Here is a 61,547-nt window from a genome sequence, read left to right as displayed (position 1 = left end):
ATATGTGTGTGTGTGTGTGTTGCGTGTTTGTATAATATTTTTTATAATTCATTTGATTTATATTTAAATAATAATCAAAATGTAATTATAAGAAATAATGAGAGATTACACTATAATTTGATAGAAAACAATTTTGGTGAATTTGTCCATAATGGAAGGGCAAAAATAGATATACATATTTTGTTGTCTTTGACGGTTTCTATCATGTCCTCAACTTTTATATTTTATTATATTACATTATATAGAAATTTCCTAAACTAATATATAAAGTTTCTACGAATTAATGAAAAGTAATCTTTTAAAAAATTATTATATTACGCCTTGATACATATTTATGCTTGAGCTAGAAGTTTACATTGGTTAGACAATTTTTATTGCTTGAATCGATTTAGTTGTATAGTATATTTTATGATTCTTATTTAATTCGGTTGAATACTTCACATATATGAGTATCTATTTTTTTTATTTGAACTGATTTAAGTTTACAAATAGTATTTTTGACATAACTATACTAAAACTATAGATTTTAAAATTCCAATTTTAGCCATTACATTGTAATGGTTCTCACATTAGTTTTACAATTCATAAAAGTCCAAAATAAATCTAGATTAAATAAAAATGTAGCGCAAAATTTCAACAAAACGTTGATCCAAACATCAAAATTCGTTCAAATTTTGTGCGAGTAATTTGATTAGATAGAAAATTCTATTGTAAATATAAAAAATTCTGAGTAACAGAAAACATAACAAATTGAATACTCATAAACAATCTATTAATATCCATTATCTAAAGAGTTAATAATTTATTAAATAATGTTTCCTCAAATTTATTTTTTTGGGAATGTTTTTCATAAATATTTTTTGGATAATATATATATTTTTAAATTTAAATAATTTAATTTAATTTAGACCACCCAGAATGGATGGCACGAGCAAGTGAAAATAGCTTTCCAAGTGTGCTGATTGTTATGCACTACATAGAATAGAATAGAACGCGACTCCATTTTGGCTTTCGAAGGTCATATATATATATATATATGTATCCGCTCTGTCTCTATTTCGTTTCTCTTCGCTTCTCCTAGGGCTCGAGGATTTCCCTGCGCTACTCCAGATCACGGAAGTTCTAGCTGAACTGTTGTTTTTATCCTCGATTGTTTGCCAGATCCGGAGCTCCGATCTCGAAGCTTTGAGTTGTCGCCAGTCATGGCGGCCGCTAATGCTCCGATCACCATGAAAGAAGCCCTCACGGTATCAATTATGCTAAAGCTCTTGCAATTTTTTCGAATCGAACTCTTGGACTGCTTAATCTAAGAGTTTATTTCATTATGGATAGTTGATTGCCTGATTTGATTCGCTGAATGTGTTATGAGTTGCAGGGGGAATTGTATGATGAAATTCTTGATTTGGCTTGTCTGTTCCAATTTTAGATATGTTTATTGTGTTCTGAAGTTTTTTGTTACTGGAATTGTATTTTGATTGCCTGATGATTTGGTGGTTGCAGTTGACTAGCATAGGGATCAGTCCTCAGTTCATTACGTTCACGAATGTGACTATGGAATCTGATAAGTACATATGTGTTCGTGAGACAGCACCTCAGAACAGCGTGGTGATTATTGACATGAGCATGCCGAATCAGCCGTTGAGGCGGCCCATCACCGCAGATTCTGCTCTAATGAACCCGCATACTAGAATTTTGGCGCTGAAAGGTAAGAAGCATTTCTAACACATTTCTCGTTGTTGACTTTTTTTCAGTGATTTTGGGCCTCAAGAGTTTAGATAAATTTGTAGTTAGGATGCTCGCTCAATGGTCCTGATAAGTTGTAGGTTATCAAAACACATATTCCTCACAAATTTCCTGGCTTGAGGGCGTGCAGATGTGGGTTACTCGTTACTGCAAGAAGATGTATTTTTGGCCATTTCAGGTTATCCAAAAAAATTAGATATCTCGTTGAAACAGGAAAAGAACTTCGCGAAGGACAGAGTAAAAATAATATGAGCAAAGAGTTCCAAATTATAAAGGATTTAAAGATGATGGGTAGACCTTAATTATATCAAAATTTGCTCCCACATGATTGTTACTTTGAGAAAAATTTCTCCCAGAAGTCTAGGAAGGTTTTTTGTATGGGAAATGTCACAGTTAAGTTCCCATGCGCATGCTCAAACCCTTTTTAGGGAAAGACGTATGTTCTTGGCTGACAAATGTGCCTTTCTCCCGGGTGCAAGCACACTGAAAGTTGCTCCTTAATCAACGAGACCTTCTCCACACCCCCCTCCCTCTACATCTATCTCTTATTTTTCAGTGACATTCTTCTGTTTTTTATCTTATTCTCCCTTTTTCAATAGACACGAGGACATTTCTTCACAAATCTTGTATTTTTTCTTCAGCTTGCATATGTTGAAATTAGTCACATATACCTCAAATTTCTGAAATACACCATAAAGTTGCTGAAAATACTGTTAGAAAGTCTTGCTGTTAATGGATTTTATGTATTAGGAATATGCTAAAATTAACTATGATTTACCGAAACATTTTGGACGGTTTTGAGAAATTGAAAATATTGAATTATTATTATTATTATCGTTCTCTATCATTGCTATCTGCTGTGTGGGTAAGTGCAAAAATCTAAATGCTTGTATGAATAAGGTTTGCATATTTTCTTCAATGTTTTTTTCTCTCTGAGCCTCTGCTCACCAAAGATTACGTTGCTATCTGGTGCCTTCCTTATTTAATTTTTTTTATTTATGTCTTGCATTTGTTAAAATTTTCAGACATTATTATGATCTGTTTGAAAACCATCCTTTAAGTGCCTAAGCTTGATGAGTCAATCACATGTTGTTTACACCTAGCGCTCAAGACACTTTTTGGTATTGGGGAAACTTATGGGAATAATCAGGCTGTGAATGCAAGGATACAATGATTGGCCATTATAGCTGTTACACAGAATTCCAATCTTAGTAATGATATAAGCTTATGAAGATCATGGGACCATCCTAGTTTCTTTTTAAGCGATCTCAAAGGCGTGCTTTTATCGAAAACAATGAAATAATATAGAGGAGGATGATGGGTCAGTAATTTCAGATGATGTGCAGATTGAGTCTACAATAATACAATTCTTCAGTAACTTATATAGAAAATCTGATGTATGGGGTTGGGGCATAGAAGGAATGGATTGAAGTCCTATCGCATGCATCATATCAGTTTGTATACTCGTACATTCTCGTATTGGGCGATTGTCGCTTACGTTCTTGTTTTCATCTTGGGCACCCCATTCCACGGGGCATGTCTTAGGTTTGACGGTTCGGACGATCAGGGCAGTGGCTAGAGCAGTTGGGTTTTCGGTGGTGATCGTGTGGAGGTTTTATGTGGTTTATCGTTTTCTCGTTTAGAATTATGTTTTCGATATGACTGTATTAATGTTTAAGACGGCTGTTATTTGTTCTGTTTTCGTTTGGGTTGTATGATGATTAAGTTATTTGGTTTTCGCTGTTTAATTGTTGTTATTAAGTTTTGATGTTGCATGCTTATTAGTCTGTTTAGTAGTGGCTCGGGTAAGAAAAATATAAAAACTTCGTTATGGGAACCTGTTTTGTCTAAGATGTCGAAAAAATTAACGAGTTGAAAGAAAATATTTTTGTCCAGGTGAGGGGGGGGGGGAAGATTAATCTGATTTAAGCAATGATGATTGTTTTTCCGATGTACATCATGTTTCTTTTTAGGGTACCGAGAGTTGTAGCAGTGGTTATGGAGAAGATTAGGAGGGATTTTTATGGGAAAAAGATGATGTAGATTTGCATTGTCATCTGGTTGTGTGGGAACTGTAAATTGAAGAAAGACGGGGATTGGATATTGGGAATATTTGTCTGAGGAATAAGTTCCTCTTGGGGAAATGGTGGTGGAGATGTTCTGTCGAGGAGGATCCGTTATGGAAAAAAGGTTATTGTTAGCAAATATGAGATGCAAGATAATGGTTGAGATGCGGGTTTACCGTTTACCAAGGAATGTTACATTTGAAGCCCATGGAAGTTTATTTCTAAAACTTAACCGGTTTTTCCTCAGTTAGTGTGGGCGGTGGCTAAAAAGGGTAACAAAATCAGATTTTGGGAGGTTAGGTAGTGGGATATTCGTTTTAAAATATCTTTATCCTTATTTATTTCAGATTTATTCGATTCACAACAAGCCTATTTTTCACTTTATTTAGTTGGATGAATCTTCTATTCCATTTTCTTTATCTTGGTTTTTGCACTTTCGGAGGGACCTCAGGGATTATGAAGTGAATGATTTGAGTTTTTTGATAGGGTATTTAGAGAGGGTCAGTTGGATGAGGAATGTGTATATTTTAGGTTTTGGGAAGGCAACAGGGATTTTTTGTTTAAATCTTTCTACGAGTCACTCTTTTGGATCTATGATTTTCCTCTCTTTCTTCTTTTTCATGTTATTTGGAAATCACCGATCCCACCAAAGGTTCAAGTATTCTCCTGGACTGCGGTTTTGGGTAAGTTGCCAACTTGTGATATGTTGCAAAAGAGATGACCTACATGTGGTCTTTGTCCGAATTGGTCTGTACTCTGTCGGAAAGAGGTGGAGACTTAGGATCACATACTTATGCGTTGTCTTTTCACAAGTTGTCTTTGGTACAAAGCTTTGGAGGAGTTGGGTCTGCTTTGGGTAGTTCCAAGATCTTCACACGACCTGTTTGCTTCCGATCTTGGACGCTATCTTGGCAGGAGGGGTATGATATTCGGACAGTGACAATTCATTGTATTTGCCGATCAATCTGGATGGAGCAAAATAGAAGGATTTTCGACAATATAGAAGAGCCAGCTGGAGATTGTTGCGAAAAATTTAAGTTTCGGGTATCTGGTTGGATTGAAAAGCATTCAAAGTTTAAGAATTCCTTGATTTCAGATTCAGTGTAAGACTGAAGTTATATTTTTGTTGTTATGATTAGTTATTTTACTTTTCTCCCCTCACGTATCTTGTCTGCTTTTTGTAACTATTAAATTTAATCTTCTAATATATTATCGTTTCTTATAAAAAAAAAGATAGAGGAGGATGATTATGCGAAGACCTCCATGTTAGCTTGAACAACGAAAAGAAGATTACAAGTAGAATAAATTTTAGAGAACAAGCTCCTTAGATTCTTGACTTGACTTCAAGCTGCCTTGTATATGCCACCTCGAATTATTAACAAGATTTCCTAGAATAGCTTCTTGACCTCAATTTACCCTGCAGTTACTGCCTTGACTTTTAGAAACATAAGAACCATATTCAGTGAGGTTATCCAATGATTCACTCCTGCTCAATCTTGGTGGACAGAAAAATTCAGGTTTTCTAGGTTCACATTTGGACTAAATTGAGGACCATCTGCATGTCTTGTTCCATTTCCTTAATTTCTTCAGCCAACAACTTTTTCCTTTTTCCTTGACTGACTTGGCAATGCTCCCCGCATCACTAGATTATTTCTTTGTGGACAGAGAAAAACTAGGAAGCGAGGGGACTTGAAAAAGGAATTGCTATTGATTTACTAGATTGATTATCGACCACTAGTTTATCTGAAAATAAAACATGAGCACCATTCAATAGCACTCGAAAGTCCATGGAACATATTGGAGAAGCCCCATCATCCCCTTTAGTTTAAAACTGGTTAGAAGAATTAGCCATAGAAGATTGCTCTTGGGCTGAGAAAGAATCAATGGGGCCCAGATCAGAATTTGTAATCTGGGCTGATGCACTAGGGAAAAGTACATGGGCTGTGGGTTGAACCGATTCTGAGAGTTTAACTGTATCACATGGATGTTGGACTGGCTGTTCCATGTTTCTAGGTGCTGACACAAAGCAAGCCTGGAATCATCCTTTCCAACAGCCGTGGCAATCATTTCTTTCAAAGTTTTGGGATGAGTCGTACGCCAAATGCCGTTCCTAGTTGTGTTAAGGGTCTTACAGGTTTTCATCCCATGGAAAATCTCACCTTTTTGTCCATTGATAATACGACCACGAGAAGTGTTAGCCTTAGCAATTTGGTTCAGAACGTATTCAGTAATTATTATTAATGTGTACTGCTGAAGTTAGTGAACTTGCTGGTATGTGATCCTACGTTCTTTTAGTCTTCACCAAAATATTGATGTTTATTTGATGAAGCTCAACTTTCTGGAACCACTCAAGATCACTTGCAAATTTTCAACATTGAGGCCAAAGCAAAGATGAAATCTCATCAGATGCCAGAGCAGGCAAGTATATCAATACCTGTTAACTGTTGTACACTTTGATACTTCAGGTTGTGGACATATAAGTTAATATTATATACAACATTCAAGTCTTCTGAAGTTGGTTGTTCTGCATGTTATTCTTCTATGGCAGGTTGTATTTTGGAAGTGGATTTCTCCCAAGATGTTAGGTTTAGTGACCCAATCCTCGGTTTATCACTGGTCGATTGAAGGCAAGATCAAAACCATTTGGATTTTCTCTTAAGTTTAGTAAATTTTCTGCATTTCATTTTCTTAAAGGAGTTGCACTATCTTTCCTTAATAATTTTCCTCTCTCCCTGAGTAGGTGACTCTGAACCTGTAAAGATGTTTGAAAGAACTGCTAATTTAGCAAACAACCAAATCATCAATTATAAATGTGACCCTTCTGAAAAGTGGTTGGTTTTGATCGGAATTGCTCCTGGTTCACCCGAGGTGAGTGGATGGCAATTTTTCCTTTTCAAATTTGAAATAAAGATTTTGGCCAGAATCACAGTAGTTCACATTGTTAATGATAGAAAATAATTGTTTTCCACAAGTTTTTTCTTTCGGGATCACCTTCCTTAACAAATCTATTTTTATAGCCTGCAAAGTTTCCGTGCCTTTTCTTGTCAATATTCTTCAACAATGTCACAGTTATATTTTTTAGTCAAAATTTTATGATGGTGATAATGATGATAGATCATGTGCAGCAGATATTTTGTGTTTACTAGTTTTTGGAGACATTATTTCTACTTTCATAGTTCTGCATTTTGTGTTTCATTGCCAACAATAGTACTGAGATTTTCCTTCTTTAGCGGCCACAACTCGTCAAAGGAAATATGCAACTGTTTTCTGTGGACCAACAACGCAGTCAATCTCTTGAAGCACATGCTGCATCTTTTGCCTCTTTCCGGGTACTTCGCTGCTAGCTTTCGATTTCTATGCTCGATATACTGTTTCTGTGGGCAAAGCTGTTGCTAACTCTCTTTATATATTCTTATGCAGGTTGCAGGAAATGATAAAGACTCCATTCTTATTTCTTTTGCGACAAAGTCCTCTAATTCTGGTCAGATTTCATCGAAGTTGCATGTTATTGAGCTTGGTGCTCAGCCAGGTGCATATATCTTTCGTGGTTTTTTGATTTTGATCTTCTTAGTCATATTAAACAAAATTACTGGTTTTGATGTCATGTTCAGGATATATACATGATATCAATATATTTTCTATTTATGTTTATTTATTGGCCTAACGCTTGCACGTCTTTACAGGGAAACCAACTTTCACCAAAAAGCAGGCGGATTTGTTCTTCCCTCCAGATTTTGCTGATGACTTCCCAGTGGCTATGCAGGTATTTCTTCTTGAAATATCTTTCCCCCTCTTGCAAATGGGTTAGTCTTTGCTAAATTTAGAATGCGAATGTCGAATTTAACCAGCTTACTAGTCTGTTGAACTCAAGGTCAAGTTCAAATTTATTTATTCAAATATGAGCATTTTATCTATTTATATTTTTAATAAAAGATAGGAATATATTAATCAATATAGTTTTTAAATATTTATTGGTAAAATATCATCATTATTCTAAAATGTTATTATTAATTCTACATACAAAGCTCGTGAATATGATAATTAATGGAGTTAGTGAGCCAAATTCGTTATTTGAGTGCATGCGATGGTCAGGGATCCAAACTTGTGAGCTAAGCCCGTGAACCAAATTTACTAGAATAAACTTGAGCTCCTACTCGGACGAGTTTGAGAGTTAGCTATCGAATTTTACGAGTTTGATATGTTTAGCTCTCTATGTTTGAATTTTTGTGTCTATTTAACAGGCTAATTGTATGGTTTTGCGCAGATATCCCATAAGTTTAGTCTTATTTATGTTATCACGAAGCTTGGGCTGCTCTTTGTGTATGATCTGGAATCTGCTGCTGCCGTATACAGAAATAGAATCAGTCCAGATCCCATTTTTCTGACATCAGAGGCTTCATCAGTTGGAGGCTTCTATGCTATTAACAGGCGAGGTCAAGTTTTACTTGCAACTGTTAATGAAGCAACTATAGTGCCTTTTGTCAGCGGCCAGGTATGCTAAGCTTCTGCAGTTTCTGTAATATTCATGCTTTTTTTAACAGATATTTAGAGTCTTAAATGATTATTGCTAGTTGAACAATCTGGAGCTTGCTGTCAACCTTGCAAAAAGAGGAAACCTTCCTGGTGCTGAGAATTTGGTATGTTAAAATTGGCTTTTGATGGTCTAAATGTTTTAATATAGCTGTGTGGAGAAAGAAATTTACATTTATTCCTATGCTTGGTGTGCATGAATGCTTTTTACAAAATTATTTTGATGCTGAATGGTTTCCCTGGGGTAGAATAGAATTAGGCTTGGGCTGTTTCCTGATTAAAAGCTGGACTAGATTTTTGTCGTGCCAAAATTTTGATCGGGTCTTTTTGTTTATGAAAATAAAAGCATGCGTTTGATTGCACGTTACTATATCATTTCTGAGTAAAGTCTGGAATATTTTACCGAGCTGTCTAACCGAATTTTCTTATCAAATTTTTGCAGTTGTTTTTCTGGGTGATCAAAGCATATGCTTGCTTATGTTTTTGTTTAGTAATTGCGTTCTTATTGGATGCAGACGATGTAACTTTTTGCCATCTGAAAATGTGTTAGGTTGTTCAACGTTTTCAAGAATTGTTTGCTCAGACAAAGTATAAAGAGGCTGCCGAGCTTGCTGCAGAATCTCCTCAAGGCTTACTAAGGACTCCTGATACTGTTGCTAAATTTCAGGTGCCTGTTGTTCATTAGCTTTCATGTTTAGAAATCTGATTTGGAATCCTGTGTATTTTCTTTTGTTGGGATGAGAGTTTGATTGGATAACATGTATTTTCAGAGTGTACCTGTTCAAGCTGGGCAGACACCGCCGTTGTTGCAGTACTTTGGGACATTGTTAACTAAAGGAAAGCTTAATGCGTTTGAGTCTCTGGAGTTGTCACGGCTAGTTGTTAACCAGAACAAAAAGAATTTATTGGAGAACTGGTTGGCTGAAGATAAACTTGAATGCAGTGAGGAACTTGGAGACCTGGTGAAGGTAATTCCCTCAGTTTGGAACTTCCACCACTTTCAGATTGTTTATTGTTTCAAATCTGATTTTTAATGTGTTCCATTTTATCGTGCAATTTTTATTTCAGTTTCCTCTTTTATTTATAGACTGTTGACAATGACCTTGCACTGAAAATATATATCAAAGCCAGAGCTACACCGAAAGTCGTGGCAGCTTTTGCTGAGCGTCGGGAGTTTGACAAAATCTTGATATATTCAAAGCAGGTTAATAACGCTAGTTTATAACGGAGTTGTTGCTCTTTCACTTGTTATCGTTTTTAACATTCTGTAATACAATTGATTCCAATGAAAAATCATGTTTAACTTGAAACAGGTGGGATATACACCAGATTATCTGTTTCTTTTGCAAACCATTCTCCGGTCGGATCCTCAGGTATACAGGGATTGACATAAAACTAATTTTTGAAGTCTTCGACAATGTTATCTATTATGCTTGACTTGCTTGTTATGTTGAATTATGATGGAACATGATATTTGGAGGCATATTTTAATGATTTCTTCTGGTTCTATAGGGAGCAGTTAATTTTGCTCTTATGATGTCTCAAATGGAAGGAGGTTGTCCTGTTGACTACAATACTATTACTGATCTCTTCCTTCAGGTATGCATGTTTTCTTTTATATTTGAATATTCTGATTTTATGGTCATTGTTCTTATGTGTTTTTCCCATTTCATCTTTGAAAGCCTTAGCAACTTATGTTTTTTAGATGATTAATTGTAAGGTCTTTCTATTTTGATAATTTTCATCAGAGGAACATGATCCGTGAAGCAACAGCGTTTCTGTTGGATGTCCTGAAACCAAATCTACCAGAGCATGGGTTCCTGCAAACTAAGGTCAATATTTATTCATGCTAATCCTCTTGTAACTCAACATCAATCTTTTATTTTGTTCACAGAGGCATCATGTATTTGTTCTTTTTTCAGGTCCTGGAGATCAATCTCGTGACCTTTCCCAATGTTGCAGATGCTATTTTGGCTAATGGAATGTTTAGTCACTATGACAGGCCTAGGATTGCCCAACTCTGCGAGAAAGCTGGCCTTTATGTTCGAGCACTACAGGTTACATCTCACCCATTTATGCACCCAAGACTTACATGTTACTTTTAATTTTTAATCACGCATTTTACTTGTGTCTGCAGCATTACTCTGAGCTGCCTGATATCAAGCGTGTTATTGTCAACACTCATGCAATTGAGCCACAGGTTACTAAAATTAGTATTGTTTCGCCATTCAACTGGTCAATATTAGTGCTTAATGATGCCATAATTTCAGGCACTTGTCGAGTTCTTTGGTACACTTTCCCCAGAATGGGCTTTGGAGTGTATGAAGGATCTTTTGCTAGTCAATTTAAGAGGAAACCTTCAGATAATTGTCCAGGTAGGGTGAAGGCATAAAGATTTAGATGATGAATTTATTGAAAGATGCCTTTCTGAAGCCAAGGCCCCACAATTGTGAAGTTTATTGTTTTCATTTAATTGATGTGACTTTATAATTCATATATTGGTTACAACTGCTGTTCTAAAATACGTAGGTTGCTAAAGAATATTGCGAACAATTGGGTGTTGCGACTTGTATTAAGCTCTTTGAGCAGTTCAAGTCATATGAAGGATTATATTTCTTCCTGGGATCATATTTGAGCTCCAGGTAATTTTCTAGGAAAGGAAGGGATTTCTAATTGCTGTCCAATGACCTGGTGCTTTTGTATTTTATCTATCTGTATGATTATTGGTTTCTGGCAGTGAGGATCCTGATATTCACTTCAAGTACATCGAGGCTGCTGCCAAGACTGGACAAATTAAAGAGGTTGAGCGTGTAACCAGAGAATCAAATTTCTATGACCCTGAAAAGACAAAGAATTTTTTAATGGAAGCAAAACTTCCAGATGCCCGACCATTAATCAATGTTTGTGACCGCTTTGGTTTTGTTCCAGACCTCACCCATTACTTGTACTCGAACAACATGCTTCGCTATATTGAAGGTTATGTGCAGAAGGTATGATTATCTTTTGAAAAGTTTCTTGCCTATAGGGTAAAGCTTGTCTTTCATGCAAGTGATTGTTATTTGCTTTATAGGTCAATCCTGGAAATGCTCCATTAGTTGTTGGTCAACTCCTAGATGACGAGTGTCCTGAAGATTTTATTAAAGGCCTGATTCTCTCTGTTCGTTCTCTGCTTCCAGTCGAGCCACTGGTGGATGAGTGCGAGAAAAGGTACCTTTTATACACCATGCCCTCTAGCTTAGCTTTGCGTCGAGCAAGCTTCTTCCTTGATATCTTTACTTGTGATATGTGGTTTGCAGGAATCGTCTTCGCCTGCTCACTCAGTTTCTGGAACATCTTGTGAGTGAAGGAAGCCAAGATGTGCATGTCCACAATGCTTTGGGTAAAATAATTATAGATAGCAACAACAATCCGGAACATTTTCTCACCACCAACCCATATTATGATTCTCGTGTTGTTGGTAAATATTGTGAAAAGCGTGATCCTACCCTTGCCGTTGTGGCTTACCGGAGAGGACAGTGTGATGATGAACTTATTAATGTGACAAATAAGAATTCTTTGTTCAAGCTGCAAGCAAGGTTTGTGATGTGTAGTTCTATTGAATGTTACACATTAGTTAATTAGTTTCATATGTATCAGAAGTTGATCCACTTTTTGTTTATAATTTCAGATATGTAGTTGAAAGAATGGATGCTGATCTCTGGGGAAAAGTTCTTGATCCTGAAAATGAATTCAGAAGGCTGCTTATTGATCAAGTCGTATCTACTGCATTGCCTGAAAGCAAGAGCCCAGAGCAAGTTTCTGCTGCTGTTAAAGCTTTTATGACTGCTGATCTCCCTCACGAACTAATTGAATTGCTTGAAAAGATTGTTCTTCAGAACTCTGCCTTTAGTGGAAACTTTAACCTGCAAAACTTACTTATCTTGACTGCAATCAAGGCAGACCCTTCTAGAGTAATGGACTATATTAATAGACTTGATAACTTTGATGGCCCTGCAGTTGGAGAAGTGGCTGTGGAAGCTCAATTGTATGAAGAAGCTTTTGCTATTTTCAAGAAATTTAATTTGAATGTCCAAGCTGTTGATGTTTTGCTGGATAATATTCGAGACATTAATCGAGCTGTGGAATTTGCTTTCCGTGTTGAAGAAGATTCTGTTTGGAGCCATGTTGCTAAATCTCAACTCAGGGAAGGACTGGTGAGCGATGCAATTGAGTCATTTATTCGTGCAGATGATGCTACTCAATTCCTGGAGGTCATCCGAGCTGCTGAGGATGCAAATGTTTATCATGACCTGGTGAAGTACCTTCTCATGGTCAGGCTGAAAACGAAGGAACCAAAAGTCGACAGCGAGCTCATTTATGCATATGCTAAGATTGATAGATTGGGTGACATTGAAGAATTTATTCTTATGCCAAATGTTGCTAATCTGCCGAATGTTGGTGATCGCTTGTATGATGAAGCTTTGTACGAGGCTGCAAAGATTATTTTTGCTTTTATCTCTAACTGGGGCAAATTGGCAATCACACTAGTGAAGTTGAAGCAATTTCAAGGTGCTGTTGATGCAGCAAGAAAAGCCAACAGCGCAAAGACATGGAAAGAAGTCTGCTTTGCTTGTGTTGATGCTGAGGAGTTCCGCTTGGCTCAGATATGTGGTCTGAACATAATTGTACAGGTATTTCACAGATTTTCATATTTCAAGTGTAGCATTTTACTCTACTACAATCAAGTGATTTGATTTCATAATCCAAGATTTCTGAACTAAAATTATATTGTGGCACATTATTTTGTGATTCTTGTAGGTGGATGACCTGGAAGAGGTTAGCGAGTATTATCAAAACAGAGGATGCTTTAATGAGCTTATATCTCTCATGGAAAGTGGTTTGGGATTGGAACGTGCACATATGGGGATTTTTACCGAGTTGGGTGTCCTGTATGCTAGATACCGTCATGAAAAGCTTATGGAGCACATCAAATTGTTTTCTACACGTCTAAATATTCCCAAGCTGATCAGAGCATGTGACGAACAACAGCATTGGCAAGAATTAACTTATCTATACGTTCAGTATGATGAATTTGATAATGCTGCTACAACTGTGATGAATCATTCCCCAGAAGCTTGGGAGCACATGCAATTCAAAGATATTATTGTCAAAGTTGCCAACGTGGAGCTATATTACAAAGCTGTGCATTTCTATTTGCAAGAACATCCTGAACTCATCAATGATGTCCTGAATGTTCTTGCCCTTCGCGTTGATCACACTCGTGTTGTGGACATAATGAGAAAGGTTGACACTTCTGCTTGATATTTTTTTTCTTATCAGCGTTAACAATTGTTTGTAAGTTTATAAATGTTTTACGTTAATATGTGTAGGCAGGTCATCTACTTCTTGTTAAGCCTTATATGGTTGCAGTTCAGAGCAATAATGTGTCTGCAGTGAATGAAGCTCTCAATGACATCTATGTAGTGGAGGAGGACTATGACAGACTTCGTGAATCAATTGACTTGCATGATAACTTTGATCAAATTGGTCTCGCTCAAAGGGTACGCTGAAGTTACTGCAGTCTCTGTTATTTTTCTTCTTTTCTTTCTTTCTTTTTCTTTTTCTTCTTTTCTTTTTTCTTTTTCTTTTTCTTTTTTTTTAGAAAGTTTAGAATTACTGATTAACGTGCTTGAGTAGATTGAGAAACATGAGCTTCTGGAGATGAGGCGTGTTTCAGCCTACATTTACAAGAAAGCAGGCAGATGGAAGCAATCAATTGCATTATCAAAGAAAGACAACCTCTACAAAGATGCGATGGAGACAGCTTCACAATCTGGTGATCGTGAACTTGCTGAAGAGTTGCTTGTTTACTTCGTTGAACAGGTTCGCTTTATCAACAAACAATATCTAATCTAATATTTTTTCCCTGAAGAAAATATATGGTCTTTCTTTTCAAATCCGATCGAAGTCCTTTTCATATTGCAAACGATGTTAACTATTTTTTAGTAAGGTGGTGTTTATTTTGCATTTATAATAACATTAATATCACTATGCTTTCAGAAGAGTATGAGTATTAAGATTCCATCAATATTTAATGGTTGACTAGGGTATCTAATTAGTTTTTTCTTCTTTTTAGGGCAAGAAGGAATGCTTTGCTTCATGCCTCTTTGTTTGTTACGACTTGATTCGCCCAGACGTTGCGCTTGAACTTGCCTGGATGAATAACATGATTGACTTTGCCTTCCCGTATCTATTACAGGTGATTTCTCTATATCTTTCCTTTCCTTCCTCTCCTGTCATCGTGTACTTGTATTTGGGTCCTTATTTTGTATTTTCAGGTCAAATAAAAAGTAAATTCTAGAATAGTTCTTGGGACCTTTTACTTTCATTTGCTCTGTTTCATAACAAGCACATGCGTCTTTGTTTCTCGTTCAGTTTATCCGTGAATATACTGGCAAAGTGGATGAACTAATAAAGGACAAGATTGAGGCTATGAAGGAAGTGAAGGCTAAAGCCGAGGAGGAGAAAGATGTCATCATGCAGCAGGTACATATGATTCCTGAAACAAATTTTTGTCTCTCGAGTAATTAGACATTTTTGTTCATTTAATTTAGCTAAGCATGTTTCAGTTTACAAATTGATATACATCTTGGTACGTCCTTTCTTGACCAAAATTTGATGAATTCACATTGCAGAAAAAGTACTTTCAACAGCTGACTATTACTTGTCATTATTTTCCAAACCATATCTTAAATTACTTCGATCTCTAACTGCTAATTACGACTAATTCTGCAGAATTTGTATGCCCAATTGTTGCCTCTTGCTTTGCCAGCGCCGCCTATGCCGGGTATGGGAGGGGTTTACCCTGTACCACCGCCGATGGGTGGCATGGGCATGCCGCCGATGCCACCATTTGGCATGCCACCAATGGGTTCCTATTGATTTTTCTATGGTTACCTTGTCAACATTTGCTACAAGTAGTCACATACTGAGTATGCACCCAAGGTTTGGCAGCGACAATGCAGTATAGTTTCTTGTTTGTATCATATTCTCTTCTCAGTTCTGGAAGATGGCTAGCTGAGGCATGAGACGATCTAGCCTGTAATACGGTAAAAATTTATATAAATATTTTCTTGTAATATTCTTTTGTAGCTGAGGCATTTTTTTTGCAGCTCTAGGCGGCAAGAATATGATAATTTTACAAATAATGATGCTGTAAAAGATGTGTGTTGTTTTGTATTGATTCTTGGGTGTTGTTTTCTTGTTTAGTTTCACTTGTGAATTTTACAATCATCTCACGTTGGTATATACAAGAGTTTTGGATTCTGCATTGAGTCTAAATTTCCTCTTTTCTTTTGGATTCCGTTTCCCTTTCTCCGTTCTGGATTGGGAACGCTCAACTGGAGGGGAAATTTTGAAAAATGATCTTCTCTCCATATCTATTTAAAAGAATGACCTTCAATTATTAAAATAACATAACGCAATTGGTTACGTTACCTGTTTTAAGAATGAGATTGTTTTTAAAAATAAATGTGTCTAGAAGGTACCTCAATGAAGAGACAAACATTAGATGAGAAGCCATTTAAATCTCATGTAATAGAATAACATAATTACTTTTTTATTCCACTAATTCTAAAACTTAAATATGTAATGACAAAAGATGTAAAATCTAATACGACACTTGTCTCTGTGTTATATCAGTCTACGATTCTACACCAATGGACGACTTTGACGTATAAATTTTATTCGGGCTTCGCATCCCATTTCTCCATCTCACAACATTATATTCTAACTTTAGCAATTTTCTTCGAATAACTCTTATTTTTCTCATTTACTTTCTTTGTATTTAATATTTAACCTCTTTATCAAGTTCAAAAATGATAATATATCAAAGATAATATTGAATACATTAATTACCTCCTGGAAAATGGAAAAAAAAATTCAATAAAAATAGTTAAATATATTTAGCACTAATCATTTGAATATGAGAAACAATTATATACTGAGAAACATACATTTTATTTTTTTTTAAGTTGACTATTGTGACGCTCCGAACCTCGCCACGCAATCATACAACATGTAACGTCATATGCGTAAAATTTTTCTTTTCAACGACGTAATAATATAATGCATATACGACAAAATAGTGCAATTATCACACTATCTGCATCACTGCAGCAGAAAAAGTATAATAAATACATACACACAACTCAAATAAGACAATAAACTATACTGTCTTTATCTACTATCAACTACAAGACTGTTTGACTAGACTGTTACGAGGCCAGGGGTGCTTGAAGAAAGGGAGCAGAGGCCGCAACGTACGAGAAGTGCACCTACGAGATTAGTAGACTTTGTATCCAATTAATTGTATATCAATTGTGAGAATAGTATACAAAGCGTGAAATAAAATTTAGGAAGCAAAACACGTTTATAACTTGGACATTGTAAGTCAAAAAAAAGGGGGACACTTGTTTTCATATAAGAGGAGGAAATAAAAGAAAAGGAGCAGCTCCCAGAATTCAACCTCTCTTTCTGTCGTTCTGTAACCTTCTGTATCTTCTCTTTATGAATCTCTCTTCTTAGATGCTAACTTGCAGGTGAATCTGGAACTCCGAAGCGGTGCTCTAACATTGGTGCTCTCGTTCTCACTCAATTGACAAGTTTCCATAGCAGTTGAAGTGGTACATCAGTAAAGCGATGGCGGAAGGAACACGATTTGCTCGATTAGAGGAAACTCTGTCCAAACTCATTAATCTCCAGGAATCGCAGGCAAATTTAATTGAAAAGCAGCACACGATCCTAAAAATTTGAGAGCCTTAAGGGGTTTTTTGGGTTTATCATGGTTCTATCGAAAGTTTGTGCGGGTTTACGCCTCCATTGCGCATGCCCTCACGGAACTACTGAAAAAAGATAGCTTTTGTTGGTCCTCTACAGCCCAATCGTCCTTTGATAACCTTAAACATGCCCTTAGCCATACACCTGTTCTTGCCTTACCCGATTTTTCGTTACCATTTCAAATCCGAACTGATGCCTCAGGCATAGGAATTGGGGCTGTTCTTTTACAGCAGGGTCATCCACTTGCCTACTTTAGCAAGAAACTACCTTCCCATCTTCTTAAAGCTTCAACTTATGTTCGGGAATTACTAGCCATCACCCAAGCTGTTAGTAAATGGCGTCAATACCTCTTGGGCCATCATTTCTCAATTGTCACTGACCACCGTAGTCTTAAAGAAATTTTGTCTCAAACTATCCATACACCTGACCAACAAAAATATGTGGTTAAACTCCTTGGCTATGACTTTGATATCTCCTACCAACCGGGCAAATCCAATACTGTCGCAGATGCATTATCTCGACAATTTGAGCTTTCAGATTCTGGTTGTGGCACCTCAAGTCAGTTACTGGCCATTTCGATTCCTTCATTCCAATTCCTGACCCAACTTAAAGATGAGGCAGAGTCCAACCCTTTCTACAAAAATCTTCTTAATAAGCATTCTACTGCACTGCGTCCGGTCTTTCATCTTAAGGATGGTCTCGTTTATCGACACCATCGCATTTGTGTTGACCCTAACTCCCAAATTATTTCCAAAATCCTATTTGAGTTTCATAACACACCTGTTGCAGGACATGGAGGGATGCACAAGACCTTAGCTCGAATTGTTCCAAGTTTTTATTGGGAGAATATGAAGAGGGATATTCAGGTTTATGTTGCTAAATGTGCCATTTGCCAACAAACAAAATATAGCACACAGAAAGTACAAGGGTTGTTGCAGCCCTCACAAGTGCCAGCAAGGGTATGGGAGGATATATCCATGGATTTCATCACTGGTCTTCCTACTTCGAAAGGCTTTTCAGTGATTTTGGTGGTGGTTGATAGGCTGTCGAAATTTGCTCATCTTGGGGCTCTTAAGTCGGGGTTTACGACAACGATGGTAGCAACTTTGTTTGTGGATATGGTGGTTAAGCTCCATTCAGTCCCCAAATCGATTGTGTCGGACCCCGACCCTGTTTTCTTGAGTAAATTCTGAACATAGTTGTTTAAATTCAGTGGCACATCGTTGGCAATGTCTACTGCGTACCATCCACAAACCGATGGACAAACGGAGGCATTAAACAAATGTTTAGAGCAGTATTTGCGTGCCTTTGTGATGGATAAACCGTCTCGTTGTGTTTGTTTTCTGTCTTGGGCCGAGTTGTGTTACAACACTTCATCTCATTCTTCTATAAAAATGACACCTTTTGAGGCAGTGTTTGGGAAACCTCCCCCATCTATCCCTTCTTCTATTACAAATTCCTCGCCTGTGGAGGCGGTGGATACCTTGTTACGAGATAGGGATGAGTTGTTGTCAACTTTACGTGCCCATATGCAGCACGCACAAGAACGGATGAAATTTCATGCTGATAAGAAACGTGCAGAAAAGGTGTTTGAGGTGGGTCGGTATTGCTATATTCGGTTTCAGCCACACAAGCAAACTTCCTTGGCCAGGCACCGTTACACCAAGTTGAGCAAACGGTATTACGGTCCGTTCAAAATCATTAAACGAGTGGGTGTTGTTGCATACAAATTGGAGTTACCACCTACAGTGAAAATCCATCCTATTTTTCACATTTCGGTGCTAAAAGCTTGTCCAAATCCTGAAGAGGTTCCAGAGTTGTCACTTCTTATTACGTTTGTGGAGAATCAACCTTTAGTGTCTCCATTGGCTATTCTGAATCAGCGTCGAATTCTTCGGCAGAATGCGTGGGTGCCTCAGCTTTTGGTACAGTGGTCAGGTCTGCCTTTAGAATACACTTCTTGGGAAGATTTAAGCTCATTCCAGCAACTCTACCCAACTTTTCACCTTGAGGGCAAGGTGTTGTCTAAAGGGGAGGGCAATGTAACGAGTCCAGGGGTGCTTGAAGAAAGGGAGCAGAGGCCGCAACGTACGAGAAGTGCACCTAGGATATTAGTAGACTTCGTATCCAATTAATTGTATATCAATTGTGAGAATAGTATACAAAGCGTGAAATAAAATTTAGGAAGCAAAACACGTTTATAACTTGGACATTGTAAGTCAAAAAAAAGGGGGACACTTGTTTTCATATAAGAGGAGGAAATAAAAGAAAAGGAGCAGCTCCCAGAATTCAACCTCTCTTTCTGTCGTTCTGTAACCTTCTGTATCTTCTCTTTATGAATCTCTCTTCTTAGATGCTAACTTGCAGGTGAATCTGGAACTCCGAAGCGGTGCTCTAACATAGACACACCTAGTCCTTCACATCTATCATGTCTCACGGTATAGTCCTGTAACATGTCCAACAGAAACAGCTCCCAAAAGGTGAGCATATACAAAAATCATCATCGTAATACATAACAGTTATATTAAAAACATAAAATATAACTGAAATCATAATAGAAATACCATATTTACTGTTTCTGGACAATCAAACCATCAACGACATCACTCTCATACTACTGCAACAAAAATATCGACTATACGTCGCACCCCAACACCGACGACAGCAATATCGTCGAACTAACAATAACATCAACGATATGTCGCACCCCTACTCCGGTGACAGCAATATCGTTGATTGAACAACAACAATGAGACGTCTCCCAACAACGACAACCAACAACAACAATAATAATCAACAACAGGTATAATATCAAATCACCCATTTCCGTTGATTTACCATTGTTCAACGCAATAGTATTTATCAATACTAAACAATAACAGCATATGCTCGTACGTCAACACGTACCTGATAATCGAGTATATATAAAATCTGGCTATTTCTTTGATCCTGAGGCTTGTGATGTATCTAAATAATTCAACAACATTTATCAGATCATTGTCACCGTATCTATTAGTTATATTAGTTGTGAAAAATTAAATTAATTGGATAAATTGCATATAAACCCCTACATTATTTTGTATATATGATATAATAGAAACAAAGCTGATGTAAACAATTAATGGTAGCGACGAAGCTGAAATAAAATATAATTTTTTGGAAAATGTTTTCTGTATATTGAGTATTATATAGAGTGTTACATACCACAGTTAAATTATAAAATTATCCCAAAACTCTTTTAAAAAGTGTTTCTTTTCACCTACAATTGTTTGTCTTTCTTAAAAAAATACTTTTAACAAAAATATTATTTTTTATTATTTATTATCCCGTTTTACAATATTCACGTTGAGAGTCTAAATTATACGAGAGAAATTTTCATATTTCGAACACCATCTTTACGAGCATGGTCTTGTCGATGCTTGATCAAGCCTGGAATTATTATTCAAATGAAAGAAACAAACATATATAAATATGATTATCAACATGAAATATGAAAAAAAGAATATCATATTATTTAATATGATCAGATGGTTGAACAAACACATCACAGTATTCAATATTTTCTATTTGCTTGATTTCACTGATATCTACGAAACCAACATATGTATGGATATTGTAATGTCCGAAAAATAAACCTATGTAAACCGCATACATGCAAAATTATTTTAATTGCTTAATTGTTTTATTTAATTTATTTTAAATGCTAGCCTGACATTTATTATATGATTAAATGTATGATTGCATGATTAAATGTATGATTGCATGTTTACATGAAATTAAGGATTTTACCCGAATATTCGATAACAGGCAGGGAAAAAGAGACCGGGTACGACCAAGAGAAGACTCTTTAAATAATGGCAAGACTTACTAATACGATTTAAAAATGATTTAATTTTTCCTAAAAATGTTGGAGTTCGAATTATTTTACGAGTCGAGCTCGATTTTCCCGGGAAGCCGGTTTTGGGTAAACAAAGAGTTTTAAAAGATCAAAAATATTATTTTATGAAAACTTATTTTATAAACTTTTATGTTTTTATTTAATAAGTGTTATTGGGTCCAATTTAATTAATTTAAGTAGGTCCGATTACCCTTAAGCTTGCAAGCCCAAAACCAAAGCCCATTAACATGTAATTAAATTTATAAATAACTAAACCTAGGTCTTTTAACCACACAAACCACCCTCAATAAGCCGAATTCACCAAGCACACACACTTGCAATTTCGAAAAAAATAAGGAGAAGAAAAGCTTGTGTTCTTCGTCGTCCGGTCGTCCAACGTCGCGCACTCGCCAAAGATCGTATATCGAGCGTTATAAACACAAAGGCACGCTCCTGAACTCTTTTAAACATCATACAAATAATAATATGTGTGTTTTAATTGATTATGCATGAAAAATACGTGGGTTCGATTATTTACGGTATGATACGTAATTTCAACGTTTTTACGATTTTACGCTTGTTTTAAAAGAATCGTTATGAACCCAACGAACACGCTACCAAAACATGATAAAATATGATTGATTATGATCAAAACATGATAAATTTAAAAGACAACAGAAGCTGGAACCGTGGGAATCAATAGGTGAGAACCGTGGGTTTGGTTTGGCTTGTTCTTAATGCTATGGTTCGGTTTCTATGCATGGGGTCACAGGGCTCAGCCAGGGCTGGCTGGGGATCGAGGAGGGTCAGGGGCGAGAGTCTGGTAGAGTCCTATGGGGCTAGGGCACGTGCAGCAGGGCTGGGGAAGAGTCCGCGCTACATAGGACTCTTTCCGTAGGGTGATGATGTTGGCCGAGAGTTTTCAGAGGGTGGCTCGGTTTGGGGCTGGGCTAGATGGTCCATCAAGGTCCTAGGGTGATGGGCAGGGGTCGGGCCAGGGGATGGAGTGGCTGGGTCACTGTTGGCTCGAGGAAAAACGTGGAAACCGTGAGGTAACCAAGGAGAGGCGCGCAACTTGTTCTTGCTTTCAGGTGGTTCGGTGCTTGGGTCCAAGGCTTGGGCTAGTCTGGGTAGGGTCTGGGCGTGGTCCAGGGTTGGTTAGGGTCATGATGGTTTGGTGGTGGCGTGGGTAGAAGCATCCATGCAAAGTTGACAGCAGCACCGTGAGAAGAGCACCTCGCAGCTTGGCTTCTCGTGGCAGCAAGCTTGCAGCGCGTCATGCGTGGGCTCAGGGACTTGGGCTGGTCTGGGCTGGGTCTGGGCGTGGTCAAGGGATGGTTAGGATCATGAGAGGTCAAGTGGTTAACAGCTGGTAGTGTCCCATTTGGGTTAGGAGTCCTAGATATGATAGGACACCTCACACGCACACGTGCTTGCAATTGGGTCAGTTTCCAGGAGGGTTTGAGCAAGCTAGGGGCTGGTTCTTTGGGCTAGACTTGGTAAAGAGGTCCCTAGATGGTCTGGCTCGGGTTTGGCTCAAGGTGGCTCGGGCGTGGCTCGAGTATTTTGGAAGATGGCTCGGTGTGTTCGATAATGTGTCAATTTCGAGATTTTAAGAAGAAAAATTGGAACCATGGGTCCACGGGTGTGGTTCATGGCTCCCATGGGTTGAATAAATAATAAAAATGTTATGTTTAAAATTTGGGATCAAAATATTGAGTTTTGTATTTATCCGAGATTTAATCGCGGCATGAAACGTTAATTAAAAAATTAATTGAAAAACCTAGTTTTAAGCTTTATAAAAGCATGAAAAATTATATTTAAGCTTAAATAATTATTTAAAATAGTCCCATGTCATTAAAAGTGAGAAAAAGATAAATTCGAGAAATTTTACGTCCAGGGGCAAAATGGCAGCGTCCCGAAGGATCTAATGCTTGTAAAATGATATTCTATGATTTAAAATGATGATTTTGATGATAATATGTTATTTTACGATTTATTGTAAAGATGTGCAATTTATACTGTTTAATAATACTTAAAAGAAAATGAAAAATATTTTGTGGAATGTGAATTGACTGTGAAACTAGGGGTGTTCATCGGTCGGTTCGGTTCGATTTTCGATTTTTTTTTCGGTTTTTTCGATTTTAGAAATATATAATCCGATATCCGAACCATTTTTCTTCGGTTCGATTCGGTTTTCTACTAAAACTGTTCGGTTATTTCGGTTTTGGTATAATTATTTAAATTAATAATATAAATATATTGAAAAATATAATATGTTAACTTTCTACATTTTTTCTTAGTAAAATATTTAAATATAAGGTCTAAATTAATTAAACAAACAACAATCAACTAAAATTTGTTCAAAGTTGTTTTTCATTTACTAAATATCATATCAAACTATATAATATAAATAAAAATATAAAAAAAATATTAATTTAATGAAATTTCGGTTTTTCCAGTTTTTCGGTTTTGACATATATAATCCGAAATCGAACCAAATAAACTTCGGTTTTAACATTTATATCCGAATTACGAAATTCGGCTTTCGGTTCGGTTCGGTGTTCGGTTTTTTCAGTTTGGATTTTCGGTTTTTTCTGTTTTATCCGAAGTTTGAACACCCCTAACTGTGACAAAAGATATGATTTATGATATATGATTTTGTGGGGATGACGTGAGGGCCAAGGCCCTAGAGGGACCCCATATACGGGCCAAGGCCCAGAGGGACCTCGTTTACGGGCCAAGGCCCCAAAGGTAACCCGACGATCGTATTTCCACGGTGGAGCCTAGTGCACACCCCCATGGGCCATGTGGAGCTGAAGATTGATCAGTCGACCAAAGGATAAATGCTAGTCACTTTCAAGGATCGAACTTCACCCAAAACGATATATGATTGAAATCTTATTATTAAAATGATTTTATGAAATATGATTCATGATGATGATTAAAGATATTTTCAGAATGATTCATTTATACTCAAAGCTTATTTTAAATGATTTTTCAAGGATTTATTTGTACTTAAAGTTATTTTAAAATGATTTTACGATCTATGATTTAATTATGCTTAAATGATTTTAAATTGTTTATTTATGTTCAAAATCTATTTTAAATAAAAGTACGATTTTTAAATGCATGTGATTGTATATGTATTAATTGCTATCTATGTTTAGAACGGGCTGAGTCTTTACACTCACTAGGTTTGTATGATGCAGGATTTGATGATTTATGGGAAGTGCTGACGATTGAGTGGATCGAGTGCAGCAGTACACACCCGAGGGCCTTTATGTTTCCGCACTAGCTAGACATATTTATGATTTAAGGATTTATGTTAAAGATTTTTATTAGAGATATTTTTATACTTTATTTTATTGTTAGTTGATCTTTTTAAAGTTCGATTAGGAGTTTTGGTTAGTTGATGATTTAGGGATTTTATTTTATGCACTTGAGATCTCGTATGTTAAATTATTATTATTATTGATTACGTTAAGTTATTTTATTTAGACAGTATTTTCGAGTTTATGATTTAAGCTTAGTAAAAAAAATCGAGGTCGTTTCGGATATAATCCAAGCTATTGATACTATTTAATTAGAGAAGTATTATGAATATCTTGTGCCTTCGATTTCTCATAACACTTCTCTAATGGACCTTTATTTCGAAGCTTCTTAGGGGCTCCTTTTGTTTTAGTGTACTTTGTGTCAAGAACATTGCAAGTAGAAGCTTGGGTTGTATCATCGACATGATCAGATTGTACTTGCATGCTCAATATTGATACCAAATTACGGTTGATATGGCAAGATCACTTGCTTTACTTTCAATCCACTCGAGAAGCTTTTGAGTTTCATCATTCATTTATATGTACGAATTTGATAAAGACAAGGTCATTCTGTCGATAACTAGTACAAGTATTTGTTGGAAAGTATTTTCGATCGTTGAACGCTTCAACTATATATATGAAGTCTGAAGAGCAGAAATCAACTTTGAACACTCTGCATTCTCGCTCACTTGCTTATCATATACTTCAAATACTTCATAGAACTCTAAGAATATCTTATTCTCAAACTGCTCTTTCAAGCACATGCTTATAAAATTAAAAATTCTATCAAATCTTTGAAAGATCAATCTGTGTCACATCAACAACTCAATCCGTCATGTTTGACTGTTGGGTTTTGTTTTTGTTGTCGGGTGAACCGAGAGTTGTTAAACATCTAGATTTGTAAAGTGATCAATAAGATTTTTAGTTAGGCATTGATAAGTCTTAATTGAAATGGGCTGTTACAAGACGTTGTAAAATCAAAGTATTTTAATAGAAGCCTTCTTAAGTGGAAAAAGGTGTGACATAGGAGTTTTATCTCTGAACATTCATAAAAACACTTATGTTATTTTTTTACGCACTTTTCGTTCTTGCATTTTCAAGTCATTTTTTGTTAAATTGTCAAATATAGTTCATACTAGACTAATCAGACCGTTTTCGCACTTACACTTTTTAGTGGTCCAGCATGTCTATCCGTTCAAGAATATTTTTAATAGTCTGAAAACTGTTAAAAACGGTTGAAAGTCAAAGATTTTTTTAAAAAAATTATTCACCTGTCTCCTCATCCCCCTCTTTAAACATAATTCGATCCTAAAAGACTCTTAAATACTCGTTTAAGGTATAAATTACAATATCGTACTACAATCACGAATCTTTGAAATGGCATAGTTGTTAATTTTGTGACGATATTTTATAATTTATACCTTACTTAAAGTGAGATAAAATATTCTTCTTCTTTGAAGAATTATTTTACCACAATATATCAAATGTGTATTAATTTCATCTCAATCTCTTCAAGGAGTGCATCACATTGATTAGAGCACCCACGATGAGGGTGTTATAACACCCATTTAACACCCTCCTCCATGTGAGTGGGCGTCACAAGAGAGAGACAATTGAACGTCCCTCCCTCAAAATATTTTTTTGTAGCACGCGCCACAAAATGCCCCAGGCGAGCCCCACATGTTTTGGTTTTAAATTTTTTTAAGCGGGCCACACATGTTTTGAAATCAATATTTTTTAATTTTTATATTTTTTAATTTTTTTTAAAATAATTTTGGATTTTCATACTGTTATAAACATTTTTTTTTAAAAAAAATATTTAATTAAATTCGAATTAAATTATAAAAAATAAAAAAAATTTGAAACGGCTAGTTTCAATTCTCTTCTATAAATACCAACAAATTTTTACACATTTTTTCATTTCAACTGACTACACTCTCCAATTCTTCTCTCTAATATTCTCCCATCTATTTTTTTTAAGTTCCAAAAATCTTATTTTCTATCCAAAATGGATGAAAATAATAAATCATTTTTTACAAATTTCTTGAATTCTACAAACAACCCGCAATAATATTTATCTTCCCAAAATCCACAAATTCAACCAAATTATCAATACCCACATCCATTTCCAAAAATGACATTTCCTCCCCAAAATCTTCAAAATTTCCAAGGTTTTGGAAATTCTATGAATCATCCGAATTATGCCCCTCGAGGTCCATATCAACCGGTTCCAGCCGAATATTGGCAAAACATGAGTCATCCGTATTTCACGCTGCCGGTTGTTCATGGATATAGTACCGCACAAACAAATGTTATGCCTTTCACATCTCCAATGTCGAATGAACATGCAACTCCGACTTTTGTCCCGGAGGAGACGCAACTTTCCGATCGTTAATCCCCAATTGAGGTGGCCAATTTAGAAAAAGCGATTTCAAATACTGAGGGTTCAAGAAAGCTTTCAAGTTGGACAAAGATTGAAGATGAGGTCTTAGCGAGAAGTTTTGTCACTATCAGCGATGATCCAATAATCGGAAATGATCAAAGGCGGATGCTTTTTGGGGACGTGTTGCAAGCTACTACAATGAGAATCATCCCTCAGGTTCAAACACCAGAAGTGCAAATGTTATACGGTCACATTGGCACAATACAATCCAAAAGAAGGTATATCGATTCAACACAAATTATAATAGTGTTTACAGTTCATATCGAAGTGGTCACAGTGACGAAGATATATTGAGGTTTGCGTACGAAAAATATCGATCCGAAAACAATGGTATTGCATTCAATCTTGAGCATGTGTGGAGAATTGTCAAAGACAGTCCAATATTTACTCCACAGTCCACTGATCACTATGTGGCCACAAAGAAGACGAAGACTTCAGACTCGGGAGCAAGCAACACTTCCTCTAACCAAGAGGTAAGCATAGACCTGGATGATGAAGATACTCGTCCAATGGGACAAAAGGAAACAAAAAGAGGGAAAAGATAGAGTCAAATCGACCATAGAAGATATGATAGTAAACTACAGTAATATTTTCGTACAAGCGTGAAGAAGTCCGAAATCGATCTGAAACAAAAACAACTCGAAGTAGAGGAGATTAAGGCAAAAGCTGCCTTGTCCAGATCTGAAGCTAAGAATCGACCCTTGAAATTGAAGAAGTATGAAATCTTGAACAAAGACACCTCGTAGATGACAGAAGAACAACTTATCATACATGAATGTCTATGCCAAGATATTAGGTCGAGATGGAATATCTAAACTATTTACTCAAAGTAGATTTTCTATTATTATTATTATTTTTATTATTATTATATTTCAGAGTGATTGTAATTTTTAATTATTGTATTTGTCATTTCGATTAATGTGATTTTTAATTATTATCATCTTTGCAAAATTGTTATTGTCAACTAGCCGTTGCAAAGTAACCGTTGGAAACTAGCCGTTGCATAAAATAAAATTATTTTATTAAAAAGTAAGATTATTTTAAAAATTAGAATAATGATTTAAATAATGTAAAATATATTTAAAATATATTTATTTAATATGAAAAATTTTAAGATGATTGAGTGGGCTGTGGACCCATAAATAATGAGTTTGAATGTTAAAAAGAATGTGGGTAAAAGAAATATGTTGTTATAATGAGTATGTGGCAGTGGATCCCACGCTTTTTGATGAGTTGGTGGGTGTTCCATTGTGGATGCTCTTAGAAGACTTTTGATGCTAGTCGTTTATTGTTTCGTTTCGAGGTAATAAAATAATATTTAATCATGAAACAACCAAAATTGAAAAATAATCATTATCAATCACATAAAATGCTATTTATTTCTCCTCGTCAATCAAATAATATTTTGGATCTTTAATATATTCATGTTAGTTTACGTTGAAAATATAATTTGAGTAGACATCGATTATCTCAACAAATTTTATATTGTACTTGATAAAGATCGATATGAGCCTTTAATGTATGTACGATATAGCGGTTCGAAAAATCAATGTACGTCTGGTACAACATTCGATTGAGATACCTAACATTTTTATCGTATTACAGGTATAGATATTTGTATATTACACTTGCAACATATAATTTTCAAACATTTGTGCCAATATTATAATATATCTGATACTCGCGGAAAGTTTATGGTCCGCTTTCTGCAAGTGTCACTAATCCAGATACAGGCTTAAAAATTACCCTGAGCCTGAAATCACAAATAAGACCGTTAGAAGGGGGCCAGGAAGGTGTCATGGTGTAGCCCCTCCGACGCTCAAGTCAGAAACTGAGGATATATGGGGGGAACAACTAAGGGCGCTGCTGAAAACAATATAGTGAATGCGAAATCATACGCTCAAACCTGGTATTTATATGAGAATACATGGGCTGCTCATGGGACCTTCACCTGTGGACCCTAGAGATGGGCCGGGAGTTTGGGCCTGATCTTGATGGGTTCATCCCTGGGTATCATCAATCTCCCCCTCCCGAGTCGAACTGAATCGTAGGTTCAAAGTTTGATTAATTGTGTTGTCCTTGGTTTATCAGCGATGAGGGCATACCGTGCCAGAAAAATTAATTTCGTTTGTCGTTAACGAACGATGTTACCGTTGCAAAAATTACGGTGATCAACCTGCCCGGTCAGGTCGTGGGGGTTTGGAGGCAACGCTCCCAGAAGCTCTTCAGAAACAATCACTCGCAAGGGTGAGGGCGTGCATTTTCTTCCTGCCGCTCGCCAGTCTCCACAAGTTTAGAAGTGAATCAAATCATATCGCAATCTTGTCCTAAAAAGAAAGATATCAAATCGCAATCCTGTTCTGAAAGGAAAGATTTGGTTCGTGTTTCCCCTATAAATACAGGTTACCTCCTTATTTCATTCTCACTTCTTCCACAAACAATTTCCTCTGCAATTCATTCACCAGCTCTCCCCCGCCCACGCTTCACCTGCGCGTTGACCCTAGCGCCGCTTCATCATCACCTCTCCGTCACCCTTGCAGCGCCGCCCCTTCTTGCACCACTAGCGCGCACGTCAAGCCTCACCCTGCTCCCTCCTCCACGCCGCAGGCTCGCCCCACGCCAAGCGCTTGCACATCCGCCTCACCCTACGCCGCAGGCTTGCCGATCGCCTGTCCCTGAACGCATGCCCGCCCGAGCGCCTCCCCCTGTAGAAGCGCTCGCCCCAACGCCCATCATGCTCGATTGGCGCGCCTTCGCCCTGCACGAGCGCCCCTTTCCCGCTCGCCCAGCGCACCTCTCATCTCACCATTGCCGCCTGCACGCTCGCCCGGTGAGCCCTTACCCCGCACGAGCGCTTCATCCTCGCCCCTCGCCCCTGCAATGCTCGCCCGAGCGCCAGCTCGCCCAGCCGCACGTCAGCCTGACCCACCAACTGCACGCTCGCCCCAGTCTTCACCGCGCCCAAGCCATCACCGTCTTGCCCTTGCCCTGCCCTCAGCATGCTCGCCCTTGGCCCTCTCGCCAGCTCGCCCAGCCCCGTCCTCGCCTACTCGCCAACCGAGTGCACGCTTGGCCAGCTCCCACACGAGTGCCTCCGCCTCGCTTGCTCGGTGCGCCCTCGCCCCGCACGAGTGCCTCCTCCTTGCCCCTCGCCCCTGCAACGCTCGCCCGACTGCCAGCTCGCCCAACCGAGCGTACGCTCGCCCACGCGAGCCCAGGTTGCCCCATCGCCTCTTGCCCACCTCCGGCTCGTTCTATTGGTCTTATTCCACGAGTCTTCTCCCGCGCTATTTCCGGGTCAGTTTTCTCTCATATCTGTTTAATTATCCTTAGCACCCATGTCTTCATCTGATTCCGAGTTTAATTCCTCGAGCGATTCTGAGAGGTCTAGTGAGTCCACCGAGTCTGACGAGAGTAGGACTTCCTTAGAAGACCTTGAATTTACCCTCAATTCTCACGAAGAGATGGCAACCCATAGTCGTCCCGGTAAGGAGATTCGCCACGTAAACCAACAAATGAATATCTCAAATGCTGATAACCTCTGGTATGGCCACCTATCGTCCCACATTCCTCCTACCAGTGAGTCAAAACTTAGGGCTTTGTGGCACATTTCTTCTTCTCACCAGATCATAATTCCTACGTCCGAGGACCGACCATAGTTAGCTCCCAAGGGTTGCTACACTTTCTTTCAGCACCATTTCGACGCAGGCCTCCGCTTTCCCCTATGTGACTTCTTCCAGAAGTTGAGAAATTATTATCAAGTGCATCTAGGTCTGCTCACTCCCAATGCTCTCTGCTTGATAAGCTATTTTGCTGTGTTATTCCGGGCCCTAGATCTCTCTTTGAATTGCACCACTTTCTCCTACTTCTTAGTTCTGTCCAGATCAAAAGAAAGACCTTTTTATGTGACTTCTCGGTCTAGCCATAAGCATTTCGAGAGGGCTCTTAGTCATGTGAAGGATTGGAAAAAATACTTCTTTATCCAAAAAATTGAGCTTCAGCGACTGACAGAGGACCACGCGAAAAAGAACCAGAGGTTGAAAGAAGAGTTAAAGAATGCTCGAGCTGAAGCAGCACAAATCCGTAGGGACCTCAAGGACGCCAAGGCGCAACATGCTTCCGAAGCCTCTTCATTCAAGGAAGAATTCCTCAAGTCCGAGGAGTTCAACGAGATCTACGCCCCTAAAGCTTATCATTTCTTGGAAGTGGGTTTCGAGGGTGCAGTCGGCCTCTTCAAGGCTCAGGGCTATCCTCCGCCAGGCGCCCCTACTGACTTCATCGACATTGAGGGTTTCATAGCGAGTCTCCCCTCCAATCCTTAGACCGAGCTCCTTTACTTATGTTATTTTTTCTTTTACGCAGACATTGAATACCTTCGGGCAATATTCTGTTATTTTCTGCACTGCTTTACTTTTCATATTATTATGCGACTATGGATTTTATGACGTTTATTTTTCTCCTTTTGCTCATTTTTGGTATGTACGAACTCGTTTTCTGCCATATTGAGTATTTTGCGTTTGCATTCACTGCTTCTTCTGAATTTATCTCTGATGCTTTTAAACCACTAGGGTGAATAAAATCGGCAGAGTGCGAACTCCTCTGCTAGGCGATGCCTTAGTATGAAAATAAAAATTCAACGCCCTCGCTCTCTAACTCCTCTGCTAGGCGATGCCATAGCAGGAACATAAAAATTCAACACCCCCGCCCTCTAACTCCTCTGTTAGGTGATGCCCTAGCAGGAAAATAAAATTTCAACACCCCCACCCTCTAACTCCTCTGCTATGTGATACCTTAGCAGGAAAATAATAATTCATCACCCTTGCCTTCTAACTCTTCTGCTAGGCAACGCCTTAGCAGGAAATTAAAAATTCAACACCCTCACTCTCTAACTCCTCTGCTAGGATCACCTTAGCAGGAAAATAAAATTTTTTCTCTTCTCCCTCACTCTGCTCCTCTGCTAGGCGATACCTTAGCAGGAAAATTTAATGTTTATCCTTCCCCACTCTCCCCACTCTTCTCCTCTGCTAGGCGATGCCTTAGCAGGAAAATAAATTTTTTTTTCCTTCACCACTCTGCCCCTCTGCTAGGCGACGCCTTAGCAGGAAAATAAAATTTTTCTCCTTTACCACTCTGCTCCTCTACTAGGCGATGCATTAGCAGGAAAATTTAATTTTTTCCTTCACTACTCTGCTCCTCTGCTAAGCGATGCCTTAGAGGGAAAATTTAATTTTTCTCCTTCCCCACTCAGCTCCTCTGCTAAGCGATGACTTAGCAGGAAAATTTAATTTTTCTCATTCTTCTCTCTGCTCCTCTGCTAGGCGATGCCTTAGCAAGAAAATAAAATTTTTCTCCTTCACCACTCCGCTCCTCTGCTAGGCGATACCTTAGCAGGAAAATAAAATTTTTCTCTTTCAACACTCTGCTCCTCTGCTAGGTGATGCTTTAGCAGGAAAATTTAATTTTTCTCCTTCACCACTCTGCTCTTATGCTAGGCGATGCCTTAGCAGGAAAATTTAATTTTTCTCCTTCACCACTCTGCTCTCTTAGCAGAAAATTTAATTTTTCTCCTTCCCAACTATGCTCCTCTGCTAGGCGATGCCTTAGCAGGAAAATTTAATTTTTCTCCTTCCCCACTCTGCTCATCTGCTAGGCGATGCCTTAGTAGGAAAATTTAATTTTTCTCCTTCCCCACTCTGCTCCTCTGCTAAGGCCCCTCTGCTAGGCGATGCCTTAGCAGAAAAATAAAATTTTTCTCATTCATTCTGCTCCTCTACTAGGCGATGCCTTAGTAGGAAAATTTAATTTTTCTCCCGCACGCTACTCCTCTACTAAGCGATGCCTTAGTAGGAAAATAAAATTTTTTCTCTTCCCTCTGCTCCTCTACTAGGCGATGTCTTAGTAGGAAAATTTAATTTTTCTCCTGTCCTCTGCTCCTCTACTAGGCGAAGCCTTAGTAGGAAAATAAAATTTTATTTATATAACCCTCCTAATACAACAACATTCACAAACTGAAAAGAAGAACTTGATTTTATTAATCCCAACTGATTACATAGGAAAATTCGAAATGAAATACATCAACAAGAAAATCAAGAATAATAACCAAGGTGATAAGTGTTCCAGAGCCTCTTCAAAGACTCGCCTTGTGCATTCTCCAAGTAATAGGCTCCAGAGCTTAGCCTCTCGATAACTTTGAAGGGACCCTCCCACTTTGGGTCCAACTTTCCTCTCTGCTCTTTTTGCACCTTTCTCATGACCAAGTCACCTACTTGGAAGTTTCTCTGAATGACCCTTCGATTATAAGACTGTGCAATGCGGTTCTTATAAGCTTCCATGTGAATGCTGGCAACATCTCTATTTTCTTCCAAAAGATCAAGGTCAGTGGCGCGTCTCGCACCATTGTCCTCCTCATAAAACTTTACCCTTGCCGATTCCAACCCAATCTCAGCCGGGAGCACTGCTTCATTACCATAGACCAAACTGAAAGGAGTTTCTTTGGTTCCTTCTCTTGGAGTGGTTCGGTATGCCCATAAGACGCTTGGTAGTTCATCCACCCAATTTTCGTTTGCATTGCTAAGTCGAACCTTCAGACCCTGCACTAACGTCCGATTAGTCACCTCCACTGTCCTATTACTCCGTGGGTAAGCTACAGATGTAAAGACTTGTTGGATCTTCATGTCTTTACACCAGGCCTGGATCTTAGCCCTTTGAAACCGTCTCCCATTATCAGATATCAATCTTCTAGGTACCCCATATCTGCACACTATATTCTTCCACAAGAACTTCAGGACGTCATTCTCAGTGATTCTTTCCAACGGCTCTGCTTCCACCCATTTCGAGAAATAGTCAACTGCCACCAATAAGAATTTCTTCTGAGCAAGAGCTATAGGGAAATGACCCACAATATCTATCCCACACTGGTCAAAGGGACAAGCATCGAGGATAGTCTTCATCATCGCGGCCGGCTGGTGCTGCAACTGGGCATGACGTTGACAACTATCACAGGACATTACTAGTTCTTGGGCATCACGCAACACTGAGGGCCAGTAGTAACCTACGAGCAACACTTTCCTAGCTAAAGCATAAGCTCCCAGGTGATTTCCACAGCACCCGTCATGGACTTCTCGGAGCACATAATCAGCCTCTTGATAATTCAAGCACCGAAGAAGAGGCCCTGCAAAAGACCTTCAGTACAACACTTCTTCGACTATCACATAACGCGAACACTTTATCTTCAACTTACGAGCTTCCTGAGAGTTATCAGGAAGCTTTCCCTCTTTCAGATAATCAATTATGCCAGTCCTCCAATCCTCCTCATACTATTCAACTGCGGGCGAACTCGTGTGAGGTGTGAGTTCAACTTGGAATACCACATCTCTAGTCTTCCAACTTCTCATTGTTCCAGCCATTTTGGCTAGAGTGTCCGCCTTTTCATTTTCTCTCCTGGGAATCTGTTCGAACGTAATCTCTTTGAATTTCTCTTTGACTCTGTTTTCTTCTTGAGCATACTCAATAATTTTTTCATCTTTCACATCGTATATTCCCTTCATCTGTTGTGCCACCAGCTGTGAGTCAGAAAAAATAAGTACCCGAGTAGCTCCCACATTTCTGGCTGCTTGAAGTCCTGCCAACACAGCCTCATATTCTGCCTCATTGTTAGATGCTCGAAAGTCCAACCTTACAGCTAACTTCACCTCCTCCCCAGCTGGCGAAATCAGTACTACCCCCACCCCACTTCCCTCCTTCGACGAGAAACAATCCACATACACCTTCCAAGGGTCCTCATTCTCCTGATGCACGGTCTCAGCCAGAAAATCGGCTAAGGCTTGCTCTTTAATAGCTGTTCTCGGCTCATACTGGATGTCACACTTTCCCAGCTCGGTAGTCCACTTAACCAAACGGCCGGACATATCTGAATGAGTCAAGATCCTACCCAATGGACTGTTGGTGAGCACCACCATTGGATGAGAAAGGAAATAGGGTCTCCAAAGTCTCGCTGTCATTACTAAGGCCAAAGCCAATTTTTCCAACCCCAAGTATCTTATCTCTGCCCCCTTGAGTGCATGCGAAACATAGTAGACTGGCTGTTGAGTGGATCCTTCTTGCTTGACAAGGACCGAACTTACATCTCCTTCAGTAGCAGATATATATACCCACAAAGGCTCATCCACTGCCGGCTTGGCCAGGACGGGGAGTTCGGCTAGGTACCCTTTCAACTCCTCAAAAGCATTCTCGCAATCCGGTCCCCATTCAAATTTCTTCGCCTTACGCAAAACTCGGAAGAAGGGTAGGCTTCTATGAGCGGATCTCGAGATAAACCGCGCCAGTGCTGCGATCTTCCCTGTCAACTGTTGCACATCCTTGGGTCCTTGGAGAGAAACCATCTCTTAGATAGCTCGGACCTTCTCAGGGTTAGCCTCAATACCTCTTTCTGTCACTATATAACCCAGAAACTTTCCACTCCTCACCCCAAAAATACACTTCTGAGGGTTCAACTTCAGCCTGTAAGACCTGAGGGTGGAAAAAGTCACTACTAAATCAGGTATGAGCTGGGTTGAGTCCCTTGACTTCACCATGATGTCATCCACATACACTTCGAAATTCCTTCCGACCTGCTTAGAAAAGACTATGTCCATCAATCGTTGATACGTGGCTCCAGCATTTTTGAGTCCGAATGGCATGACCACGTAACAGAAAGTTCTTTCAGAGATGATGAAACTCACTTTATCTTGGTCCTCCACAGCCAAGGGGATTTGATGGTACCCCTGATAAGAGTCTAGCATGCACAAATATTGATGTCCAGCTGTGGATTCCATATATTGATCTATCAGGGGCAAAGGATAACAATCTTTAGGACATGCCTTGTTGAGATCTCTGAACTCCACACACATCCTCCACTTCCTTGAACTCTTCGGAACAAGGACGACATTCGAGAGACAAGTGGGAAATTTTACCTCTCGAATATGCCCATCATTGAGCAACTCTCCCAACTCCTTCTTTATAACTTTATCTTTCTCCGGCCCGAAGTGTCTCTTCTTCTGCTTTACAGGGCGAGCATTCGGAAAGATGTTCAACCGATGCTCTGCTACGTCTGTGGTTGTTCCGGTGAGTTCTTGAGCTGACCAAGCGAACACGCTGAGATTGGCCTGTAAGCAAGTAATGAGTTCCGCCCTGACCCTTGGGTCAAGGTCAAGGGCTATTCCGAGCGTCTTCTTTTCAGGCCCAATGCTACGATCTCCGGCTCTTCATCCACCACCTCCTGAACCTCCTTCCTCACCACTGGCAACCCACTTCTTCCCCTTCTAATCATATTGACCTCCACATGCGCCCTCTTCCCCTCTTTCACTATTCCTTCATTACATCGTCGTGCAACTTTCTGGTCTCCACATAAGACTCCCACCTCCTTCCCAACAGGAAACTTCAACTTCTGATGATACGTGAAAGCTACAGCTCTGAAGTTCTTTAAGGCTGCCGTCCCAGGATTCCATTATACGATGAGGGGGTATCCACCACAGTAAATGTTATCATCTTTGTTACTCGCCGAGGGTCACGTCCCAAAGATAGGGGAAGAGTAATCTGACCCAGCAGCGGAATGGCATGTCCCGCGAACCCATACAGAGGAGTGGAGACAGGATCAAACTCGAATCATTCCACCTTCATCTGATCCAACGTGCTCTTAAACAATATATTTACAGAGCTCCCATTATCAATGAAAATCCTTGCCACATCAAAGTTGGAAATGGTGGCCGTCACCACCAAGGCATCGTTATGAGGAGCCACGATACCTCGAAGGTCTTCCGGCCCAAAGCTGATGACAGGATCTTGGGATAAGTCTGCACCCCTGGAATATCTCAAAATTCTCCAACCTCCTCCCGTCTGCTTTCCGAGCTCGCCCAGAGTCTCCATCAGTAGCACCGCCTGAGATCATGTGAATCATTCATCTCGTGAGGTGGCTATCTTCATCTGCTCTCCTCCTCGGCTCGACATGTTCTCGAGGAACATCTTGACCCCGCCCTTCTCTTCTCTACTCTCCAACCCTCTGGTTGATCCAAGGAGGACCTCGACCTCGCCTAGGAGATGGGCGAGGTTTCGGTCGGTCCCCGGATGAGGATCCCTCTCGTCTGTCCGCCAGAGGCATCCTAACACCGCCCTCCGCTCTCTGCGAATTCTCCCACCTTCCCTATGGCTCCCTCACCTCCATTACCTTATCGCGATTCCTGTTCAGAGTGACATGTGATGAGAATTGTCCTCTACTTCTATTTCTGTCCTCCTCATTTTCCCCTGAACCTCTCTTCCTACCTCCTCTCTCTCCTCCCTCCATCCTACTTCCCCCGGGCCGCTGCTCCATCCTTCTATACCGTTGGGCATCCTCTAGATTTACATACTTCTCCGCCCGAGCCAGCAAGTCATCATAGCTTGATGGAGGTTTCTTGACCAGTGATTTAAAAAACTCCCCTCCTCTCAGGCCTTGGGTGAAGGCACTTATCATGATGTTCAGGGTAGTCGCTGGTATCTCTAGCACTGCATTGTTAAAACACTGGACAAATTCTCGCAAAGTCTCATACTACTTTTGTTTCATCACGAAAAGGCTCAAATAATTTTTCTGGTACCTCTTGCTGCTAGCGAATCGATGCAAGAAGGCAGCTGAGAAGTCCTCAAAAGAACGTATGGAGTTGGGCTGCAAGGTGTTAAACCACTGCTGGGCTGACCTCACCAACATGCCCAAAAACACCCTGCACTTCACTCCATCTGTATACAGATGTAACAGAGCCGCGTTCTCAAATCTCCCCAAATGTTCTTCTGGGTCGGTATGTCCATCGTATTCTCCAATATTTGATTGTCGGAAACTCGGCGGAAGTTCTTCCTCCAGAATGGCAAGCGAAAAAGGCCTTCTTATTTTGGGTGCCGGCGCTCTACTTCCCAATTGCTGCCTCAACATTCGTATTTGATTCAACATCTCTCCCATCTCAATATTATCCCCACTTGGGAGGGGCTACGTCTCTTCAACTCTACTCTGATGGCCTTCAGTAGCTTTTTCTCGCTCTTGGCGAGTGGCTTGTTCTTCAGCGAACATAGATACTTGGTTTCTTTTCATGGCCTCGTCCACTGTCCGGGTAATTAACTGGCCCAATTGCTCTAAGGTCAAGTTCCCTACATTTTCATTAGGACGGGGTTGCTCAGCCCTTGCCTCATGACAAGGTGGTTCAACTCTTGCCTCCTGATGAGGTTGTTCTCGCTGCGTCTCAAGACGCGGTTGTTCCTATCTCGTCTCAGCATGGGATTGTTCACGCCCCATCTGAGGACGCGATGATGCCGAGTTAGTTCTCCTGTTTCCTCCTCTGCCTACCATCTCTATGTCTCAACTCAAATTTCCCACAGACGGTGCCTAGTGATACTCACGAAAAATTTATGCTCCGCTTCCTGCAAGTGTCACTAATCCAGACGCAGGCTTAAAAATTACCCTGAGCCTGAAATCACAAATAAGACCGTTAGAAGGGGGTCAGGAGGGTGTCCTGGCGTAGCCTTTCCGATGCTCAAGTCAGAGACTGAGGATATATGGGGGGAGCAGCTAAGGGCGCTGCTGAAAACAATATAGTGAATGCGAAATCATACGCTCAAACTGGTATTTATAGGAGAATACATAGGCTGCTCATGGGCCCTTCACCTGTGTGCCCTAGAGATGAGCCGGGAGTTTGGGCCTGATCTTGATGGGTTCAAGGTGCTGCTGTGGGCCCTAGAAAAGGGCCGGGAGTTTGGGCTTCATCTTGATGGGTTCATCCATGGGGTATCAATATCCATGAATCACTTAATTCATATCTCACTTCTTGTGAGATAACATATTCTTCGTCTTTGAATAATTAATCTGACACAATGTATCAACTATATTCATTAACAATATCACAGTCATTTCTGGGAATGAAACATATTGATCAGACGACTTTCGATATTTAGTCGTGTTTTCAAAAGAATAAAATCGAAAGATAAGATGGTTGTGCGGCCCGGGGCCGAAGAGGGCGGGGGGTGATCGCCGGTGCCATCAGTTGCACGGACAATGAGCGGCGCCTGGCAGGCTTCCAGGTGGAGGGAACATGAATGAACCGATCCCACATGGGAATGAGAGGGATTCCGAGACTGTTCAATGTAATGGACTGTACAGTTGAAGCGGGCTTAAAAGATTTGATTTGTACTACTCATATCACGAAGGTGCATCTTCTTTTCGGTAGCTCATCACATAAGAACTCCAAAGTTAAGCGTGCTTGACTTGGGGCAATTTTGGGATGGGTGACCTCCTGGGAAGTTTCCCAGGGTGCGTGTGAGTGAGGACATAAGCACGCTGGAAAGACTCGTCATGGAACAGTGAGTACAGTCGTCGAATCAGGAGCGTTACAATGGTACCTTTGAAATCTTCTACTTTGAATAATTAATCTAACACAGTGTACCAAAGATCAAATACAAATCATGCAAATGTATGTGGACCTCTTACAACCAAATGTTACATTACATCTTAGAATAAAAACATGGCTAATACATCTTTTTTAAAAAAAAATAAAAAACAATGCTAGTAAAACTGAAGACAAAAGAATTGATAAATAATTAATAAACTTATATTCTTTCACATCTTACTAACAGAGCTTGAAAGGAAAATAGTAGGTCTCTTGTGAGACGGTCTCACGAATCTTTATCTGTGAGACGGGTCAATCCTACCGATATTTACAATAAAAAGTAATACTCTTAGCATAAAAAGTAATATTTTTCATGGATGACCCAAATAAGAAATATGTATCACAAAATACGACCCGTAAGACCGTCTCACACAAGTTTTTGCCTTAATTACACAATATCTTTAAAAGATTTAATTATGGTACATATCATGCATATATCACAATACAAAATAACTTATAGGATCGGTTGGAGTAAGATGAGTGTATTGAAGGGGGGTTGAAGAAACACTCACGGTTTTTGACTCTTTTCGAAGGTTTGAATTAGTTTGGTGAGAGACTAATTCACAAGATCTTGTCATTCGATCACAATCAGTTAACAGTTAAGTGCGAAATAAAACTGTCTGAAAGATAGAATATAGTAGCTGAAAAGCGTACAAGATGCACAAGGTTTTTTTCTGGATGTTCGGAGATTTCAATTACTCCTACATCACCCCTTCTATCACGAAGATAGGATTTCCACTAAAAGACTTTGATCAATATAAGACATGTGAAGACCCACTTCAGTTTGGAGTTAACAATGCCAAGACTGAAACTCTTAGTATACAACTCAATTTACTCGATTAAAAAAACTTAGCACAACTGATCTCTAGGATCAAGTTTCACAATAATCACAATGTGCTAAAGTGCTCGAAAGATAGCCTGGCAGCTATGAATGTATATGATAAGCGTGAGCTTGAATTTCAGCAGAGTAGCAGTAAGAAAGATTTCTCGTTCACTCTTCACAACTGATTGTCAGTGTATATTGTTCGTTGGTTCTTCAGCTGCTTCTCTCTGCTATTTATAGGCTTCCTTCCAACGGTAATATTAGATGTGGTTTAAACTTTCTATCCGTTGATATGCCACGTCAAAATTCCTCTGCCAATAGTACAATGCACCTTTATCTGAAATGCGGCGTTCCCACTAACAGTTGCAGACTGTTGTACTATTTGTCGGTTGTCGTTTTCAACTGGTGACATGTTCAGCTGAAGGGTCGGCTGAAAGGTAGAAGCTGATAAAGCTCATAACTGCAGTTAGTTGACTGCGCGTCCAGTCACGTAGATCAGTTGGCTTGTTAATTCAGTTGCTAGATTCAGTTGAGATGATCGATTCAGTTTGTATGATCAGTTAGTTCGATCTTTTGGCCTTTCAGTTCTTCAAATATCCGAAATTTAGTTTCCAACAATTTCCCCCTTTTTGGTGTTTGACAAAACTAGGCAAATAATAACAGATCAACTGAACTTCTTATAGATAACTATCTCAGTGTACAGATTTGTACAAGGAATGAAAGAATAAAATAATCTTCAATAATCTGCTAAAATGAATCCATCAACTGATAAAATTCTTCTATATCTGCTAAAACAAATCCATCAACTGATAAAATTCTTCTATGAGACTCTGTGAGACTTCTTCTCTTTGTCTGGTTGGGTTTTATCTTAGGTCTCTTCCTCTTTTTTGTCAAACGCATCCATATTGATAGATAGCTTCCGAACATCGATTGATAAAATCTTAGCAGTAGTGACTACATCTGAGACAACATTAAGCATAGTAGTTTGCAGCAAGTCTATCTTTCTGGAAACAGTTGTCTCCAAGAATTCAACTCTCTTGCCGATTGCATCTTGAGTCAGGGAAAGACTTTCAGCTATACCTCTATTCTTTTTTATTTCATCCACTGCAAAATAGAGAGAGGTCACAGTAGCTTGAATTTGTTTCAGTCTCCCAGAATTGAAGTCATCTGAAGAATTTAGCTTCAAAGTATGAGCAAGCTGAGTAGATTTGATGTCTGAAATGGCGATCATCATCTCTGACAGGTTGTGCTGGATGGCTTGAATCTCTTCAAGTACTGAATTAATATCTATTGAAGGATGAGCAGAAATAGGTCCAGATGTCTCTGGTGCATGTTCTATTGTAGCTTGATCAAATATTACCAGAGTCCTGTCAGTTACTATCGGTTCTGCACTTACCATTTCAGGAGCATCTTCTACATGGGCTTCCTGTTGAAGTTGGGGAGGAGAAGAAGTGATTGATTGATCAGTTTGAGAGTCAGCTGGTTCTTCAGTTGAGCTATCAACTAGCTCTTCAGTTGTTTGAAAAGCTGATTCTAGCACTTCTTCAGTTGTAGCAACGTGCAGCTGAACTTCTTCAGTTGGTTCAGAAATTGCTTGTTCAGTTATAACCACTGACTGAACTGGCTACTCAGTTTCTTCAAGAATGGCCTTCTCAACAAGTTCTTTAGGCAAGACAGCTTGAACAGCTGATTCTTCAATAATAGGATTTTCAGGTTCCTCAGTCAATGTAACATCTTCAACTTATCTGGATGATTCTAGCTGAATATCAGAGGTGACTGATTGGATGACCTCATCAAGATTTGCCAATGATAAATCAGCTTCTGAATAAGGATTTGGATCAGCATTTGAAGAAAGAGGTGCTGAAGATGATGAAGGTTGAGCAACTGAAGTGGAGGGGGCAGTTGCTTGTTGAACAGTTTCAGCAACATTGTCCTTGGGAGGTTTTTGAGCTGATTCCTCAGCTGGATCTTCTGATGATAAGTCTTGAGAAGCTTCTGGAAAGATCAGTTCTTGACCAATTTCCCAATTTTTTATCTCCATTTGTAATGTGATAAGATCCGATTCAAGTTGATCTTGCACAGCTTTGTCATTGTATGCAGTTGTACTGGTAGGATCATAGTTCAGTTTCGGTTGAGCAACTATCTTTTGTAGCCTTTTAGCTCTCAGTTGATTGAAGAAGTAGTTCTTCCGCCCCAATGCCTGAACAATGGTAGATGTCTTAACCACTCTCAACACAACATTTTCCAGCTTAATAAATTTCTTCAGTTTGGATTCTCTCTGTAGCTCTTTGGCGAAGACATCCGTTCTGAATCTCACCCATTCATCGTAGGTCTTGAGCTTATCAGCTGAAAATTCATTGATCTCTTCCCAGATAAGATCAATGTGTGTTTCAATGGCATTTCTTGGCCTGGGCTCTTCTTGCAATTTGTTCTTGTCCTTAAGATCAGTCAGGATATGAGGAATGCTCAACCCTGAAGTAGTAGCATTAATGAGTTCTTTGATCACTAGCCCCTTTGGTCTGGCAGGAGGTAGAGGGGTGTAACCAGTGATGGTGATCAGTGGAGCCTGTACTCCAGCAACTTTCTTCTTGTCACCAAATTTGGTGGCCTTTGTCTTCGGTAGAACATCAGATAAAGGTAAATGATCCTCAGTTGAGGCTTCATCTGGTATGGCTTTCAGTGGAATAGCCAGAATAGGCTGTTGAGCATCCGATTGATTCAATCGCTCAGTTGGGATAGCTTCCAGCACAACTACTGGCTTGGTTTTGTTCTCGGCTTCTTGGCAATTTTTGGTGAGGGTGTCTTCTCAGAATCTAATTCATTGATAATCAGTTTCCTGTTGGCTGTCTTCAGCTGAGCCAGAGTCTTTGCCTTTTTGACTGATTTGGGAGCTGTCTGTTGCGTCCCAATCTCCTTTTTGATTTTCAAAAACTGCTCAGGAGATATGTCCAGTTTCTGCTTTGGTGGCTGGACGTTCTTCGCATTGAAGACTTTAAACTTGGATGATTTCTCAGCAGTATCACCCACTAGTCCCTTCATTTTCAGTAGAAAACTGATTTGCACAGCATATCCTCGTGATTGCTTCGACGACTGAAGCATATTCCTCAGAATATTGAAAATAACATTCCTCAATTCATCTTCTTTCCAGCCATGATCAGCGTCATGACTTGAAATTTTTCAAGAGTAAGGGCAGCAAATGAACCAGCCTTAGCTAGTATCCCCTTAGCTGAGATATCAGCTAGCAGTTGAATTTCTGGCTTGAACTCTTTCTTGGGATCGGAAACTTTGATTTTCCGACCATCAGCTGACAGAAGAGACTGCATCTCCTTAATATCGGAGGTTTTCACCTCAGAGAAATTTATAAGCCCATCAGTAGGCAGCTGAAACAGTTCACCGAAAGATTCTTCAAAGATAATCAGCAACTAACCATTGACAGTAGTAACGACGTTTCCATCAACAGTAATGAAGCCATTAGAGTAGAAATCATGAAGCTCCTTTGGATAAATTTTCTGAGAAAATTGTCCCAGAAAAGTCTTTAAGCCAGCTGCCTCCAGTTTCAAAAATACATTCTTGACATCAACATCGTTGACTGATAGAACAGATTCAAAGTTGACAGCCATAGCATTCAGAATATGTGCAGGAATTTGGTTTGCCATTTTTGAGAGTTAGAGTACCTGAAAATTTTGCAAGATAAAAGCTCTGAGTTTGAATTTGCTCTGAGAGGTAATGTTCACGTAAGAAAGAACTGAATTGGAGCGGGGAAAGGTACATATGTAGATGACTGTTCAATTTCTGGACACGTGTCAGTCCATGGAAATTTGAATAAAAATGTGTATACGTGTGCTAAAAACGTGTGTATAATTTTAAATGGTTCAAACGGGTCCAAGTTTTAAAACTCTATTCATTATTTAATGCGAAAATAACAGTCACATCATTGATTTGGAATAAGATACGATTAATTAGTTAACTTGTATGAGAAGATTAGCTAAATTATCAACTGAACGATCAGTTGTGAGACTGAATCATTTCAGATGAAAATTCACTAACTACTATCTTCTCAGTTAACTTCTTAAAACTGATATTCTCCCTTAATTAATGCATATTTAAATTAAAAGAAATATTAAGCAACTGATAAATGACGTAATGAAATAAATCTTATGCTCAGAATATGAATCGTCCAGAGTGATGATGGCGTCTCTTCAGTTTCCTTGAGCCTTGGCTATAAGTAGACATGACAAGGTTAAACACAAAATATCATCAAACAAATATCAGTTTAAACGCAAATGGCAGGAGCGAGTGGCTCAAAGAGTCCGGATATGGCTGGAGTATTCATGGAGTCTGCAATGGAGTCCAGAAAATCTTCAATAGAAGACAAAGTTTTTGAGAAGATTCTGCATTACTGGCTTAAGCTTCAGGACCTCCAATCCCTTCAATAGGAGGGATTACTTGCTAACCCCAAACGGTTAACAAAAATGAGGAATTATCGGCGGTGCCTTTACGTCGCTGATGATGTGGACAACTTTACTGATGAATGTGTCTACCTGTTGATGCTTAAAAAAGAAAGGAGGACTCTGAAAAAAATTGTTGTTTCAGAGGGCTTCCTAAAGACTTCTGCGGGGAAAGTAGCCAACTGGCTATCTCAGTTGAGGTCTGCAGTAAAAAAAGAAATATCCGATGTAAGCACCGTTTATTATACTGAATAAAATGTTTATTTTAGATTATCGTTGTGTTTAGACTTTTCTGCAATACTAACTGGTATCAGTTGATAAACAAAGAACTAACTGAAATGATATTAACTGGCAACTAACTGACTGAGCAGTTAACAGATGATAATAAACTTAATCACGACTGATAATTCAGATAATAACCATGATATAATCAAGTTAAATCAATTAAACAAAGTATGCTTCGAAAGTAAGAAAACTTAGTCTCGGGCAATGGTATGGTGAAGATGTCAGCCGCTTGTTGTTCAGTTGAAATATATTCCAGTCTGATGGCTTTCTTCAAGGCATGATCTCTGATGAAGTGATGCCTGACATCTATGTGCTTGGTCCTTGAGTGAAGAACTGGGTTGTAAGTGATAGCAATCGTGCTAGTATTGTCACAAAATATGGGTGATTCTTTGGCAATAACTCCGTAATCTTTCAGTTGTTGCTGAATCCAGAGAAGTTGAGCACAGCAGCTTCCAGCAGCAAGATATTCTGCTTCAGTTGTGGAAGTAGCTATTGATGTCTGCTTCTTGCTGAACCAAGAAACCAGTCTGTCTCCTAGAAACTGACATGATCACTTGAATAAACACTCACGGTTTTTGACTCTTTTTCGAAGGTTTGAATTAGTTTGGTGAGAGACTAATTCACAGGATGTTGTCAGTCGATCACAATCAGTTAACAGTTAAGTGCAGAATAAAACTGACTGAAAGATAGAATATAGTAACTGAAAAGCGTAAAAGATGCACAAGGTTTGTTTCTAGATGTTCGGAGATTTCAATTACTCATACGTCACCCCTTCTATCACGAAGATAGAATTTCCACTAAAAGACTTTGATCAATACAAGACTTGTACTGACCCACTTCAGTTTGAACTTAACGATGCCAAAACTGAAACTCTTAGTATACAACTCAATTTACTCGATTAAAAAAACTTAGCACAACTGATCTCTAGGATCAAGTTTCACAATAATCACAATGTGCTAAAGTGCTCGAAAGATAGCCTAACAGCTATGAATGTATATGATAAGCGTGAGCTTGAATTTCAGCAGAGTAGCAGTAAGAAAGATTTCTCGTTCACTCTTCACAACTGATTGTCAATGTATATTGTTCGTTGGTTCTTCAGCTGTTTCTCTCTGCTATTTATAGGCTTCCCTCCAACAGTAATATTAAATGCGGTTTAAACTTTCTATCCGTTACAAAATTCCTCTGCCAATAGTACAGTGCACCTTTATCTGAAATGCGGTGTTCCCACTAACAGTTGCAGACTATTGTACTATTTTTCGGTTGTCGTTTTCAACTGGTGACGTGTTCAGCTGAAGGGTCAGCTGAAATGTAGAAGCTGATAAAGCTCATAACTGCAATCAGTTGACTGCGCATCCAGTCACGAAGATCAGTTGACTTGTTAATTCCGTTGCTAGATTCAGTTGAGATGATCGATTCAGTTTGTATGATCAGTTAGTTCGATTTTTTGGTCCTTCAGTTTGTCAAACATCCGAAATTTAGTTTCCAACAATAACAAATACTTAAATATATGTAGCATAAACATAGCTTGAAAATTATAATTTTGCAAAAGTCAGTAGAAATCTATAAACTCTACAAAAGTCTGTTATTTAAAAAATACAGTAAATCTCTGCAATGAATATACCCCTTATACTGTTATTCTATAAAAATAATGAGAATCTTCTTATGCCTTTATTTTCCCTTTCTCACTTTTATACCTTTTGCAAATCTAATTATATAAAACCAATTTCCACAAGCTAAAGAAAACACCGAGAGATTATTAGAATTCAAAACAATCCGATGAGAGTTATGGAAAATAACGTAGTCCATGATATAATTAATTAATTATAATATGATTAATATTTCATCAATACCTTAACCAAATAAATTTGATATCTTCAGCATAACAATGTCATAATACATGTAAATATCAATGTACGTTTACATTTCACATTAAATCAATATTCTTGACAAATTTTATATCTAAATCGATATTCTCGAAAAATATTGACAAATCATTCGTATTATATCAAAATATATTTAATGAATATTGACCCATTTAGATCTTATATATATTTTTTTTCCAGAAATATTAATTAATCTTATATCGATATACTTCGGGAATATTGACGTACCTTAAATTTAGAGTAATATTATTTATTAATATCATCAGATTCTAGATCTTCAATAAATATAGATAAATCTTCATCTTAGTTCAATAGTTTTAAGAAATATTGACAATCTTATTTCATTACTCTTCAAGAATATTGATAAATATTATATTTTGGATAAATATTAAATCTCAATATTGTCCTATTTCATGAGCATTAACATAAAATTATAATTATTTAACATAAAATTATAATGTATTCCATTACGAAAGCATAAATATAAATCTAAATATTTGGCTTATTCAAGAGCATAAAAACAAAGAATCATAATAAAATTATTTAAGAGTTTTACTTTGAAAAACACTCGTGATGATAACGTGTTATAAATTTAATAGAGAAAAGAGAGATGCAAAAACATAAATGATAGAATCAATTCTCTTCCAATTTATGGGATAGAGAGAGTCATACACAAATGCAAAATTGCATTGATTGATAATTAGAAGATAAATTACCTTTCTTAAAGATAATTATCTACAAGAAATCTATTTCTAATCATTCTTTATATATACTAGTGTATCGACGCACGCGTTGTGTGCTTGTATAATACTTTTATAATTCATATTATTTATATTTAAATGAAGATCAAATATAATTATAAGAAATAGTGAGGGACTACACTGCAATTTCGATATATGAATTAAAAAAATAAATAGAAAAAAGAAAGGAATTAAAAAAACCCAAGTACGAATTGAACCCACAACTTGGTACCTATGTAAGAAAGACTATATCCTCTGAACTACATATGACTTACATTAAAGTTTTAAATTTTATCAGACACCAAAATTTAGTTACTCTAAGTATCTCAAACTTAATAATATAGTATAGATAGTATAGATATATGTGTGTGTATTTCTATTCTATATGATATACTTAACTATATTAATGCTATTTCAATGTACTAAGAAAAAATTGCTAAATTTCTCTAATATTGATGGAATTTCCATTTAAAATTAAGAAAATGTAACAGCCAAAATAAGAGAAAATTTCTGCTTATATATAACTTTTATTGAAATTTAAAATGTACAAATTTGGATAGTCTTTTTGGCTGGTTTGGAAATTAACAATTCAACCCAGCTATTTTAGATAACGGAGTGGAGCGAAGCTGAAACGACCTCGATTTTTTTTTTCTAATCATAAATTCTAAAATACTAAATTAAATAAAATAATTTAACATAATCAACCATCAACATAAATAACATATGAAATCTCAAGTGCATAAAATGAATCCTAAATCATCAACTAACCAAAACTTCCTAAATTGACATTTAAAAGATCAACTAACAATAAAGCAAAGCATAAAAATATTTCTAATAAAAATAGTTATCATAATCTTTAAATCATTTATGTATCTAGCTAGTGCGGAAACATAAAGGTCCTCGGGTGTGTACAGCTGCACTTGATCCCCTCAATTGTCACCGTCTCCCATAAATCATCAAATCATGCATCATACAAACCTAGTGAGTCTAAAGACTCAGCACGTTCAAAACATAAATAGCAAATAATACATATACATTCACATGCATTAAAATCATACTTTTATTTAAAAATAGCTTTTGAACATAAATAAATCATGTAAAATCATTTTAGCATAATTAAATCATAAATCGTTAAATCATTTTAAAATAACTTTAATCATAAATAAATCATTTTAAAAATAGCTTTAATCATCATCATAAATCATATATCATAAAATCATTTTAATCGTAAAGCTTTCGATCATATATCATTTTGGATGAAGTTTGATCCTTGAAAATGACTAGCTTTTATCCTTTGGTCGACTGCAGTCTTAGCTCCACATGGTTCATGGGGGTGTGCACTAGGCTCCACCGTGGAAATACGCTCGTGGGGGCTCTCTCGAGGGCCTTCTCCCATAGACGAACTCCCTCTGGGGCCTTTTCCCATAAATAGGCTCCCTCTAGGTCCTTCTCCCGTAGATGAACTCTCTCTGGGGTCTTTTCCCTTCACGACATCACCACAAAATCATATATCATATAGTATATCTTTTGTCACATTCAATTCATATCCCTCAAAATATTTTCCTTTCTTTAAAATTGTAAAATAACACTGCTTGCCAAAAATAGCATTTTAAACAGTATAAATTGCACAGCTTTACCATAAATCATGAAAATACATATTATCATCAAAATCATCATTTTAAATCATATAATATCATTTAACATGCGTTATGATCCTTCGGGACGCTGCCAAGCGTTTTCGTATTTTCTTAAGTGTAAAATTACCGTTTTGCCCATGTACGTAAAAATTCTCGAATTTATCTTTTTCTAACTTTTAATGACATGAGATTATTCTGAATAATTATTTAAGCTTAAATATAATTTTTCATAATTTTATAACGTTTAAAACTAGGCTTTTCAATTAATTCTTTAGTTAGAGTTTCGTGCGGCGATTAAATCTCGGATAAATCCAAAAGTCCATATTTTCATCCCAAATTTAAATATAATATTTTTATTATTTATTCTACCGTTGTGAGCCATGAACCGCACCTGTGGACCCATGGTTCCAATTTTGTCTTTTAATTTTCGAAATATGACCCCTTACCGAACCACCCGAGCCATCTACCAATTTACTCGAGCCATGGTCGAGCAACCTCGAGCCAAACACGAGCCAACCTGCCTAGGCACCCTCCTGATCAGCCCTAACCCATAGAACCTAGCCCTAGCTCGCTCAAACCCTGCTGGGACCGAACCCAAAATCTATATGTGCTATGCGTGAGACTCCCACCTTTCACCAAGACTCTTAGCCAACTAGGACACCTCTAGCCCTCTAACCACAGACCACCCATGACCCTTACTGACCCTAGACCAGCCCCAGACCCGAGCCACCCCCATCCCGAGCCCCTGAGCCACGCAGCGAGGCACTGCAAGTACAGCAGCCTACGCGCCTATGGCCTCCCTCACGATTCCATCTTTTTCCTCTAGCCAACAGCAACCCATCCACACCAGCCCCTAGTCCAACCCCTGCCTATGACCCTTGGACCCTGATGGACCTACCCTGACTCGCCCTTAGCCCCGCTGCACCCTTCTTCCGAAGCCCAGCAGCGTACAACACATGGAGGAGAGTCCCACTTCACGTGGACTCTTCCCCAGCCCCAAGCTCGAACCTTAGCCACCCTAGGACCCTACCCAGCCCTATAACATGACCACCCCTGACCCTGAACCAGCCCTGGATGAGCCCCGTAACCCCATGCAAAAACCATCGAACCTTGCACCTTGAAGAAACCACCAAACCCCACGGCCCTTTGTTCTGAAATTTCATACGGTTCCAGCTTAGTATTTCCTTTAAATTTATCATGTTTTGTCCATAATTAGTTCATATTTGATCATGTTTTGACAGCGTGTCCGTTGGTTTCAAAAACGTTTTGTAAAACAAGCTTGAAATCATCGAAACCTTAAAATTACGTAACGTACCGTAAAATAATCGAACATCTAAATTTTTTCACACATAAACAATTAAATCATGCATGATATGATTTGTGTGATGTTTAAAAGAGTTTAGGAACGTGTCTTTGCGTTTATAACACTCGAATTTTCAATCGTCGGCGAGGAATGACGAACGGGCGACGAAGAACACAAGCTTTCTTTTCCTTATTTTTTTCAAAAATTATTGTGTGTGCAAAGGTGATTCACGGCTGAATGGAGGCTGAATTATGAGGTTTAGCAGACCTAGGAGTATTATTTATAGTTTAATTAACAAGTTAAATGTGGTTTGGTTTTGTGCTTGCATACTTAAAGGTAATTGGACCTACTTAAATTAATTAAGTTAGACCCAATAACACTTAATTAATTAAATAATAAAAATTTATAAAATTAATTTCCATAAAATAATATTTTTGATATTTTAAAACTCCTTGTTTGCCCAAAATCGGCTTCCCGGGAAAAATCGATCTTGACTCGTAAAATAATTCGAACTCCAACCTTTTTAGGAAAATTAAATCATTTTTAATCATATTAGGAAGTCTTGCCATTATTTAATGAAAAATAAATATTTTTGTCTTGGTCGTCCTCGGTCTCCTTTTCTCTGTCTATTATTGGGTAAAATCCTTAATTTCATATAATCATGTCATATAATCATTTAATCATATTCTAAATATCATTTTAGCATTTAAAAGCAATTAAATAAATAAATTAAGCAATTAAAATAATTTTGTATGCATGCGGTTTACGTAAGTTGGTTTTTCGGACGTTACAGAAACGGCCCGACATACCTAACTAATATTATGTGTAATTTGGCGGGTTGAGAATGACCAACATGCAATTCACCACAATTTTTGGCACAATTTTTTACGTGTTCAAAAATTGTCAAAACAACCCGCATATTTTATACGGTGGGGTGATTCGACGGGTTTGGCGTTCATTTCGACATCTCTGACAAAAATTATATGAATCCAAACCGATGATTTTGATGTGGACGAAATCAAATTCGTTAATATCCAAATGTATTTTTCCATCTCAAATCCACTTTCCAAACCCCGATACTTCCGAGAAATTGTTTAACGACTTCTACCAAATAAACCAAAGATCTGCCTACGGAATTTTTTCCTTTTTTTTTTTTTTTTTTTATGAAAATGAATAATTTATCTTAAAACAGGTTTGATCATTTCAAAGCTAGATTATTAAAAATTATATTTAATGCCAGGTACATGATATCTCTCCCTGACCTCCCAAATGTTAAATCATATTTCCTAGGCTTAATTATTATATATATTTCGTTGATAGCTCTGCTTTTCAATAATTTAATCCATGATATTAGTTTATTGCACAAAACATGCGATCATTCTCAATTAGTTTTTTTTAAAAAAAAAACTACGGCTTAGTTCAATTTTGGAAAAAAAAAATTTGAGTCAAATCAAATGTTATCAATTTCACATAATTTCGAACCGAACCGAATCATAATCATAAAATATAAATAAGCAAATCAACCAAAACCAAGAATTTTGGTGTGGCTTGGTCAAATTTGAATGATCAATTTTAAGTTTTGAGTTACTTCTAATTAGTGCATGAGGTCTTTATTTGAAAAAAAAAATAACAATTAACACTAAATAGAAGTGAACATTTTATTTTATTATAATATTATAAGTAAAATTTCATATACTAAATTACTCATACATGCCATAGATTTGGGGAATTTCTGGGGGGAAAAAAACCTTAACTTTTAGGTAGGTTAAATTTATTTGTACTTAAATTTGCAATAAATAATTTCTCTAGATAATTGGATTCTTCACAAAGTTCACTATTAATAAAAATAAACTTAAAAATTAAATAATATATTTTTACATTCAGAAATACCGAATTAACAAAATTTATTACATATTTATTTTATATAATTAATGTAATCTGTGTGGTTAAATTTAGTTTTATTTATAAATTAAATCAAATCAATTTTCGTTTTGGTTAATTATACATAAAATTTCTCTTTATCGTCCTCACTTGTTCCAACAAAATCGGCTCGATTTCCTAAAATCAAGTTAAAGACTATAAAAGTAAGTCCAATGTAGTAAACGATTTATAGTTCATATGTCACCACGGTCCCAAATTTAAGACGAGATATCGGTTCGAAATTCAATTATAACAAATCTATCGTCCAACTAAAAAACAAGGCAAGTCCGATTTATAACACTAGGATTTCCAAATAATGGAGTTGGGAGTAGACTTACACGCTATGAGAATACAAAGGGACAGCAATAAAAATAATTCTTACATACCACTAAGTCAACAATATTATAGACTACAAAAATTTGATATTTCATGTATGACCAAAGACTGAAAGCAAATACAACCTCACATGGTGCCTAGATATTATTGTAAGGGAATATGACTAACCCCGCAGGCCGGTATGCCCTCCAATTGGCAGCAGCTCAAGATTTCAAACATCGCTTTCCAGAAGCCGTCTTCTTGTCATTTACACAACTGTACAAAAAGTAAGGGTCAAAAATCCATTCGATTACTTTAATTTTGAGTAGCCAACTGATCAAGATTTGTCCAAGTAAATAAATGATAATGAAAGATGGATCCGTGTGACAAATATAGAATGAAATAATTAACAAGAATGTGAAGCCATGGGTGAAATCAATCCTCGTCTGATGGTTTCCACAGGATTTCTTCCAGTAGGAGAATTGCTGGAATCGTTGATTCTCGTTTCGAATGAAGTTACATTGATGGAGACTATCCCTTTATTGCAAATGAAAAACGTCACGACAATGGTCAGAAGGATCAGGTTGCTTTCTTCACTTTTTGAAGAGATTCAAGAAATCGATAAACCACTTCCACCTTCTTCAATCTTGTGCCTTGCGGAGCTTAATTCTGTCATTCAAAGAGTCCAAGTTTTGATGGAAACTTGCAGAGAAGGTAGTCTTACGTGGAATCTCATGCAAACGGAACACATCTCGCATCAATTTTATGCTGTAGTAAGAGACATGGGAAGTGCACTTAATATTTTACCTCTGAGCTTGCTTAACTTGACAACAGATACCAGAGAGCAGGTTGAACTTCTTCACAAGCAAGCAAAACGAGTTCAATTGTTTGTCGACCCTGTGGAGATTCAAAGAAGGGATGAGCTTCTTCAACTAACCATCACTTACAAAGAAAGAAATAGAAAGGACAAAGGATTTGTTGAATTCGGAAGAACTGGTGAAATTCTGAGCAGCATTGGTCTGAGAAGTCCTTCGGAATATGAAGATGAGATTTCAAAACTGACTGCAGAAGCTGAAAAGCAAGCAGGCACAGGTGGGTTGACTGTAGTTTCTAATATCAACAACATTATTGCTTTGCTTTCAATCACAAAAAGTGCAACTTTCCAAGAGGATGAACATCCACAGAATCAAGAGGATGTAAAGAAGCGAAAAATACCATTGAATAATCGAAATGATATATCATATTCTCATTCCATGTTGTTCAGCATACCTGATGAATACCGTTGCCCAATTTCACTCGAGTTGATGAAAGACCCTGTCATTGTAACATCAGGACATACTTATGACCGGAATTCAATAGCCCAGTGGATAAATTCAGGGCATCACACATGCCCGAAAAGTGGGCAAAGGTTGATCCACATGGCTCTTATACCAAATTATGCGATGAGAAGTTTGATACACCAATGGTGCCAGGAGAACAACATTCCTATGGAATCTGCTTCTTCCTCTTCGTATACAGATCAAACAAGTAACAAGAGGAGATCAAGTGAGACAATCACTGACCACATTTCAGCAACTAAAGCTGCGGTAGACGCAGTAAAAATGACAGCTGAATTTTTAGTAGGGAAGCTAGCGACAGGATCAGCAGAAATCCAAAGGCAGGCAGCATATGAGATTCGTTTACTAGCAAAAACTGGAACGAATAATCGACAAATAATTGCCGAGGCTGGATCCATTCCATTTCTAGTCACATTGCTAGGATCTCAGGACTCCAGAATCCAGGAAAATGCCATTACAGCCTTACTCAACCTTTCCATATATGAGAACAACAAGATTTTGATTATGGCAGCTGGTTCAATCGATAACATAGTAGATATCCTATACTCTGGGAAAACAATGGAGGCAAAAGAAAATGCGGCAGCAACAATCTTCAGCCTGACTATAATAGATGAACACAAGATAACTATTGGTTCTCATCCAAGAGCAATTCCAGGTCTGGTGGGGCTCCTGGGAGAAGGAACTACATCTGGTAAAAGGGATGCAGCAACAGCACTCTTCAATCTTGCACTTTTTAATGTCAACAGGGAAAAGGTTGCACTGGCAGGGGCAATTCCATTGCTTATAAACCTCTTGACAGATGATAAAGCAGGAATCACGGATGACGTCTTAGCCGTGCTCACCCTTCTTATGGGTTGCACTGAAGGACTTCAAGAGATGAGGAAGAGCAGGGTGTTGGTACCTCTACTTATCGATCTTATGAGATTCGGATCTTCAAATGGAAAGGAGAACTCAATAACATTACTCCTGGGGCTCTGTAAGGATGGAGGAGAGGATGTTGCTCGGAGACTTTTAATAAATCCACGCAGCATTCCCTCTCTTCAAAACTTGGCTGCCGAAGGGTCACTGAAAGCTAGACGAAAGGCCGATGCTCTGCTTAGAATCTTGAACAGACACTGCACTCAGAGCACTCAGATTACAAATCCTGTTGGATGACACCCAATTACATCTTCAGGGCAATTTGTACATTATACGTGTATAGAACTCCACCCTGTTGAACATAGGTCATGTGATTATCAAATAATATCCTCTTCGATTCTTTGTACATCACTTGCTAAAATGTACACAGCTTTGAAGGACTAGTTTCTTGAATTTGTAATTACCTCTTTGAGAGCATGTTCTGCTGAAGAAATGGAATAAACACGGGGTCACCATCCAAATACATTCGTTTTTCCTTGTTTCCGAAGTCTTAAACATAACTCAGGCAATCTGTATACACCTGAATCTTGAAAAGAATTCGACAAAAAATGGGAGAGAGTAACACAATAAAGACCAACAAGTGAATGTGTCAACAGAATGCCTAATTCGATCAATTTACATGACACAATGACATTAACAGAATGGTCAACTACACCTTTAAGACCCTCCTTGCCACCGCAAAGACTTGAAGCAAGAAAACTTATGTGCAAAATTGTAGAGGGGAAGGGTGGAATTTCAAGGATGGTTGGAACGGCTAAACAAAATCGACTCTGATATTTGACTCAAATAAGAACATCTTCTGTAAATAGAAAAAAAAAGGTGTTCTTTACACAAGTTGCAAGTAATTTACAAGAGCAACAGCCGTGACCTTTTGGGGTCGTACAAGCAGTCAGTCAACATAATATTACATAAAGATATGATCCTGGAGCAGGTTCAACTTCTGTTCAACCAAGCAGCGAAGGACCAAAATGAAGAACAAGTATTGTGAACCGTGATTCACAATACGAACTGTAAGGTGGGGGATATCTTCATATTTCTGTCAGTTCTAATTGGATATGCGTCCCTGTAATTTTGTAGTTCCAAAACCATGTTCCACTGTCCATCAATTCCTCTTCAATAGGCTTCAACTGGATCTCTAAACCTAATTCAGCAAAAAATATAATGAGTAAGAACTGCTTTTACATCGAAATATTTGATTGGCAATGCAGGTAAGAAATGTACTCCAAATAACAGGGAAGGGTTCTCAACAGCATAAACAGACAACACCATTTCCAAAAACACGAAAACACCAAATGAGAAGGTCAACAGTGCTCCAGTTTACATGGTTATCCTTCTTTTACACTTATATTAATCATGACTTAACAAAAATAATATGGGACACCTGCACTTTCCAATTTGGCATAGCTCTCCACCACCAAATGTAAATGGTTGACACAAATTAAATCCAAATATATGTAAAGTGACTAAATGATTAGATATTTGTTTAGATTTAGTCAATTAGATACAAGACGTGATCTTTATTTAAGATGCAGTAACCTGAATATATATAACTTTTATTTAAGGCCTCGTTAGAGGATCATCCTGTTTCTTACAAATTTATCATATAGTGAGTCTCATCGTTGGGTCAAAAGTCCAGACATTATTTAGTGAGTTTGGTGCTCTACTGTCTCCAGGTATCATGGAGGAAAACTTTGAAAAGCAGACACATTTTGCATGAGAATAGCAACAGAGAAAAACTATGTTCAAGAAGATAGGTGCAGAGAATGTGTTGGTAGAGCCTGTGGTAATCCAACAACCAGTTTATTGTGTTGATTTAATCTTTGAGATGACATGTCACAGACAAAATACTCAACACATTCGACATTTCAGATATGAACCGAGTCTTATACCCTCAATTAAAGTCCATCGATACAAGCTTTCAAATATAACTTGCATGATTCTGGATTATATAAATGAAAATCTTAGAATGTCATGTCATAATCATCAATGGAGAATAATTCATCCCACAACTGATAATGACGGATGTCTAGATGCCAGATTTCGGCCGAGCAAAAACTTGCTGAAATCTCCAGGTATAACATTTGAAGCAGTCCAGACCTTAAACTTCTACAAGTGATTCACACACTTCAATTTGGGAACATTGAATCTAATTGATGAAAGCTTTTACAACAATGCATACACAGCGACACAAACATCAACAGAAATAGTGATAGAAGCTATAAGAATTCATAAGAGTTCACACTGTCTTCCCAGAACCTAACACCTGAAGTATAATACAACATCAAGTAAGTGATACTTTAAATCACCAAAGGATATGGTCGTTGAAGTGGAAACTCTTTGGTTTCCTAATATTAGGATTGTATAGAACTTAATCTTGTGTCATATATTCATCTTTTGTTTTACAGTCTAATATTATTTAGGCCTATCTACCGTCTCTATCACTCATGACTTGCTCCTTTTATTGGAGGTATTTCCCCCCTCCTTAAGTACTTTTAGTATATGGATAGGAGTATCCTAATTTTTCTAGGAAAAAAAAATTTGTCCATGAAAAAGATATCAGCTGCTACTAAAACACATAAACTGAGAGACAGCTAATGGTAGAGCTCTGGGAACCTGATTTTCCAGATGTTATCTGCATTCTGTGGCCATTTGGAACATCAAACACGTGATTGCCCTTCATAAAAAAAATTGGAATCAACATTTTACAGAGCTACATAGCAAACAAGAAAATATTTTTTGGGGAGAGGAGATAGCGAAAACAGTTCAGAAGCTCACATTAAAGACAATAAAACTGGAGATGATCAAGAAAAACTCATAATAGATGTCAAATTAATCAAGATTGCAAGAACTCAACTAAAAAAATTAATCCAATCTCTGATATTCCACAGGATCCCTCATTTTTTCCAAACCAGCTAATCATATGTTTCTCCAGAAAAATGACCAAAATGTTTATTCTTCATAATGACCCCTTTCATGTGATTTTAGCTAGCCACTTTCTTTAGGTTTTTAATTAAAGATCTCACTAATTGAATTCCGACACCAACCAACTCACAGATATTCTCATTTCTTAGTCTTTTCTTCTTGTTTTACAGCAATTACACACTCTATAGATCATCCCAGCCAAAGTTCGACTGGTAAAAGTTGATGCAACATCAACACATGCATTTCCATAGCTACTGCAATCAAGATAGCACGACAAGACGACGTTAAATTGTAGCATTGAAAAAATAGTCAGAGGGTGTAATCTTCATTGAGGGATCTGACATGTCTTATAAAAGAGAAAGAACCTTGAAAATTTTCAAGTCATAATTAAAAAATAATATAAATCCGTTTAAAACAGGTTATAATAAAACTCTGCTATTGCCATCGCTTGTAAATATCCAGTATAAAAAACATTCCTCATAAGAGACACTGAGGAATTGGAATCATAAAGCATTTTAAATGTACAAGTTCATTTGCAATGGATTTGACATTTTTTATGTTATACAATTGTAAAACTGAATATTACAAGCTCAAATTTAAATTTTAGACTTTAATTAGGGAGTATAGTTGAATCTTTCAATCTGATCATCAAAGCCCTCAAAACATCCTACCTAGGATCTCTATCCTGACAAACTTTTGTACCATTTGACATTGTAAGCATTAAAGTCATCCCAAAATATCCCCTGCCACATGTTGAAATATTTCATTCACTCAAAAATGGAAGCATGCGTGTTCGAGAATTGTGTAATATATTCCTACATGGTATATGGGTTTAAAATGTGATATTTCGAAATTGATATCTATTGCCAGTCCCTAATGATATTCTAATTAGTTTACAACTGTTAAATGCAACTTGAAATCAATATAGTATCTGATGCAAGAGGGTGATTTTTACCCTGAAGATATTGATAAAATCTCAAACTGACCTGTATAACAACATCTATTGCTTCAAATTCAGCATTTCCATGCAGTATGACCTTAAGGGCCTCAAACCGCTGCACCTCATGCTTCCAATACAAATTTTCTCCATAACTCCAATCTATTCCATCATTCAGTACCTTGACATTTTTTAATTTGCACTTCGCACACCTGAACAAGTGGTACTTTATTTTCTGATACAAAACATAAGGCCAATCATCTATACAGTTGAAGACAATACCTCCTACCGTACTGGAGTATAGGGTCACCACCTTCGTTTGTTGTAGCTGAGCCCATTACATTTTCAGAGGAAATTATCAAACTCCCATGAAGCTGCAAATAAGTAACATTTTATCAGAAATAGCAAACTGATAAGTAGGGCAAACATATACTGATTGTACACAAGTATGCAACCTGAACATCTCTCCACAAGAACTCAGCAACCTCTATTTGTAGCTCAGAACCTTTTGAAATGAAACCGCCCTGAAACTGGCAAGCAAAAAGACAACCAGAACACAGTCCGTTAAATCACAGACAAGTGAGCACTAAATTAATTCCAACTTCCTGACTGTAGCGAGAAAATAAAAATACATCTGAGGTCAAAGGAAATAAATAAAAAAGGAGAAGAAAAAGAAAAATATCTATAGAATATAAAGGCAATCTGAGAACTAGATTTGGTCTCATCAAGCTTCTCTTCAGGTATGGCGTTCTCAACAGGCAAAATTTATCGAAAAATAAAAAAACTGGTGATAATATATCTTACTTTTTGTTTGGTGACTTCCCAAAGGGGGCCGAGAGCAGGATGGAGGAAGATGAGAAATGGAGGTCCAGAATCAACATACACTTCATTACCTTCAACCTGAATAACAGAGTAGATTATGGCATGGAGTAAGACATCAAAAAAAAATTGATTCTGAAACAATGTTTTCCATTTACATACAAAATGATGTCCACTGAGATTTTATTTTAGCAAGCAGCACTCTTAAGATCCTTAAAATGATATGATTACACAGATAAAATATAAATATATACCTTTGGAATTTCTATTCCACAATAAGAAAGTAAATCATAGGCATTTCGCATGATGTCCAACAGTGAACCATCAGGAGTCTGCAAGTAGGGTAAAAATTAGAGACCATATACCAATATTGTACAGATTTAGATTAAGTAACCATAATCTGGCACAAGAAAAAATCCGGAAACCAAAGAGCAAATGTACATTCAGCGCGCGCATGATAAGAACTTCTTGTGCAAGTTCATGGAAATATAAGCAGTAAGATATCTGGATAATCTAAACGAAGAAATTTCTAATCCAGGTACAATAAAGGCTCAGAATATTATCCTAAAACTTTTGAAATGTCACTATTCCTAGACGCCAAAATATCATTCTAATAAGAAGGGTCCGAAACAGATACATACTTTAAAATGAGTTTTCTCATGGTTTAAGAAAGCTATCAATTTTACTACATGAGGGAAAAGATGCACATAAAACAACGAGATGTGTGATAACTTTCATTAAAACAGAGTCCAAGTCTCCTAGCAAAAATCATGAAGTGCTTCATGCAGAATTGAGTATACATGATTGGTACCTGGTGCAGGGACTTGCCAGTGTGTCCCCTTCTCTTCTTAGCAGAAGATGTAACCTTTCGGCGATCATTATACACAATAAAAGTATCCAGCGCATCTGCAATTGTGTAGCCCAAAAAACTCCAACATAGATCACAAGGAATTTGGCATGACAAACTAAAATAGTTTCATGAGAATACATACCTTCTACAACTTTATAACATCGAGACGGAAATGTGTTCGAAAAATTATCGGCAATATTTTGCATTGTACATTCCAGGCGACCACCAGAAACACTACCAAGTCAAAATACAGAGAATTGTTTAAAAATAAAACTATAGCAGTAAATACCGAAAGCTAGGGTAAACCTTGTAATTGATAAAAATATGCTAGTTTTCTAAAATTATTCATCTTACTAATTGATAGGTAAATATCAGTGACTATCTATTCTTACTACCTTCTTTTTTTTTTTTTACGGTTGCAGCTTGAACCACCAATGATTTTCTTGTCTTATCGTTTTGAGCATAAATGCGAAGATCGTGTGATATTGCTTGAAGAAGATCCAAAGCCACCTGCGCTCTATATCTCTTATATTTGTGACTTTATACATCGATTCTGTGAGCAAATGCTTGCTTCGCAAACAAAAAACTTATGAAGGTCTTTATATAGTGGCGTTTAGCTAGAATTATCAAGATCCACCACTATTTGTTTTGACATTCTATGGGCAATTATCAAGCATGTCTTGAGAACTTGATGGAGTTTACCATATCACCCATTCCACACACAAAAAGCTTGTATTGATGTCATTATAGTTGGATCAGTTTCCCCTTATACTAAAAAATCATTTGTAGAAGAGCTCGCAAACCTAGGTAACAACAGAATGTAAACCTCAAAGGGCTGAAACAATAAGCTCTTAGTTAAAACCATTTATCGGTATAATCATGTTCCCGTGATATTTGTGAAGTTTAATGGTTAGGTATGGATCAGGTTAACATAAGACTCAGAGTGCCAGGGGGAAAAAAAGAAAAAAGTACAAAACAATATCAGTCCCTTAACATGCTAATAGAATATCATCTTGGGCAAGTAACCAAAGTACAAGATAGTGAAACAATTTCAGCAGAGTAAATGTCTGGTCATGAAATTGTACCAGTGCTTCATTCCAAAATGGTCCACATATGTAATTGGCTTTTTCACATTAAGTACCATGCCTGGCAAGCTGCTCTCATCTTTACTCGATCCAAT

General features: G+C 37.8%; 4 protein-coding genes and 1 long non-coding RNA gene across 5 annotated transcripts in view; 4 read left to right on the top strand and 1 right to left on the bottom strand.

The window, feature by feature from the left end:
* The first annotated feature begins 1,010 nt into the window (after positions 1 to 1,010).
* LOC140976601 (clathrin heavy chain 1) lies at positions 1,011 to 15,586 on the top strand. The gene is made up of 30 exons (XM_073440842.1): positions 1,011 to 1,247; positions 1,501 to 1,705; positions 6,139 to 6,227; positions 6,358 to 6,436; positions 6,550 to 6,677; positions 7,040 to 7,138; positions 7,230 to 7,338; positions 7,493 to 7,572; positions 8,074 to 8,301; positions 8,381 to 8,446; positions 8,890 to 9,006; positions 9,110 to 9,307; positions 9,427 to 9,543; positions 9,653 to 9,712; positions 9,852 to 9,938; positions 10,088 to 10,171; positions 10,262 to 10,396; positions 10,477 to 10,539; positions 10,610 to 10,714; positions 10,869 to 10,981; positions 11,077 to 11,329; positions 11,410 to 11,546; positions 11,636 to 11,914; positions 12,007 to 13,009; positions 13,137 to 13,622; positions 13,709 to 13,879; positions 14,016 to 14,201; positions 14,455 to 14,577; positions 14,754 to 14,864; positions 15,114 to 15,586. Exons 1-30 carry the CDS (start codon positions 1,203 to 1,205, stop codon positions 15,258 to 15,260), a joined length of 5,103 nt encoding a protein of 1,700 aa, XP_073296943.1. The 5' UTR covers positions 1,011 to 1,202; the 3' UTR covers positions 15,261 to 15,586.
* A 2,964-nt stretch (positions 15,587 to 18,550) lies between these two features.
* LOC140977604 (uncharacterized) lies at positions 18,551 to 19,291 on the top strand. The gene has a single exon (XM_073442357.1). It carries the CDS (start codon positions 18,551 to 18,553, stop codon positions 19,289 to 19,291), a length of 741 nt encoding a protein of 246 aa, XP_073298458.1.
* A 33,148-nt stretch (positions 19,292 to 52,439) lies between these two features.
* On the top strand, positions 52,440 to 55,131 carry LOC140976599 (U-box domain-containing protein 1-like). Its single transcript, XM_073440840.1, has 2 exons — positions 52,440 to 52,871; positions 52,999 to 55,131. Exons 1-2 carry the CDS (start codon positions 52,787 to 52,789, stop codon positions 55,074 to 55,076), a joined length of 2,163 nt encoding a protein of 720 aa, XP_073296941.1. The 5' UTR covers positions 52,440 to 52,786; the 3' UTR covers positions 55,077 to 55,131.
* Positions 55,132 to 55,621: 490 nt separating this feature from the next.
* The window catches only part of LOC140976598 (UTP--glucose-1-phosphate uridylyltransferase 3, chloroplastic), a 10,447-nt gene continuing 4,521 nt past the window's right edge, over positions 55,622 to 61,547 (bottom strand). The window contains exons 8-17 of the mRNA XM_073440839.1: positions 61,453 to 61,547; positions 60,510 to 60,601; positions 60,329 to 60,423; positions 59,772 to 59,849; positions 59,503 to 59,598; positions 59,154 to 59,228; positions 58,981 to 59,072; positions 58,748 to 58,910; positions 57,453 to 57,513; positions 55,622 to 55,980 (exon numbers count right to left, since the gene is read on the bottom strand). The exon at positions 61,453 to 61,547 is cut by the window's right edge and continues 64 nt beyond it. Coding sequence (XP_073296940.1) covers positions 55,868 to 55,980; positions 57,453 to 57,513; positions 58,748 to 58,910; positions 58,981 to 59,072; positions 59,154 to 59,228; positions 59,503 to 59,598; positions 59,772 to 59,849; positions 60,329 to 60,423; positions 60,510 to 60,601; positions 61,453 to 61,547 — 960 coding nt within the window. The 3' untranslated portion in view covers positions 55,622 to 55,867. The remainder of the gene's footprint in view (positions 55,981 to 57,452; positions 57,514 to 58,747; positions 58,911 to 58,980; positions 59,073 to 59,153; positions 59,229 to 59,502; positions 59,599 to 59,771; positions 59,850 to 60,328; positions 60,424 to 60,509; positions 60,602 to 61,452) is intronic.
* On the top strand, positions 55,990 to 58,319 carry LOC140976600 (uncharacterized). The gene is made up of 2 exons (XR_012175239.1): positions 55,990 to 57,909; positions 57,966 to 58,319. It is a non-coding gene; the product is annotated as an uncharacterized lncRNA (long non-coding RNA).

This window comes from Primulina huaijiensis, chromosome 5, assembly GCF_012295235.1.
Source record: "Primulina huaijiensis isolate GDHJ02 chromosome 5, ASM1229523v2, whole genome shotgun sequence".
In the NCBI taxonomy this organism is placed as follows: domain Eukaryota; kingdom Viridiplantae; phylum Streptophyta; class Magnoliopsida; order Lamiales; family Gesneriaceae; genus Primulina; species Primulina huaijiensis.
The sequence above is the reverse complement of the archived record's forward strand: the minus strand, read 5'-3'. Positions and strand labels throughout refer to the sequence as shown.

Bases quoted from the DNA above. Each gene is read 5' to 3' on its own strand.
- LOC140976601 (XM_073440842.1), top strand. From the start codon at position 1,203: ATGGCGGCCGCTAATGCTCCGATCACCATGAAAGAAGCCCTCACG. The intron at 6,437-6,549 runs GCAAGATCAAAA...CTCCCTGAGTAG, and splicing joins TTATCACTGGTCGATTGAAG to GTGACTCTGAACCTGTAAAG. The intron at 14,578-14,753 runs GTGATTTCTCTA...TTTCTCGTTCAG, and splicing joins CCTTCCCGTATCTATTACAG to TTTATCCGTGAATATACTGG.
- LOC140977604 (XM_073442357.1), top strand. From the start codon at position 18,551: ATGACACCTTTTGAGGCAGTGTTTGGGAAACCTCCCCCATCTATCCCT.
- LOC140976599 (XM_073440840.1), top strand. From the start codon at position 52,787: ATGCCCTCCAATTGGCAGCAGCTCAAGATTTCAAACATCGCTTTCCAG. The intron at 52,872-52,998 runs GTAAGGGTCAAA...ATAATTAACAAG, and splicing joins TTTACACAACTGTACAAAAA to AATGTGAAGCCATGGGTGAA.